Source organism: Myotis yumanensis, unplaced genomic scaffold (genome assembly GCF_028538775.1).
Source record: "Myotis yumanensis isolate MYYU_CA2020_CCGP unplaced genomic scaffold, mMyoYum1.0.hap1 SCAF_2, whole genome shotgun sequence".
Taxonomy (NCBI): domain Eukaryota; kingdom Metazoa; phylum Chordata; class Mammalia; order Chiroptera; family Vespertilionidae; genus Myotis; species Myotis yumanensis.
Genome location: NW_027223753.1, coordinates 9,659,664 through 9,718,606, shown reverse-complemented (window position 1 = coordinate 9,718,606; position 58,943 = coordinate 9,659,664). Strand labels below are relative to the sequence as shown.

The window sequence follows — 58,943 nt, the reverse complement described above, 5'->3', positions numbered from 1 at the left end:
TAAGGAAGTGTCTCTAGGAGAAGCCAGGAAGGGAGAGAAGAGAGCAGGACGGAGAAAGAGAAGAAGCCAAACAAGAGTGTGGTTGCAGCTGCAGCCTCAGCCTGCTCAAGGGGGAGTCTGTGTGGCATCTGAGTTCCTGTATCTGCAGATGGAGTGTTGTGCACCCGCACCAGTCAATCATTGGCTATGAGACTAGTGGCCCTCAGAATGGGCACGAGGGCGCTAGTAACCCATGGACAGTCATCTAAAGAGGATCGTAGCTGTAGTTTTTAGCAGCAAAGTCACAGGAACTGTGGATGAGCTCCCAGAACCAGAAAAGGATCTGGGCAGGGCACCAATAGTGTCCACTGCTCTGGGGAGTACCATGTTCTCACAATAAGGAATTGTTACACATAGGCATCTGTGATTTAACCCATGGTATAAAAATCCATATAATATAGCCATGGTCTAACAGGGTCTTTGAGGCCTGAAGTCGCTTGCTGAGCCTAGAAGCCACTTCCAAACTCTTTGGGGTACGCCTGGGGGCTTCTTAACCCTTAGTCCCATCTTGGGCTTCTGGATTGATGTTTTGGTGCAGCCATTTTAAGGGGCCACTGCAAAACAAGAATCACTAGTTCTCTTACTTTCAGACTTCACTCATAGGCCCAGCCCACTGAGGTCACTCTTCTCTTTTATACCCAACTCATGTGGCCCAAGCCACAGCAAGGCCAATCTTCAAGGGGTTTTCCTGACCCACCTACTTCTGAGACTCCCCAAGGGATGCTGGTGTGCTAAAGCCATCCTGGTGGTGTTTTCACATTTGGCCACTCACTCGCCTCAGGATAGGTGAAAAGTCACCCAGAGACTCCTAGAATAGTACTTCCCAATAGAAATATAATGCAAGCCACATAGGTCATTTTACATTTCCTAGTAGCCACGGTGTCCAAAGTAAAAAACTGGTGATATTAATTTTAATAATATGGTTTATTTAACCCATCATATCCAGATTATTGCCATTTCAACATATTATAAAACTTCACAAATACTAATGAAATAGTTTACATTCTATTTTGGTAGAAAGTCTTTGAAAGCTGATATACACTTTACACTTACATCTCTATTCAGACTAGTCAGATTTTGAGTGCTCAATAGCCACAAGTGGCTACATACTGGAAGCCTCTCTGCCAGGCTGAGCCCCAGGTGTAGAAATAGGCACATTTCTTTTCTTCTTTTTTTTTTAATATATTTTTATTGACTTCAGAGAGGAAGGAGGAGGGAGAGAGAGATAGAAACATCAATGATGAGAGAGAATCATTGATCAGCTGCTTCCTGCACATCCCCCACTGAGGATCGAACCCACAACCCGGGCATGTGCCCTTGACCAGAATCGAACCTGGGACCCTTCAGTCCACAGGCCGACACTCTATTCACCAAGCCAAACTGGCTAGGGCGGCACATTTCTTAAATCCCCAGAGTCCAGCTAGTCTGGCTGACATTCCTAACAAAAGTTTAGCATTGTAACACCAAAAGGAGAAGTCTAAAGCAAACACGGGTTCTCTCAGGGAGACAGACTGATGGAGCAGGCATTTGGTAACTATTTGCCAAATGGAAAAATAAATAAGCTGCAAAAGGCTGTGGATTCACACACTGTTATGGGTTCACTCAGCAAGATAGACCACCGACTCAGAATTTAAATTTAAGAGCCTTTATTAAGCTGGCCAGCTGACTACAGTTACAGCACCCTGCCAAAGCAAAGGCTGAACTGCAGCGCAGACTACAGGAATTACAGTATTTTTATTTGCAAAAACCACAAAGTTACAAAACCTTAATTCCCGACACAGTATAGTATCAGTACCTTCCTATCTATGTGTTTTAGGAACAGAGAGTACAGCATATTGAGAAGGGGCCATGAGATCATATCTCAAGGCCTGGCCTGATGTCAGTACCTTCCTATCTATGTGTTTTAGGAACAGACAGCACAGTGTGCCCCGTCTGGCCGAAGTGCCAGATATGCAGCCCAGCACAACACACACACACACACACACACACACACACACCACAATTATTTCCAGCTGGCAGAGGGTGTTCATTTGGGCTAGGATGAGTGATTGTGGAATGAATGAATATAGGGACGAGTGACTGGGGAGAGAAGGGAGAAAGAGCTGTCAAGCTGAGTGGAGATACAAAGGGGCGTGTGTGACAGGTTTGGGACATGGTGATCATAGAGTGGCTAAGATATAGACTGAAGTCATGCTGGAAACACTAGGGTTTGAGCAATGGGACCCCCTAAATGTTTAGAGTAGCTAGAGCCACATGACCAACCTTGTATTTTAGAAAGAGGACAGTAACATATATTTCTGTATTGCTATTAAGCAATAGGAAAAACATTTTTTAAAAACTACCCAAGGAATGATCAAACCGTGGTACATCCCCACACTTAACTATTTTGTACCACATAACATGAAATAGATCTGTGGGACAAGGGAAGAATTCCAAGACCAAGCACTTGATGTTGGCTTTTTTTTTTTTAATCAAGCAAAGCCATGGATTTCTGTAGCAAGATACATATGCTTATGCATGCAATCCCTTGAAACTAACAATAGTAATCACTTCTGGGAAAGGAAGTGTGGCAGTGGATTTAAACTTTATGTTGCTTGAAATTTTTATATAGTGAGAATTTGATTACTTATGTATTTTTAAATAATAGTTTAAAGCTGCCTGAAACCCTTGGCATCTTATTTATGCTGAAGTCTCCCCAACCTGATTAGCATAATCTCTTTCCCCTAATAATTCACAGTTCTCTTAACCTCTTGGTTTCCCCTAACTGGGCTTCCTACCACCAGTTTAAGAGTGATAGCTCCTCACAGATATTAATTCAGTTACTCCTCCTCCATGTGAGGTGATTATGATTCTTTTCCCCACTTTACACAACAGGAAACTAATGCACAGAGAGGTTAAGTAACTGGTTTAAGGTCACACAGTACATGGCTGGTATAATAGGATTTGAATTCCCAAAGGCCTGCATACTTAACCACGCCACCTCCCTGCCTCTCTAGAAGGTCGACTTGCTTTTTTGTAATAAAGATCGCTCTTTTTAAAAAATATGATTTTACTGATTTCAGAGAGAGGGCGGGAGAGGGAGAGAGAGAGATGGAAACATCAATGATGAGAGAGAATCATTCATTGGCTGCCTCCTGTACGCCCGCTCCTGGGGATTGAGCCCACAACCGGGACATGTGCCCAGACCAGGAATCAAACCATCACCTCCTGGTTCATAGTCGATGCTACCCCTGAGCCACACCGGCCAGGCTTGACTTGCTTTTAACGTTCTGCATCCCTCTGACTGGTTCTGTTGCCCATGAGCGGACATGTCACCACCACAGATGAATCGTTACCACTATTCCTTTTCTGCATTCATTACCTGGTTCTGTCTCTGAAAGAAAGGGGTGCTCAAAATTCAGATCAGCTGGAAAGGGAGTTGTATCGTGGACTGTGTCCACAAAGCGCACACCCACACACACCCAGAGGGCCAAATTAACCGCTAACTTGAGAGTATGCTGGTGATGTGGCAAGCAGATGGGAGTGACACAGAGGTTCACAGGGTGAGTGAGGTCGTGTGTGTGTGTGTGTGTGTGTGTGTGTGTTGCTATAAGGTCCAGCAACGTGACAGTCCCCAGAAGGCGCTGGGCCACTTGCTAAGTCCCAGCAGCTGAGCTGACTTCAGCGGTATGAAACGCAGCCCCATCTGGAGCAGGGGTGGCTCGTGACTTTTGCTCCGGGAGCTCCATAGAGTCTGCTCATGAAATTGGAGAAGACTGTAGCATATGAGTGACCCCATCCCACTCTGAGAGAATATTTTGAGAAGTCTAATTATATGGTGGGGTTTAAAGGGAAGAGGGTTCTAAGGGCAGGTTGGGAAGCCCTGGCAGTTCCGTGGGGTGAAGGCGCCCTCTGCAGGTGGAGCAGCGTGGTTGCAACCACTGCATTCCCATTGACCTTGGGCCTGTGCCCACAGCACAGAGGTCTCCCTAACTGAGATGCTGACCTCCTGGCTATGTGACTTAGTTAGGGGAGTTGTTGACTCTTCTGAGTCTCAATTGCCTCAACTGTAAAGAAGGACAAAAGTCCCTATTCATGAAGGTTGTGATAATTAGAGAGAAAATGTACCCAAAGTGTTCTGCGGAAGGCCTGGTGGGCACGGAGTCCTCCAAAGATGGCAGCTACGAGCAGCAGCAACAACGGCAGCCTTGTCATCATCGTCACTGGCATCTTGAACAATAACAGCAAAGATGACCACCAAGTGCCTTTACCAGGACAAAAAAGAACCCGAGTGATTGCTCCCGATTCCCTTGACTGACTCAGTCCTCTGGGTGTTGTTTGAGAACAGTCTTAAAATTTTGACATTTTATTCATCATGGATTTTTGCATTTTTACTTTTTTAAAGATTGAATTAAAATATCATTTATCTTAATGACTAGAGTTTTTAAATATATTTTTATTGATTTCAGAGAGGAAGGGAGAGAGAGAATGAATCATTGATTGGCTGTCTCCTGCACGCCCCACAGTGGGAATCAAGTCTGCAATCTGGTCACATGCCCTGATTGGGAATCAAACCAGGACCTTCTGGTTCATAGGGCAGTGCTCAACCACTGAGCCACGCTAGCTGGGCATGACCGAGTTTTTTGACCCTCTCAACTTTTGTGCACTCACCTTGCCTTAGTCCTAACCCAGATATTAAAGTTGCCTGAATTTTCACTGGGCTCCCTGCTCCCCTCACCACCCACCCCACCCCCAGTCTCTCCTTTCACCTTCTACAAGGGACAGGACAGGGAGAGTGCATCCTCTGTTTCTATTTATTCCTTCCTTCAACCAACCAACATCTAGGCAGAGCTACTGTGTGCAAAGTCCCAAGCCATCTGTGGAAACAAACACGAATCTGTTCATTCATTGAGCATTTATTGGTCACCTGCTATGTACCAGGCTCTGGGGACACAATAATGAACAAGACAGACATAGGCCAAAACCGGTTTGGCTCAGTGGATAGAGCGTCGGCCTGTGGACTGAAAGGTCCCAGGTTCGATTCCGGTCGGGGGCATGTACCTTGGTTGCAGGCATATCCCCAGTGGGAGATATGCAGGAGGCAGCTGATTGATGTTTCTCTTTCATCGATGTTTCTAACTCTCTATCTCTCTCCCTTCCTCTCTGTAAAAAATCAAAAAAATAAAAAATAAAAGAGACTTTGTTCTTGACCTCTGGAGTGGGAGATTCAGACAAAAAATCTATAATAATAAAAAACATAATATGCTAATTACACTGGACATCCTTCTGGACAAAGCTGGGACTGTGAGGGAAGCCCAGGTCCCTGGTGCCAGAGGGAAGCCGGTGCCGGCAGCCGGGGGAAAAAGGGCCTACTCTTGCACGAATTTCGTGCACTGGGCCTCTAGTATATTCATAAGGAACTAAAATTAAACTTGCAGATAGCAATAAGTTCTATGAAGAAAATAAAGTGAATGGGCCATGCCCTCAAAATGCCACAGTCTGGGAAGACAGACATGTAAATGGGTAATTGTCAATCCAGGTGTTTGTGCATTGATGGCAGATACAGAAGATGTACTGATCAGAGTGGCAAAGGGGTGCTTTCTTAGGGGAAGAGAAAGTTGGAGCTGAATCCTGAGTGATGGAGAATTGGCCACGTGGAAAAGGAGGAAAGGGCACTCCAGATCCAAGGCCTGGAAATGAGCCAAGGTGTGGAGGTGAGAAATGAGGAGGAAAACAGAACGGGTTTCATCACAAGGAAAGATGAGACGGGAAGGGCAAGGGTGGGCCAGCCCTGGAAATCTTGGAGGCTAAGCTGGGAGTTGGTGGTTGATCGGATGTGGCAGGGGGAGAGTCAAGGACCACACTGGGTTTCTGGCTTAGAGACCGGATAGCTGGTGGAGCCAATAAGAGGAGAGCTAAACACTCCCAGGCGATATGTACAGTTGGGGGCAGGTGGATGTACAGTTGGGGGCAGGTGGAGTTTCAGAGGCCATTGGGACACCCCGATGGAAGGCAAATGAAATCCTGAATTTTGCATGTAAAGGCCCCCAATCCCATCAGAGGGATTCATTGGAGTGAGGTGGGTTTTTCTCAGAGGCAAATACCACAGGCAATAAAATCATCTGATATTATCCCCCCTAAATCCAACCCTCCTTAGCCCTCTGGCTGCAAGGAATCCAGCCAGGTTGCCCTAAATTACAAGACACTAGGTATGTAGTTGATTGTATAAATAGCAATGCTTTTTGGTTTTAATTTTTAATTCTGGACTTGATTCCCAGCCCTTTCAGGGAAGAAGGAGCTCCTGAAGCAAGATTCGCACCCAAGATTGCTCAGCTTTCCTGCCCAGCTGGTGTGGCGCAGTGGTTGAGCATCGACTCATGTGCCTAAAGGTTTGCTTCCTGGTCAGGGCACATGCTTGCGTTTCAGGCTCCCAGAGGCAGCCCATGGATCATCACTGATGTTTCTATCTCTCCACTCTCCCTTTCCCTTCCTCTCTCTCTAAAAATCAATAAAAACATTTTTTTTAAAAAAGACTGCTCAGCTTTCAGTCTCATTTGTCATAAGGAAGTCTGTAAAATGGGGAGGTATTCCAACCTAAAGGGGTTGTTAAGAGGACTGAAGGAGACTTTCTATGCTCACATTTGCAAATGATGAGGTTCAGCATAAACTTAAAGCGTCTAGCAGACTGGTGAAAAGCAATACTTCACTTGCCAGGTAAGTAGTAACAAACAAACACAACCTTGGGCCGTGTCCCGAGGACACCTTGAGAAGATACGTCAGGAGCAGGCCACGAAAACCTCTAAGTCCTTCCGCAGCTGTGCCTTTCTGAAATCCCAAAGTTCAGGGCGGAGGTGCAGCCGCCCAGGAATGTATTCCTCCATAACTCTGAGCTCCCCAAATCCCCATGAAGCCCAGGAATGATGTGACTGGAGGGTGTGTGGGCCCATTGGCACCAAGTGCCTCTTCATAAATCAAGATCTCCATTCTGCTGGCCTCGGGCTGTTTTTTCCAAGGTGACCTTAGCAAAGTGAAAGTGTGGCCACTTATCTAGGAGTGGCACCTGGCTTTGAGATGAAAGAACCCTAAAAATGCCAAGAGGACCAATTCTCTAGAAATATGTCCCTTGGAGAAAGAAAACACTCTTCCTTCATCTCAGAAGGTAATTCAGCCAGAAATTAGGAGAGTAACAGTGTTCCTGTGATTTCTGCCAACTTGGGTGCCCCAACAGGCCCCGTGGGGCAGACTCGGGGGAGCCCTGTTCCAGAGCTGGGTCAGCCCCAGTGAAAAGTCAAGGTGACCTCAGCCCTGTCACCAGCCACACCCCCACGGCAGCCCCGCACGGCAGCCATGTGAATCACAGAACCTTACATCAGCCGGCCGCACAGCCTTATGATACAGGCAAGGAAACTATAGGCCTGAGATGGGGAGGAATTTGTCCAAGGTCACCAGCCTTGGGGGGAAGGTTCAAGGTTAGACCCAGGGCTCCAGGCTATTTCTCATGGCCTCCTACACATCTCCTTCATGAAGCCACATGGCAATGTAGTAGCCAAGTTCCAGCCCAAGACCTCAGAAACTCAGCCCCATCCAACCAATTTGTCTGACCATCTTAATTTCTCCAGTAGCATCTAAATGAGTGTGAAAACCAAAGAATATAACATATGACATATAACATATGTCAAAAACAAGTGAGCAGAGAAGGAAAAACATCATTCTTGAAAAACACAGGTACCTGCAAAGTCAATTACCTACATCAATGCCTGAGGACACTGAAGAGACCAGCTGACTTGGAGGACTGAGGCCACCACGGTAATCAAGCCCAAGGAGTGAGCCAACCTCCACGTTGACCCATAGAAGAGTCTGAAAAAAAAACAGCTGAGATGACTAAAATGGAGACAAACACACAACTCTCTCACAAGGTTGTTGTGGGATTAAGTAAGATGATGGATCGTAATGTTTACATACAGAAATTGTTCAAGAAATGGTGTCTGATGCTAAGTGGCTAACTAAGCCACCAAGGGCTGGGTTCCCTTCTCACCCTATTCTACAGAAGGAGTGCATTGTAATTGTCCAGTTACTTGCCTATTAGTAAATCCAGTGAGGGCAGTAACTATAGCATCCCAGCTCCTGGCACATAGATTATTCCATACATTTTTAATGTGTGTTTTTTTTTCATTGATTTGAGAGAGAGAGGAAGGCAAAAGGACAGAGATAGAAATATCAATGAGAGAAACATCTACATCAATCAGCACGCCCCCTACTGGGGAATGAGCCCACATCCCAGGCATGTGCCCTGACCAGGAATTGAACCAGTGACTTTTTGGTGCATGGGTAGACACTCAACCACTGAACACACCGGCTGGGCCTCCATGCATATTTTTTAATGAATGGGTAACACCTTTATCTGTCTTCTTTGAAATCCCCTGGATTCATTCAGCAACCCTTCCGATTTGTCTGGGAATGAGGGGTTTCTCTGGGCATGGGACTCGGGACTCGGTGCTGAAACCTGGATAGTCTCGGGCAAACCGCTCTGTGTCTGACAATGTCTGACTAAACCCAGTAAGCGACAGAGATGAATGATAGAACTGAGAAATTTTCAGAAAGAAAGGGCTTAACATCCGGACAGAACTCGGATCGGATGGCCCCGCCCCCTCATGGTCTTAGCCCCGCCCCTTCTACCGCCAGCCCTCTCTGACTCCGCCCCCTTCTGGGAAGGTCACCTTAAAAACGCGGGGGGCCAACTGGGCATGCGCCGGGCATTCCGCTACTGCGCATGCTCGCCTCCGCCTTCTCGGCCTTCCCTCCCCCACCCGGGGAACCGGAAGCCGCCTCCCTCTCTGCGGCTCGGAGGAGGGTAGCGGATCCCGGGTGGACTTTGGCCCGGCGCCGCGGTGCTCGGCGGGACGCGGGCGGAGAGCGACCTCGGGGTTAAGGGGTGGGGCCCGCCGTTAGAAGCCAAGATGGCAGCGGTGGCCAGAGTGTCCTTGAGGCGCCGGTTCCCGGCCGCGGCCCTCGGCGGAGCCTGCCTGCAGGTGAGCTCCCGGAGCGCAGGGAAAGGGCGGGCGCAAAGGGCTGGAGCCGGCCTGGGGCTGCGGGGGAGGCCGAGGGGGCACCGCGGGCTTCGGGGAGGGGAGGGCCGCTCCCACCTGCGCGGTGCTCTGATTTATCCCCGTCAAGCTGCTGCACCTGTCGCAGCCTGCGAGTGGTTGAGGACGAATCCGATTTTTGGAAATAAGTTCAGAGAAGGGACTTGAACCGCCCAAGGTCACATGGCAAGTGCGTGACTGATGGAAGCAAAACGCGATCCCAAACATCTGGGCTCCCAGCCCGTTTTCCGTCGCCCAACTGTGTCCTCTGCGGGGTGGGAGGGGTGGGGAGCGGGGCGCCAGGTCCCTCCTGCGGGACGCGAGGCGGGGGGCTCAGGAAAGAGGTCTTGACGGGAGTCGGAAAGGACAGGGCAAGTGAATCCTTGGGGACAGAGAGGGGAGAGGAGACTGGAGGGAAGTCCAGCCCCTGGAGGACCCGGACCCTTTCCTATGGGGCTGCGGGCCGGACTCGGTTCCGTACAGCAGGTCCTGCTCGGCGCCCCGCCTGTGAAGGGCGCGCAGCAGTACCGGCCTCGCAAAGGCTGGGCGGGGAGCACATCGCCGCAGCTCGCGCTGCTCCCACGGATTCTGTTCCGTGTGCCGGTCTCCCCGGCCTCTTGTGTTGTCAGGAAGCTGCATCCTTCTGGTCTGCATCCTAGACGGGAATATGCAGGAGGGGAAGGGAAGCTGCCATTGCACGCCTAAGGGACTAAGGATTTGCAAATCCATTCCAAGCCTGCCACCTCCTCTGGGCTCCTCAGCCAGCCCCGTTAAGTGGCGAGCAGGAATTCTCACCTCCTTTCCAGAGGTTTGAAAACAGAGGCATCAGGAAGAAAATGTGTTGCTTGCTCAACTGTTGGGGTCCAGCCCCAACAGGTCCAGGGGTTCCCAAAGGTGTGGACGGAGTCGGCAAAGAAGGAATGACACGGAGGCAACGTTCAGTTGATCAGCATAGTTGGGTTCTCTTGCCAGGTTCTAGAGTCAGGTTCTGTCTTTATTGTCCTGTTACATCTGTATTTATACCAGTTGATTTTAATCCTATCCATTCTATTCCAAAGGTTAGGGTGTTTGTTATCTCCATTCCAAAGTCACTACTCTATTGTTCTGTTAAGCTACAAGGAAGTAACTGAAGGAGATTATTATCCTAAGTGATTGTTCGTAGTTAAAGTGATTAATTACCCATCTGGCACTTAGCTAAGGGGTTTTATTCCCTTCCTTAGTCCTGTTAATCCCTAACTCCAGGAAAAAATCCCACCTGGGGAAACAACCTTTCTCAGAGAGGTGACTTGGTTAAAACACATAGCGCTAAGAGGGGGAGCAAACATATTAAGAACAGTATGCCATATACGCCAGGTCCCTTGAAACATATGCTGTGCAGATGTTTCTTCCCTGCAGCGACTGTGTCAAGCAGCAAGGATGGACCGGCTTCCGGCACTCAAAATGTCATGGCCAAGAATTGGCAGGTCCAGATCTAAATCCAGTTTTGTTGTTGTTGTTGTTGTTTACATCATAATGTGAGGACCTCCTAGCACAGATCTGGGCACGTGGTTGGTGCCCGGGGAGTACGGGCTCCTTTCCTCTGTCTTTCTTGCACTCAGATGAGAATATCCCTCGTCTCAAGCACCTGCTCCGGCTGCATAACACCATGCCCACGGCCTGTTTCTAATGCTGGCTCTTCCCAGTATGCTGTCGGGGGACTTGCACACGTTCCTTTTATAACTGAGAAGGGGAAATAGGAAAGAGGACTGCGGACCAGAGCCTCGAGCTGGTGTCTTCTGGGCATTAAATTGATGGCTGGTAATGGCCTTGTTTACCAGTCCCTTTCATCACCGTTGAGCAAGCAGTTAGGCGGTGAGAGCCCCACCAATGAGAGTGAGTTGTACGGCTCGTCCCTCTCCCAAGAACGCAGTGTAGAGAGGGCTAGTTGCACAGGTCAGTGTTGTCATTCCCGGTGAGGCCGTTGTAGGGCCTCCTGAGGGCAGGAAAACAGAAGGGTCGCCCCCCCTCCCCCTTGTAGGAATGTGCGTTCATATCCGCAAAAGCCACTGCAAAAGAATTCAGTAATGAATGCGGTGTTGCCGGTGGGTGATATTCAGGCTCCTAGGACTCTAGAACACAGTGTGGTTTCTCGTCTGAATTCCTTTCATGCACTAGTCTGCCCCGCCGAACCACCGTTAGGCCTGCAAGTGATCAGTTGTTCTCTGTGTTGCCTTATTTCTTCATCCAGATGATGAACTCCTTCAGGGCAAGTACCACCTACTTTCAGGTGTGTATCTCATTGCTCCTGGCACTGGCAGAGCTTCGGATACCTATCTGCCAATCAGATTAGTACAAAAACTGATAATGTTGCCAGTATTGGAAAGTAGAGATCATTTTCTGGACTATACTAGAGCTTGTCCCCTCCAGTTAATCTTATGAGGTAGATTTTAGGAATCCCTACACTTTTACAAAAGAGGAAATGAAATCAGAGAGGTTAACTAATATGCCAGTGAACACACAGCTTCTGGCCCTGGCTGGGTAGCTCCGTTGGTTGGAGTGTCATCCCAGTGCGCCAGGGTTACAGGTTCGATCTCCAAGCGGGACACATAGGGGAATCAACTGGTGAATGCATGGGTAGGTGGAACAGCAAGTTAATCTCTCTCTCTCTCTCTCTCTCTCTCAAATCAGTAAAATTAAAATAAAAAAAAATACAGCTACTAGAGCTTGGTTTTGAACCTGGCCACACATTTCTGAAACTTTGCACACATCTCCCTTCATCTCAGAAGCAAGGCTCAGGTTTTACTCAGGTTTACACAGATCTGCCCTCCCCCTCTCCATTTGCACACCTTTCTCCTATCTCCAAATCTGAATCTGCTCTAACTAGTTCCAAGCCTGCTCCTTGAGGAATCTCCTAAAGTAGTGGTTCTCAACCTTCTGGCCCTTTAAATACAGTTCCTCATGTTGCGACCCAACCATAACATTATTTCCGTTGCTACTTCAGAACTGTAATGTTGCTACTGTTATGAATCGTAATGTAAATATCTGATATGCAGGATGGCCTTAGGCGACCCCTATGAAAGGGTCATTCGACCACCAAAGGGGTCTCGACCCACAGGTTGAGAACCGCTGTCCTAAAGGCATAGCAAGCAGCCTTCAGCATGAATCAGAATTCACTCTTCTCAGTTTGGTTCAGTCCAGTTGTTATCTTCCTTCCTTAAACTATAAACTATGAAGTTAATTTTTTCCAAGGTACATTCAGCCTCGAGTACTCAGTATTGTAGATTGAAGGAGAGGTGCTTTTTAAAAAAATATTTTTTTATTGATTTCAGATAGGAAGAGAGAGAGATCAATGGTGAGAGACAGTTATTGATCGGCTACCTACTGGGAATTGAGTCTGCAACCCGGGCATGTGCCCTGACCAGGAATTGAACCATGACCTCCTGGTTCATAAATTGACGCTTAACCACTGAGTCATGAAGTAGAAATGCTTTTGAAAACCCTCTTCTGTCATGGGTTTGTAGTAAATTGCTTGATAGGCAACAAAGGGGGAAAAACCCCCTGCTTTTGCCCGTATAGTCTCCTTTCCTTCCTGTTACTGTGGGAGAATTGGCAGTTCTCCCTTCACTCGTCCTCTGCATCCCACCACTCATTCAAAGATAGCTCTCCACGTGGGCTCGCACACTGAAGGGTCCCCAGTTCAGTTCCCGGTCAGAGGCGTGTACTCAGTTACAGGCTCAATCCCCGGCCCCTGTCGGGGCACATGCAGGAGGCAGCCGATCAATGATTCTCTTTCATCATTGATGTCTGTCTGTCTGTCTCTCTCTCTCTCTCTCTCTCCATCTCTGAAAATTTTTTTTTTAATTGTAGAATTGCCCTCGCCTGTGTGGTTCAGTTGATTGGAACATTGTCCCAAACACCAAAAGATGGCGGGTTGTTCCTCAGTCAGGGCGTGAACAGGAAGCAAACGATGTAAAAAAAGAAATCAATAAAAGCGAAAGATAGAAATTGCAGCCAGGATCTCCTTCCCCCTCCTTTTTTCTCTCCATAACACTTACCACCGTTGGACATGCTAGAGATTGTATGTGTGTGTCTCCTCCATTCATTGTGGAAGCTCATGAGGGTGGAGATGTATGTCTGTTTGTCCTTGACCCCAGCCCTAGAACAGTCCCTGGAACATAGTAGCCACTCCGTGATTATTTATTGAACAGATAACTGAATGAGTATGTCTAGAACATCTACCACCAAGATCTTGCTGATTGTATGACTTCTATTGTTTTTGGATCTGTTTGGGAAAATAAATTCTCTCTTTGTGTTGTTCTGTTTGGGATTTGCATTTTTACTACTCTCTCTAAGCATGTCCTCGATGAGGATTTTTTTTTTTTTAATTTACCTTTTTTTTTTTTTTTTATCAGGCCAGCAAAAGATAAAATGTAATTTTGTCTTGGCATTCCATGAGATGAAAAGGTTGAAAATCACGACTTAGTACAATGCCTGACACATGATAAGGGTTCAGTGAGTAAAAGCTATTGTTATTATTTCTAAATTTACTATGAACACCTAGAGAACAAATGTTTAGATTTCTCTATTCAGATAATTTTTTTAAATATATTTTATTGATTTTTTTACAGAGAGGAAGGGAGAGGGATAGAGAGTTAGAAACATCGATGAGAGAGAAACATCGATAAGCCGCCTCCTGCACATCTCCCACTGGGGATGTGCCCGCAACCCAGGTACATGCCCTTGACCGGAATTGAACCCGGGACCCCTCAGTCCGCAGGCCGACGCTCCATCCACTGAGCCAAACCGGTTTCGGCTCAGATAATTTTTTTTAACTCACAGCTGCCATAATGCTGTGGATTAACTTTAGTTCAGCCCTCAAGATGAGCAAAACTCCATCACTTTTAGACCCACAGCCTCCTCTGGTCGTTTTGATTCTCAAATCTCCTCTCCTCGTTCCTGTTAACTTCCCCTCACCCCTCCAAGTGTTGTATAAAATAGGTTTTTAACTCAAAATGAGTTTAAATTAATTGTTTTGAAAAAATAGTGATACTTTGGGGTACCCCAAAACTTACCTTGGGGTTTACTGCTTATGATACTCTGTTGCGATGCATCCTTGCATGGCTTTTGTCTCACATTCATTTGAGAAGAACTTTTTTAATGGTTTCTAAATAACCTAACCTCTTTGGGGAAAATCTTCGTGGTCCAGTCGAGACCTTTGTAGAGCGAATATAAAGCGGACATTTGAGTATTAGAGAGAGGTGTTAAGTTGGGATGCATTGCAGGTAACCGTGATCTTTGACAGGCCTTGTGAGGGTGAACCCAAACTGGATCAAACCAGATGCCTATTGCTCACTGGTAATAATACTATTACATCAGGCTTTAGAACCATAGCTGACAACCCCAAATTCCCAGGTTAAAAACTTTTTAATTTATATTTTTTAAAAGGCATTTGTCCCTTTCCTCCTACCACCTACCTTAGCACAGTGACCATCCACTGGAAACAGTTTGACAGTTTCTTAAAAAAAAAAAAAAAAAAAAAAAAAAACATGCAGCCCTAACTGGTTTGGCTCAGTGGATAGAGCGTCGGCCTGCGGACTCAAGGGTCCCAGGTTCGATTCCAGTCAAGGGCATGTACCTTGGTTGTGGGCACATCCCCAGCAGGGGGTGTGCAGGGGGCAGCTGATCAATGTTTCTAACTCTATCCCTCTCCCTTCCTCTCTGTAAAAAAATCAATAAAATATATTTAAAAAATAAAAATAAACATGCAACTACCATATAGCCCAGCAATTACACTCCTGGACATTTGTTCCAGAGAAATTGAGAATTAACGCTCACACAGAAACCTATTCACAAATGTTCATTACAGCTTTATTCATGATAGACAAAAACTGGACACAGTGGAGATGTCCTTCAGTGGGTGGATGGCTAAACACACCGTGGTTCGTCGTACCATGGACCATACTCAGTAGTAAAATGAAACTACTATTGAGGCACACACAGTTAGACTGAATCTTCAGAGGATTAATGTTGGACGGAAAAAAAGCCAGTCCCAAAAGGTTGCATACTAGATGATTGCATTTCTATGACATTCTTGAAATGACAAGATTATAGAAATGGAAACAGATTCTGATTGCTGGGGTTAAGGAATAAGGGAGAGAGGCATGGGGGCCGTGGGTGTGGCTGTATAAGAGCAACACTAGGGATCTTTGTGGTGACGGAAATGTTTTGCATCTTGACTGTATGGTTGTGATATTGTGCTGTAGTTTTGTACAATGTTACTATTGGGGGAAATTGAGTAAAGGGTATGTGGGATCTCAGTATTTCTTATAAATTCATATGATTCTACAATTATTTCAAAATGAAAAGCATTAACTTTGAAAAAGCAACAGACTGGATATACTCAACAACATGGATGAATCAGAAGCATTACATTAAGTGAAAGAAGCTAGACACAGATGTACTCTCTGATTGCATTTATATGAAATTTTATAAATTCACATAAATCTGAGGTGATAAATAGCAGGGCAGGTGCAAGGGGAAAGGAGAGGCGCTGATTGTGAAAGAACCTGGAGGACTTTCTGGGTGGAAATGTTCTGTCACATTGTGGTAGTTATTCCACTTTACCAAAACTCATCCAATTAATAATGTGCCCACATAATGTTTAGATCAGTGACACCCTGCATGTACGACAGTGGTCCCATGGGATTATAATGGAACTGAATTTCTGGTAAGAAATGAAGGCTATGTTCAGGGGGATTTTTTTCTCTGACGGGAGCAGTGTCTGGAGCAGCCATGGGCAAACTATGGCCCGAGGGCCGGATCTGGCCCTTTGAAATGAATAAAACTAAAAAAAAAAAGACCGTACCCTTTTATGTAATGATGTTTACTTTGAATTTATATTAGTTCACACAAACACTCCATCCATGCTTTTGTTCCGGCCCTCCGGTCCAGTTTAAGAACCCATTGTGGCCCTCGAGTCAAAAAGTTTGCCCACCCCTGGTCTGGAGCTTGGCAGTAGACTCCCTCTCGCTCACAGCACCTCAATTCTGAGCGCACAGATTGCACCCCAGTCCCTCGGCCACTGACCTGTTTCCTCCCAGAGGAGCCCATCCCCCAGCGCTGCGTGTTCAGAGGGCGCTGCAGCCCCAGGCCCGGCTGATGGGCTTCAGAGGACCCGGCTGTAGGTGCTCTGTTGAGGACCTAAGGTCCTTCCTGTACACGGACTCAGGCCCACGGGAGCACCTTAACCCGTATGAAGTGCCACGGCCACTCCAGTGAGAGTTTTCCCTTTCCCTGTGGGGCCAGCCTGTCCCTGGACGTTGGAAACATTGTGAGGTTGTAATAGTGTAAAGCAGAGATAGTTTTATTTCTTCTATCAGTTCAATACCAGAGAGAGCCTTTTATGCCAGAGAGGGCCAGTGGAACCCAAAACAAATTTCCAAAGTCAAGACAGTGAGTTCTGAGTCCTACACTCTCTTCATGATAACACCCTTTTTCCTGAACCACCACAAAGTTCCTTGATCTGACCACGGCTCCAGCAGGCAATAGCCACCCACGTGGCCATGACAGTCCCTGTGTTCCTTACCCTTCCGTCCTGGTTTCTCATTCCTGCTGACCCTCAGGCCACCGTCACTCCCTCCTGACAGTCACTGTTACGGTGATCGGCATCTCCCCCAGCCATTTTCTCCTCGATATTCCCACCCAGCACACATCCCTGTTCATGGGGCAGCGTTGACAGCTCTGTGTTCTCTCTCTGACCCTGTCGAAAGGAAGCGGGGGGAGGACTTGTGGGACAGTGTGATAAAGTCTGCAGTGTGTCCAGTAATGCCCAGGCCTTCCCACTCACTCACTGACTCCCTGAGCATCTTCCAGTCCTGCAGGCTCCAGTCATGGTCAGTGCCCTGTACAAGTATATAGTTTTTTAAAAAAAAAATTTAATATATTTTTATTGATTTCAGAGAGGAATGGAGAGGGAGAGAGAAATAGAAACATCAAGGATGAGAGAGAATCATTGACTGGCTGCCTCCTGCACATCCCCTACTGGGGATCAAGCCTGCAACCCAGGCATGTGCCCTTGGCTGGACTTGAACCTGGGACCCTTTAGTCTGCAGGCCAGCACTCTATCCACTGAGCCAAACCAGCTAGGGCTTTAACATTTTTTACACTGTATTTTTACTGTACCTTTTCATGTTTAGTTATGCTTGGATACACAGATACCACTGCTACATGGCCTGCAGTATTCAGCCCAGGAACCTGCTGTACAGGCTGTAGCCTAGGATCAGTAGGCTGCACCTTACAGCCTAGGTGTGGAGTGGGCTGCACCATCCAGGTTTGTGTAAGTGCCTCTGTGATGTTTGCACAAAGATGCATTTTTGCCTTACGATGCATTTCTCAGAATGTACCCATCATTAAGTGGCGCCTGACTGTATGGAATGAATTATACCTCCTTAAATCTCACCAACACAAAAATACTGGTGGGCACTAACTAAGCAGCAAAAGCTGCTGGAGCAATCTTCAGGAATCCTTTCTTTTCACTTCCTCTTCACTACCACAAGGTGGCGGTAGCCACATGTTCCTGTCCATTTACAAAATGGAGTCCCTCATGGAAAATGTTCATTTGTAAAAACGACTTTCCTTTTCTTAATGATCTAGCCAGCTTGGTAACAAGGTAAAATACAGCTTTCATCTTCACTTTCACTTTCTTCATACACTTTCTTTCCTACTGAAAGCCGGTATTTTCTTTTCAGCTTCACTTAATTTGGGACACTTTTCGCCAGCAAGTAATAAACAGCATTACCTTCTTGTAATTACTCAGTTAACCTTCAGAGTTTTTACTTTCTTTAACAATTTATAAGCTATTTAGCTAGCTGGGAATACAGTCTGAATTTTCTATATACTTGCTATTTGGACTGACAGGATCCCCCTCCCCGTCACCATAGTAGAAGCTTAGAGGACTCGGTGTGGTCTCTGCCTAAATGGAAAAGGGCTGCAAGGATTGTGGGATGGGGAGGGCTTAGCCGTTGACTTAGGGGTGTTTCTTTATTTTTACTGGCTTGATATAGGTTGCACTGATCAGCCCTTTAAGGTGCATTTAAAATAAAACACACTTTTACATTAGTATGACACTCAGTTTTGCTCTTTTCTTCAATCTTTCCTAACCATGATTGAGCTGCTATATGCAAAGGCCTGGACCAGGGATGCTGGGCGGTGTAAAACAGCCTGTCCTGTGCTGTGACCGTTCATCTACTGGGCCCTGGGGTGCCCAGATGGTTGGTCAGTTATCCTGGTGTTTCTGTGCAGGTGTTTTGGGGTGAGTTTAACATTCACATCGAAAAGCAGTGATGCAGATTGCCTGCCCTAGTGTGGGTGACCCTATCCAATCAGTTGAAAGGCTGATTAGAACAAATTCCCTCTTATTCCTTCAGATGAGAGGGAATTCCTCCTGTCTGACTGCTGTCAAACTGACATCAGGGGTTTTCCTGTCTTTGGACTCGGACTGAAACATCAAGTCTCCCTGGGCCTAAGCCTGCCGGCCTTGGCCTAGAACTGTCATCCACTCTCCTGGCTCTCCCAGCACACTGACTACAGATCTTGGGACTTGTCACCTCCATAATTACATGAGCCAATTCCTTATTATAAACCTATTTTTATATCTGTATAAGTCACATATATGTATGTGTATGTGCGCATATACGTATATCACACATATATGCACACTGCTGGTTCTGTTTCTCTGGAGAACACTAATACACATGCCCTGAGGGAGTTTAGGACATAAAGAGAAGACAGCACCAAGAAGAGACCAGGGAATATTCACAAATAAATAGAATAGTACAGTGTTTAGGAACATGGGTTGTGGTGTCAGACAGACAGACCTGGATTCCAATTCTGGCCCCACTCAGCTCTGTAAATGTGGGCCCATAACTTGGTCTCTTTTTCCTCATCTTTAAAATGCAGATTCAGTGGAATACTTCCTATAAAACATTTAATACAGTACCTGCCAATAATAAATAGTGACTTTAAAAATGAATACGAATTGGCATGTCTAGCACATGAGACATGCTTAGTATTTGTTGAATATTGGATGACCACCTTCCCCAAGAGGCTGTCAGTAATGTGCGGGTTTGTATCCGGTATTGCAGTTTATAGTGCAGCTAAGTAGAAGGATTTACCTTGCATTTTAAAGAATTTATTTTTCATTCTTGTGAACTTTTTAAATTTCAGGCCTGCCGAGGGGCCCAGACAGCTGCTGCCACCGCTCCCCGAATCAAGAAATTTGCCATCTACCGATGGGATCCAGACAAAACTGGAGATAAACCTCGTATGCAAACTTATGAAGTTGATTTGAATAAGTGAGTATCTCGATGAAAGCTGGGTATTGGATAAGTGACGGTGAGCTCTTCATCTGATTCAGGGACATGCTTTTCACACCCTTGGAAGGTTTAAAACTAAGGCCATCCAGTGGCTCTGGAATTTATCATCTCTTTAAAACAAGAATGAGAGGAAATATAAATAATAATTTTTTTAAAAGGAGAAGAAGAAAAGGAACAAAAAACAAATACAACAAGAATGATGTGGCTGCCTGAATAACTTTATAAAATTCTTTTCTTCCCCCAAATCAAAGCAGACCCATTTCTAGGAATCATGGTAGAGTTGGCTGTATGCGTAGTGTTTCAAGTCATTTAACGCACTATCAGTTTTAGAATGCTGAATGTTTTCGTGTTGATTTTATGTATCTGGACTATGTATTATATAATAAAGATAAACACCATAAACCTGGCTGGAATGGTGTGGTTGGGTTACACTGTGGGATACCCAACTGATGTTGCAGAATTGCTTAGTATGGGGAAAACACCCACATGTTTGGTGATGAGAAATGAAGTATTGAAAGCGAGTAATCCTAGAAAAAAACATAAGAGTTTTCCCTTTATAAGAAGAAAGCTCAGATCTTCAAAAACAATTTCCCAGGACCTCAGTAGACAGAGTCAAAGAACACGCACAGACTGAGTCCACTAGAATCAGTCCAGCAGAGTGACCCTCCATGGGCAAGAAGTTTCATCTGTTTTGTTCTCTGGTGTATCTCCAGCACCTAGAACGGAACCTGGCACACAGAGGACTTGCAATGAATAATTGGTGAGTGAAGAAAAATTAATGTATTTATGACAAATACTCAACCACTGTAGTTAGCATTCAAAGCTCTCAAACACTGAGAATAGCAGAGGTTTTTAAAGGTTACATTTCCTGGTGTTGACAAAAGTACAGTGAAAAGGGTGTTTGCATGTTGCTGATAGAAATACGGATAATGCAAAATGTTAACTAACCTTATTGTGCTAATCATTTCACAGTATATACATATATTAAATTGTCACATCATACACCCTAAATTTACAGTGTTACGTTTGATTTTATCTCCATAAAGCTGGGGAAAAAGAAATACAGGTGATGCTAAAGGGTATTTGGGGAGGGGGCATATTTTTTAAATCCCATGCATAGAGAAATACTGAGAGGAATCAGGTGGCAACCAGGCAATAAGATCTGTTGAGCACTTCACAGTCTTGTGACACAATATTAATTCCATTTTACAGATAAACTGAGGCTCAGACAGGCAGCCATTTTCATAGAATCACAGACTCTGCATGAGGATAATTGTTAAACTAAATGTTTGTGGCAGGCTGTGGTCTCCTTGTTTCTTTCCTCGTGTATTCATTCACCCGCAGTCCTGTGGGATGTAGGTGTTGCTCTCTGGGCTTCATAGACAGGAAGCTGATTGATTTGCCTGTAACCTAGTAAGTGTCCAAGGCAGGATTCAGACCAGGCTCTCGAATGCCAGGCCTGCACTCTGGATCCCAAAGCCAGGGCTGCTGCCCTTTTTTTTTTTTTAACATCTTTTTATTGATTTCAGAGAGTAAAGGAGAAAGAGAGAGAGAAAGAAATATCAACGATGAGAGAGTATCATTGATTGGCTGCCTCCTGCATGCCCCACACTGGGGATCGAGCCCGCAACCTCAGCATGTGCCCTGACTGTGAATCGAATCGTGACTTCCTGGTTCATAGGTTGATGCTCAACCACTGAGCCACACCAGCCGGGCAGGGGTTGCTGCCCTTATACCTTTCACTGCACCCGTGCGCATGGAACACACAATGCTTGAGATTAGGGGACTGTGGGTGATTTATCTTTTATTCTCTTCCATGTTTTTGTGGTGGTTGTGCATTATTATTATTGAACTATTTAAAGCTACTTATTGTTTGGATTTGAAATTTTTAAATTTGAAATAAACTATTTGGGAAAGCTTTGCAAGGAGCTTTAGAAGAAAAAAGAAAAACTGCCAGTATATGGAAGTTGTTTTCTAACCTAAATATTTTCAGCTTTCCGTTTTCTAGAAATGTATATTCAGTGTGATCACCAAAATAGAACTCTGCGGTACTCTAAATGTGTGAGAATGTGCAAAAATAAAATGGGGAAATTCTGTAAGTGCCCCGCGAAGGCCAAGTGGATAATAAAAGCAGCTGGTATAGGCAGATGTCTCATCTTATTATGATAAAAGTGTAGGAAGAGTGAACTTCACTTAAATACAACTGGGTTCTTCTGTTCTTGTTTTGGTTTTGGTCAGATGTGGTCCTATGGTGTTGGATGCTTTAATCAAGATTAAGAATGAAATGGATTCTACCTTGACCTTCCGAAGATCTTGCAGGGAAGGTAAGCACTTCCTTCCCTGGTAGGCCCGCATACTTACTGCATACTTACGTCCTGGATCCCGAAGGGCTGGCCAGAGCTGACAGAAATACCTAGAGAACAGCTGCAGGGCTCTGCCAGCTGACCTGGCTGTGCTTTGCACTTCCTTTTCTTGGGTAAAGGGGTCGGAAATTTTAACTGGTACAAGTTCTGGTTTCTGAGTTTGCTTCCCTTCAAGAGCTTTCTGTCGCGTGGTTGCTGCATCTGGCGACCCCTGACAGCTGCTGCTGCCTTCGAGGGCTAGCTCGGTATGCTAGCGGGCTGCCTCTGCTCTGCTGGGCTCATGTATTAGGGGGTCGTAGAGAAAGTCTAACTCAGTGATGGCGAACCTATGACACGCGTGTCAGAGGTGACACGCGAACTCATTTTTTTGGTTGATTTTTCTTTGGCATTTAAATATATAAAAGAAATATCAAAAATATAAGTCTTTGTTTTACTATGGTTGCAAATATCAAAAAATTTCTATATGTGACACGGCACCAGAGTTAAGTTAGGGTTTTTCAAAATGCTGACACGCCGAGCTCAAAAGGTTCTCCATCACTGGTCTAACTGGTGCTTATGTGCACGTAACACTGTCCAACAGGGAGGCGTGTGCGTCCCTCCAGCTCCCAGCATTACATGTGCACAGAGCAGGTGCTCAGTAGGAATGTTCTGGATGGGTACAGCGTGTCCCATAGTGTGCTGCTGGTGCCGCATGAGCTGATTTCCGGCAGTGTGCACGCCAGCCTTTTTTACCTTAATAGCTATGTATTTCTTTACATATTAGAAGAACATAATTACTGCTGACAGTGTAGCAGTGATACAGACATGGTTTTTTAATATGAATTTAAGTAAAAATGATTTGATTTAAAGAAAACTCCTAAATAATCGTTCAGGTGGTGCTCAGATGGCGGAAATCACACAGGGGTGTCGTGAAGCCCGGCTGGCCTGATGGCCATGGAGCACAGCATGTGCCAGGCTCTGTCCTATGCGTTCTGTGTGAGATAGATCAGTGCTGCTGCTGCTTACACTCAAGGTACAGTGAAGAAACTGAGCCCAGCGGGTAGGGACTTCCGAAAGGATGCACAGCTAGTGAGCTGGGAGCCAGGAGTCAGCCCGAGTTGTCCGATTCCAGAGTGCATTTCAGGCAGCGCAGTACAGGCAGTACAGTACAGGCAGCACAGTACAGTACAGGCAGCACAGTACAGTACAGGCAGTACAGTACAGTACAGGCAGCACAGCACAGTACAGGCAGCACAGTACAGTACAGGCAGCACAGTACAGGCAGTACAGTACAGTACAGGCAGTACAGTACAGGCAGTACAGTACAGTACAGGCAGCACAGTACAGGCAGTACAGTACAGTACAGGCAGTACAGTACAGGCAGCACAGTACAGGCAGCACAGTACAGTACAGGCAGTACAGTACAGTACAGGCAGCACAGTACAGGCAGTACAGTACAGTACAGGCAGTACAGTACAGGCAGCACAGTACAGTACAGGCAGCACAGTACAGGCAGCACAGTACAGTACAGGCAGTACAGTACAGGCAGCACAGTACAGTACAGGCAGCACAGCACAGTACAGGCAGTACAGTACAGGCAGTACAGTACAGTACAGTACAGGCAGCACAGTACAGGCAGCACAGTACAGTACAGGCAGCACAGTACAGGCAGCACAGTACAGGCAGTACAGTACAGTACAGGCAGCACAGTACAGGCAGTACAGTACAGTACAGGCAGCACAGTACAGGCAGCACAGTACAGCACAGTACAGTACAGGCAGTACAGTACAGGCAGCACAGCACAGTACAGGCAGTACAGTACAGTACAGGCAGCACAGCACAGTACAGGCAGCACAGTACAGTGCAGGCAGTACAGGCTTGGAAACCCGGGAGAAAACCAAAAAGCGTAGCTTGGGCCAAGACCGAGGGCTGGGACTGAACTCTCTTCCTGAAATAACCTTCCAGAAAGGAAAAGTCACTGTAAACGTTGGCCCATCACTTTTTATGTTTGTTCTGCTGTACATTTCAAGACCTATTTCTAAGACATCTGTTTTGATTTAGCTAATCTTACAGGATTGGGTTTACTGTAGCAAATGCTGACAGATATTTTGATAGTCGGGCTGAGTCCTGCTGTTCAGGGAACATTCTGCTGTAATTAAACACCAACTTTCCCCACATAAATCCTGGCAACACAGGAAATAGAGATGCTTTTCAGTAACCTTCTCGCCCCCCCACTTCGTCCCCCCAGACTCAGAGCCAAGAACATCAGGTGTGGCCCATCTGGACTAAAATATCCGAGGCAGGATGAAGTTAATTGCCGCTCCTTTTTACTCCCTTATTACTTGTTAAGAGAATTTCCAGGGGAGCCTTTTTAAGAGAAGAATCATTGGATTTACTTTTAAAATTATTTACCATTTCTTTTAAAACACAGTGCTATGTGTTTAAATAGAAGCACAGTTGCCGAAACCGGTTTGGCTCAGTGGATAGAGCGTCGGCCTGTGGACTGAAAGGTCCCAGGTTCGATTCCGGTCAAGGGCCTGTACCTGGGTTGCGGGCACATCTCCAGTAGGAGATATGCAGGAGGCAGCTGGTCGACGTTTCTCTCTCATCGATGTTTCTAACTCTCTATCTCTCTCCCTTCCTCTCTGTAAAAAATCAATAAAATATATTTTAAAAAAAACAAAAAAAAATAGAAACACAGTTGAGTGCCAGGTATGCATCAATATATCAATACTATTCATTCTCTTGAGGAGTATTTGCCTAAAACTTTAGAAGAAGAAGAGATGTGTGTGTGTTCTCTATGTTCCTACTAAGTTTGGAGAAGGAGAGGGGAGAGTCTTATAAAAGTGGTAAAACCCCCCCAAAAAAAGTGGTTTTTTTTTTAAGTGGTTACCCAGTGCAAGTTCCATGAGTAATCCCATTTCTCTGGCCTGATGATCAAAATACAGCTCCTGGTACTGAATTTGCATAGCCAATTTTAAACTCTGAAATACCTCGGAAATTTCCATGCACAAGAAGTGAGTCCAGGCTAAGAAAATTCTCATTTCAGGGTCCCTTGATCAGCACCTCGTTTCTGCTTGCTTTGCTTTGCTTTGGTTTCACATTAGTTTATTCTTCTCCTTGGAAAGTCAGTGCTCAGGCAGCTTTTGTGGGTTTCATATCCTCCGTGCTGCTTGTCTTGTAGAGACAATAGAATACGAGCTGCCTCTGGATAATCTGTAGCCAGGCCTCAGCCTTATCATGACCAAGACAATGTTGATTTGTTTGGGGATAGTGTAGCTGTTAGAGTTTGTGTTCAAATAACAGTGGCTTCCGAGATCAGAGATGGAGCATATGGCCAGAGAGAGTGGCTTTTAAAAATACAGACTGATTTTTCTCTCAAAATACATGAAGCATGAAGCTAGGACTGGTGCTGGGAACTCCGTGGTGCCAGCTGGATGCCAGGCTCCTCTGTCCTAGTGCCACCCACCCTCAAGGTTGCCTCATGGTCACAAAATGTTTTGGGAACTACAGCCCGTAGATCTGCATTCTAGATAAGGAGGGGAAAAGGCCGCAGGCACCTCTGCCAGAGCTGTGCTGCCTGCCAGTACTGCTCCCGGTGGTGGAGTAACTGGCGACAGTCCAGAGGAAAGAACTTGAAGCTGGGTGACTGGACCGGAACCTGGGTAAGGACGTGTTGGCTGGATTTGTCTCTCAGGCATCTGTGGCTCCTGTGCAATGAACATCAATGGAGGCAACACTCTCGCTTGCACCCGGAGGATTGACACCAACCTCAACAAAGTCTCAAAAATCTACCCTCTTCCACATATGTATGTGATAAAGGATCTGGTTCCTGTGAGTTTCTGCGTCCCTCCCTGCCCCCCCCCCCCCCATATTTTTTGCAAGGGTGGGGGGAGAGGCGTGTTCGGGTTATGCTATTAGTTCTTTCAGGCAGTTTTTTCCTATCTGAGTTTAACTAAGCAATTTGACTGTTGAAAGATAAACAGGCCTGGAAGATCTTCCAGCAGCTCATTTGGTGAAGACTTTTTGGAAATAACAGGGCACAAAATTGTAACAGTCCCAGAAACGAAGAATTTGGCCATAACTACAAAGAATTCATGTGGGAAATACCAATTGGGAAGCAACAGTTGATACACAATTTACTTTCATTTCTACCTCCCTATACTTGACCACCTTCGCTGAGGGTATTTTCAAGGGTGGGTGGGATGAAGAGGAGATTTGCTAACAGCACTCAACATTGTGACTATTTCTCCCTTCTGAGTCTCTGCCCGTATCCTGCCACAGGAGGATCTGCCTTCAGTCTATCATAGGCCAGGAAAGTAGGCCGAGAAATGGGTGAAGAGAAAGCTGCGGGGATGGTAGAACCTGACCCTTCTCCCTCTTGCCCTCAGGATTTGAGCAACTTCTATGCTCAGTACAAATCCATCGAGCCTTATTTGAAGAAGAAGGATGAATCCCAGGAAGGCAAGCAGCAGTACCTGCAGTCCATAGAAGATCGAGATAAACTGGTGATTTCCCCCATTTATTATCTTGACTTGAGGAATTTCGTTGCAAAGATGTTTTCCAGGAAGTGTGTCTTGAAGGGGTGGGAGTGGTCGGGGCGGGTAAGTGCATGAGGTGTGCAGACCTTTTAGTGTGTTCTGGAAGGAACTTCAGAAGCATCCGCCCACGGGTTGGACACCTGTCCTCTCTGGCCGGTGGGTAGTGTGAACCCAGAGGGCAGAGCAGACCAAGGAGCAGATTGTTACCCTATTGCAGATGCTTGTCTTCTACAGAAACCAGTGTGGGAACTGCCCTTTCTGTAGAAGTTGACGGCTAAGTCAGAGTTGCACTTTAACACTGTTTATAGGTGGGAATGAAATCGTTAATGGTAAACTGGGCCTAGAACCTCTGTGTTCCCTCCTACCATCGCACATCTGGTGATTGCCATCACACTCTCTTGGAGTTGCTGTTCTCTGTGAGGCTAGGGAGTCTTTGAAAGTGAAGGCGTTATTACCGAGTTTTCAGTCTCCTTCTCCTGTACTACTTGCCCCTCCGCTCAGAAGTGTCTATTTGCACTTTTACCGCCTGCACACTTTGTGTCCTGTGGAGAGGAAGAGGGGGGAGGGGACCAAATGGAGGTGGATCCCAACCACGTGCCTGCATGGGGCCAAGGACATGTGCTTCTGATGGTCACACTTCGTGTGCTCCTCCAGTGAGCGCTGATCCTAAGAGAGTCCTTTACATTCCTGTCCGTTAGACTGAGCCATCGTAGGGACAGTGTCTTACTCCTGGATCCAAGACCCTGGCGCATGTCATTTTACCAATTCATAGTAGTTATGTGAATGAATAGATGAATTCAGCTCTGACATGGAGACAATGGGGGCAGCGCGGTGATGTGAGTCAGCACAGCCCCCACTTCTAACTCCTATGGAGTCGAACACATCCCAGGGTCCAGGTTGGAACTGGCCATTCTGGCCCAACTAGTCATCCCTCATGCTTGGGTAGCTTGTAGCTAGTAAACATCTCCTTGATGTGGGGTTATTAGGGATTGAAGCATGTTTTCTGGATAATCAAAATTTGCTCATTTAAATACCAAACATTTACTTAGCATTTTCACTTCCTTAAATTAACATGCTAAACATAACTTTTTTCGTGATTTTATGGAGCTGGGGTCAAAATGTAAATATGCTTCTGTGTCTGCGTTGTTCCTTTATTTGAGCATCTTCCCACATTCTTAGAAGTTCTTCACAAGCATGAGCTTGACTTTCTCCTGCTTCGGGTGTGCACATTGTGTATTCTTTTTTCTTCTTCTTTTTAATATTTTTATTGATTTCAGAGAGAAAGGGAGAGAGAGATAGAAACATCAATGATGAGAGAGAATCATTGATTGGTTGCCTCCTGCACATCCCACACTGGAGATTGAGCCCACAACCCGGGCATGTGCCCCTGACTGGAATCGAACCCGGGAGCCTTCAGTCCGCAGGCCAACACTCTATCCACTGAGCCAAACCAGCTAGGGCACATTGTGTATTCTTTAACCATTCCTACTGTTGTTGAACAATGAGAGTACTTCTTAAAATTTTTTCCTAAAGTAGACTAAAGAATATGACTGTAATTAAGGTTCTTACTCCTGTTACCTTATGCTTTCTAGACCAGTGAGGCCAGTTTATACTCTTACCTGCTGCCTGAACAGAACATAGATTTTGTTGAAGACTCATAAGGTTACAATCAGGACCAACAGCTCTTTGTCATCTGTCATGTGAATCAGGAACAGATCTGACCAAGGAGCTGGGTGACTGAACCGGAATCTGCTTTGTTTTAGCTAATCTTATACTATACTATTCAATCTCTTGAGGAGTATTTGCCTAAAACTTTAGGAGAAGAAGAGATCTGTATGTTCTCTTATGTTCCTACTAAGCTTGACTGGAGAAGGAGAGGGGAGAGTCTTATAAAAGTGGTAACCCAGTGCAAGTTACTTCAGATGGCGGCCTGCCCTTCTGTTCCGCTGCCTTTAGTCAGTTTCTGTCCCCAGAACCTGGAAGTCCGGTGTGTAGAACTGGTTGGGCAGTGAGTCAGTGTGGCAGGTGTTAAGGAGCAGGGCTCCCAGAGTCAGGCTGCCTGGGTCCCATCCCAGCTCTGCTACTTGAGCTCTGTGACCCTGGGCAAGTGGCCTGACCTCTCTGAGCCTCAGTTCCTTACCTGTAAAATGGGAACCTAATAGGATTATTGTGATAATCAAAGAAGGTGAAGTCGGTAGAGCATGAGGTACTCAGTGCAAGTTGGCTGTTATTTAGGATGATGTTGGTTCCCATTGAAAACCTGATGTCTCTCTCCTGTGCTGAGCAGGCAGAGGCTGGTATAGACTACTAGAGGCCCTCGCACCAGGCCCTAGCTGCTTCTCCTACACTGTATTGTAGGTAATGCATTTTTCTTGTATTGTTTGTTTGTTGGGGCGTTAGTGTCTATTTTTATTTTTATTTGTTTGTTAATCTTCACCTGAGGATATTTTTCCCATTGAAATTTTTTTTTTTTTTTTTTTTTTTTTTTGAGAGAGAGAGAGAGAGTAGAAAGAAGGTGGGGGGAGAGAGAGGGAGAAACATCAATGTGAGAGAGACACATCAATTGGCAGAGAGATGGTCTGCTCCTTGAAGGGTCACAGGTTCGATTCCTGGTCAAGGGCACCTATCTTAGTGTACTTGGACTTAAACTCTGGGCTGTAACCCAGCAAATGATTACATTTCAGATCCACGCTCTTTCGAATGGCTCTGGTAAATCTCTGCAAACTACTCTTAGGATTTTCCCAAGAAAACTTCCATGCAAGTGGATGCTTTGTTCATGCTCTAACCCCAAATACCACCTTTAGTCAACTAAGGACACGTGGGCTCTTCCGTCCCGGGCTCCTGACCACGCTTCCTCCTTCCCACACAGGATGGGCTGTATGAGTGCATCCTCTGTGCCTGCTGCAGCACCAGCTGCCCCAGCTACTGGTGGAATGGAGACAAATACTTGGGACCTGCGGTGCTCATGCAGGTGAGGTGCTCCGCCATTGCTTTAAGAAACGCTTAAAAAAGCATCCAGAAATCCAAGTGCACAATATGTTGTTGGAAACCAGACATTCTGAGGGGCGATGGCTTCCTTGATTTGCATCCATTCCAAACAAGGCCACAGATTGCTTTGTCTTCACTTGGCTTTCAGTAAACCTAGGGCTTCATCTGCAAAATGCCTTTGTTCTGGTGTGGCGAGGATCCCGCCCTGGGTGGTGACATGCTGGTGGGCAAACCATGCCTTGCCGATATTTAAAATGTGTTTCCTGTGCAGCTGGCTTTTACCTACCCACTTGCCTGCTTTCCCCAGAATGCATCTGTCATGGCTCCCACCTCCCTCTCACAGGGATTTTAACACTCGAGCATGGGAGAGCGAAGTGCCGTTGAGGGGGCCCTGCCAGCTCTCAGGTTGGAAATTGTTTACAGGCTAATGGACGCCTGGAGGACTGGCTGTAGGGGTTTCTCAGAAGAGAAAGTAGTATTACCTTTCACGATATGAATAGTTCACTGCAAAGAAAGTCACTGTTTTGTTCCCAGAAAGCTTATGCGTTAGATTTATGGTCCATGCTTTCCACAGACTCTTAAGCAGCTCACAAGACAACTTAACATTTCTCATTTTCCCACAAAAAGAGAAGTTATGTGGTTGTGCGACCATGTGGCAGTGTTGATTCCCAGCCATGGTAGAGATTGACAACGAGGTGCATTCATAGTTAGCCCTTGAGCTGGTGACCTGAGTTGTTGGGGACACAGAAGTCCTCCAGTAACACTGCAGAGCAGGTCCAGTGATGGGGAGGTTAGTCAGTTTTCAGCTGGCTGGTCTCAGGCTTCTGGGAGGCATACACTAATTAAAGGAATCAGTAAGTGAAGCAAAGATGATCTCTAGACAGGGCTGTGAAGTCATCAGTTTACTCAGATACAGGGAGTAGGTGCTATGAAGATAGATAAAGAGTCATTTTACACAGTCCCTGCCTTCACTAATTCATAATCTGGGTAGGAAGCTAATGAGCAACATAATAATTAGAAGACGATTCCTGGTCGCGTACACTTAAGCCCCAGGGTGCCAGGTGCACTGTGATTCACAGGTTTGTGGGGATCAGTAGTTAAGAGGAGTTCAGGAAGAGTTGGGAGCCTTTCCGTGAAAGGTGGCAGGAATTTAATAGTGTGCAGACAGGGCAGCAACGCTGAGAGAGTTCCCTGTCCTGCGCTCCTGCAGCTGTGAGGTGAGCCAGAGGCTGCTCTGGCCCGGTAGGTTGACAGCTCAGCTAATCAGCCCCCGGTTCCCAGGCCTATCGCTGGATGATCGACTCCAGAGACGAGTTCACGGAGGAGCGCCTGGCCAAGCTGCAGGACCCCTTCTCTCTCTACCGCTGCCACACCATCATGAACTGCACCAGGACCTGTCCCAAGGTATGCGGGCCGGCGGCCTCAGAGCTGCAGTGACAGATGGCCTCTGCTCCAGGGCAGACGGCAGAGAGCAGGAGGGACCAGAGCCTCTTCCACAGCTTTGGGAGCTTGTATGTGCTGGTTTCTGAAGATGAGTTAAAGATCATGGGAATGTGTAAAACCTATAGAGACGTCTGGCTAATTGTGACCCCAGCTGTAGTCGTAGAAGTTCTTTCTTAGATGTCTTTGAGCATTCAGTGAACATGGTTCTGCCCTGGGCTCCTTTGCCGGCCACAGTGAGGCACACCAGCAGGAATAAAACAAGACAGGGCCCTTGCCAGAGAGAGAACTGGGTAGCCTTCTAAACATCTGGAAGGAGAGACCAGAGAGAGTTCCTAGCCTGGCCTCTGGGTTTTAGAGGCCTGGTTTGCATTCACTGCCTGGACACTGCACCAGCTGGGGGAGGGTTCCGCCCAAGGGCATCACTTCTTCCATTCAGTTTCACTACCATTTGGTATTGATTCTCTTCTCTTTTTTCAAGGGGCTGAACCCAGGGAAAGCTATTGCTGAAATCAAGAAAATGATGGCAACCTACAAGGAAAAGAAAGCTTCCGCTTAACTCTTCTCATGCTAACCATGACCTGTAACCAGCTCAGCTGGACATAATTTATATCTAATTTGAGTTTCCATGATTACAGCATGTAAAATAAAGTTTTAAGAAAAAAATAAATGTTATTCTACTTTATTAACCAAAAAGCAAGCCTATTCCTTTTACTCGCTGCGGAGGAATGTGAAGGTGCCAGGAGGAGGAGCCTCTGCGGGGGAGGGGGCGGGGGCGGGTACAGTGGGTCCAAGCATGAAGCTGGTGTCATGCAGGACCTGGGGCTCCTCCCAGCTTTGCCTTTCACCAGCTGGACAGCCTTGGGCAAGTTCCTTCTCTTTGCTACTCCGTGTGCCCATCTGTAAAATGGGAGTCACTTGTGTCTACCTCACCCTCCTGGCACTTACTAAGTGCTCAGTAAATGTTAGCTTATACAGCCTCCCAATATCTACTTTCAGCATTAGAATTATTTAAAACCAAATCTTGGTCTTTTTTTTTTTTAATATGTTTTTAAGGGTTTGAGAGAGAGAAAGGGAGAGGGATAGCTGAGAAACATCAATGACTGCCTCCCACATGCACCACCCGGCCCCACCCCCACCTCACCCCCCCACTCCCCAATCCCACACCACCCCCACCCCCCACCACTGGGGATAGAGCCTGCAACCCGGGCATGTGCCCTGACCGGGAATTGAACGGGTCACCTCCTGGTTTATGGATCGATGCTCAACCACTGAGCAACACTGGCTGGGCTTGGTGAGTCTTTTTTATCTCATTGAGGCAAGGTTTGAGATTCCTCCAGCCTGGAGCAGTGACCCAGATCCCTGTGTTAGTCCCACAAATGGCCTCAAGAGACCTCTCATGGCAAGCATACGTTCCCGCAGTTGCTGCTGGGATTCTGACACTGCAAGAGTAGTAACACTCATTGGAAACAGTGCACAAATAGGTCAAGTGAAAAGTGGAAGCCCCCCCACCACCACCAACTGCCCAAGTCCCACATCCCCTATTGACAGTTAATATATTAATTTCCTTCCAGATCTTTATGTCAATACACGTGTGGCATACATAAACTTCTCGTCAAAAACAGTACAACACAATCTGTTAGCAGCTTTCTATTTTTCCTTTTTTTTTTTTTATTGTAAAACAAAATTGACCATCTTAGCCATTTTAAGTGTATGGTTCCGTGGTGTGAAGTACACTTACATTATTGTGCAACCATCACCACCCAAAACTGAAACTGTCCTTATTAAACAGTAACTCCCCATTCCCATCCCCCAGCTCCTGGCAACCGTCTTCTACTTTCTACTTTCTGTTTCTGACTTACCTCACACAACTGCAATCTTGTCTTTTTGTGACACATTTTCGTTAGCATAACGTTCTCAAGGCTCGTTCATGTTGTAGCGTGTGTCAATTCCCTCTGGACGAGAGGGGGCTCTATGGAAAGTAACCTCACAGGGCGATCTGATCATTCATTCCTAACAGGGCTGAAGGCCCCGGGCATGTAACTTTGCCTTAAGCAAGCCCTGACCATTGTTCCTGTGCACCCTGTGAATACACCTTCAAAATGCCCCCTTTCAAGCCCCTTATTCGAAAGGGTGGCCACCCTCTGAAGAGCACAGTCTGAACGCTCCTGGAATCGATGCCCATCTTGCTCTTTCCCACCTTTGAGTGATCTTACATGCTCCTTAATCAGATGCAGAGAAGAAACTGCAAACTGTGACTCGCCGAAGCCTTTATCTGTCCACTGAGGTCTTCTTTGCAGGTGTTTCTTCTGTTTGACTCAATTTTTTTTTTTAAATTCTCTACAGGTTTGGAATTCTTACACGGACACTTTCCCTTTTAAGGCTGAATAATATCCCATGGTATGTGTGTGTCACATTTTGTTCATCAATGATGGATGTGTGTGTGTATAGAATGTATTTTCTACCTTAGCCTTTCTAACCGCCGGCTAAGTGCTCTGTGGTATAGATGCACCAAACTTGCTTCATCATCTTCCCTGCTGTTTCATGTCAGATAGACCCTGTTTTCACTCTTAGGAAAATCCCGAGGCGACTTTTTACGTTGTAGCCGTGAGGAAACCAAGGCTGCTTGTGTCGTGAGGCAGGCGGCGAAGAATGTCTGACTCAGTGAGAATGACCCCAATGAGCACTCTGGCCTTTAGCTTTGCACACCAGGCGCCTTCAGCGTGGTGTGGCCTAACAAGCTTTGTGGTTGCGTTTCTGGCTTTTTAAAGGGAAGATTCGAAAGCACTACTCTCCATCCCCAGAGTGACATGCTGGTGCAAGGATGGACGAGATTTGCTCCCTGCCACTTAGGAGCCAAGGTCACTAGGAAAAAACGAACAAGCATTGAACTGGCATTTTAGAGAACTGGGCCTTTGCCCTTAAGTGTAGCATCTCAGAATTCTTGGCCACCTCAGTAAGAACCCACAGCACACAGTCCTCTGGTGTTTAAGCTCAAAATTCAGAAGAGAACTGAAAACAACTCAGGCAGACCCCCCAGGCCACGTGCGCGGAGGGCAGTAGGACAAAAGCTGCACCTTACTGGTTGCTGTCAGCCTGGGAAGGTCACGCTCCTTGGATTTATGGAAAATGTGACTTTGCTTCTAAGCTCTAGGTCTGAGGGAAAAGATGGGTTTTTCTCATGAATGGCTTAATGGCTTGTACAGAGGACTTCTGCAACCCCAGCGACTGGTAAGAGGCAGGGTGTGGTAGGGAGCTGCCACTTCACACCAGCTTCATCGGGCGTCAAGTTTGCCAGTGTAGTTCACTCTCGCTCTATTTAAACTCCAGCTAAATTGGGCTGTGTTATCCACTGAGAGTTTAATTTGCTGCTTAGTTAACCGTTCACTGGGTAGCAGACAGCAGGCAGATGTTCTATGTCAGCAGTCACAAGACTTTCCTAATAAAACTGCGGACCTGACCAGGGACAGTGTTGTATGCTTGAAGCTACAAAATAATATTGTGGGGTGCTTCGAGTTTCTCTCAGACCAAAGCCAGAAATCTCTTCCTAACCAGCTTTTGGGAGTTCATTGAATTTCTGTGCCTCTTTTCCCATAAAATGGGAATGAATAGCATTCACCTCTCAGAACTGTGGTTGTGGTCTAGGTAAGAATAAATGTGGCCCTGGCCGGGTTGCTCAGTTGGTTAGAGCGTCCTCCTGATTGGCTGAGGTTGTGCGTTCAATCCCCAGTCAGCGCACATACAAGAGTCAACCAAGACTGCATAAATAAGTGGAACAATACATCAATGTTTCTCTCTCTCCCTTCATCTCTCTGAGATTAATTTTTTAAATTGTTTTAAGAATAAATGTAAATTCTCGCAAAACAAAAGTAAATATGTGAGGTGTTGGACGTGTTAACTCGATTGGGGGAATCCTTTCACCATGTGTGGGTCTATCAAATCATGTCATACACTTTAAACAGCTTACAGTTTTGTCAATTATACCTCAATAAAGCTGAAAATTTGTTTAAATAAATAAATACTTAAAATATATAAATAAATACTTAACATATATTCATTTTCCCCAAAAAATGTGAAAAGCATCTCACTTGCAGTAGAGCAAATGCCCCATAAACTCAGTTGAGCGATTTGCCGCTAATACCTACCGTGTGAAAGGCCACCTGCTGGAGGCTGCAGGGACTACAGTGATCCATTCCCAGCCCTCTGGACTCGACAGTCTGGTGCCGTGGTCGGCAAACCACGGCTCGCGAGCCACATGCGGCTCTTTGGCCCCTTGAGTGTGGCTCTTCCACAAAATACCACGTGCGGGCGCGCACATACAGTGTGATTGAAACTCTGTGGCCCATGCGCAGAAGTCAGTATTTTGTGGAAGAGCCGGTATTTTGTGGAAAAGCCACACTCAAGGGGCCGAAGAGCCACATGTGGCTCACGAGCCGCAGTTTGCCGACCACTGGTCTGGTGTATTTCTGGCATGACTGGCCAGAGCTAGAGATGTCCTGTCCAAAGGATGGTTTTGCTGTGAAGGCTAATGCTGCTCGTTTTCCAGCTCACACGTCGCCGGACTGCTCAGTACAAGGAGGAAGTGCCGCCGACTGACCCTGGATTCTCTTTGGCCCCTTCTTCTCCCCGGTGCCCAGGAAACTCCTAGCCAAACTGCTGAAACTCCCCTTTGTCTAGACAGCCAGAATCTTGTCATGGGGTTTGTCACTAGATAAGAAAATCCCTTTTGTTGCAATCATTTAGTGAAATCTCGAAAAATAGAGAAGTGAAGCAATGCTCTAGAATAAACCGGTCCAAATGAGCGACTTCTCAAGCCTTTTGCCAGGCATACTCTGTCCTTCCTGAGAGCCCCCAAGAGAGCAGCAGCCCTGGGAAGAAACCTCCATCTCCAGCATCCTGATCCACAGGTGACAGGAGCCCAGCCCGCAGACAGCCCAGTAACCACACCACAGTGAGAGACACTTCCCCAAAGGTAAACTTGGACAGAGAGCAGGGCCTCCCACATCCGCTGTGGTTTTGAAGGAAGCTTCCTCTGGCCTCTTGCCTCATCAAGGTGATGGGCAAAGGGGCAGGTCCTTCCCAGATGGCTCAGAGGATGGAGCCTCTTCAATGCCAACACGAAGAGTGAGGGGACCAGACTTGCAATGCAGTCCCCAAACCTCCTCTCTTATGAAGCTTCTAGCCCAGTGCCAGGATCCAAAGAAAGTCACTGGCTCTATCAAGCACCTGCCACCTCATTTCATTCTCTCAGCAGCTTTCATTTTACCAATGAGGAGAGAGGCTCAGAGAGGGAAAGTGACTTTTTCAAGCTCACACAGCTAGGAAGCAACTGATGCACATCCAGACCCAGGTCTCTCTGGTGCCAGAGCCCAGCCCCTGGCCACAGTACCACACTGTCTCTTGGCAAGGCCATCTGAACAAGCCTATTTCTAAACCCAGCATCCTGCCTGCCATGGGGGGTCTGGGTCCCCCTGCTTAAGTAAGTGGGCTGCCAGGGATTGGGCTAAGCCCTGGGGGAGAAAGTGGGGACTCTGAGAAAGTAAGTCATCTGCCCTCACTGGAAATGTCATCAGCAAATGAACAGGTCTTCTCACCTGAACTGAGTGAGGCCAGTTTAAACCATTCCCCTGGTGGCCAACCTGCTCCACCAGCAGCCGTGCCAGCTCAGTAAATGGCTCCACTGTTCCCAGGCTATGCAGGCCAACACACTGGGGGGCATCTTTGATTCCACACATTCCTGTGCCTCCACACCCCGTCCATCAGCAAATGCTGCCAGCATTTACTCCTTTACCAAATGTATTTACTGGCCCAGCTGGCATGGTTCAGTGATTGAGTGTCGACCTAAGAACCAGGAGGTCACAGTTCGATTCCCAGTCAGGGCGCATGTCCAGGTTGTGGACTTGAGGGGTGTGCAGGAGGCAGCCAATCAATGATTCTCTCTCCATATTGATGTTTCTATCTCTCCCTCTCCCTTCCTCTCTGAAATCAATAAAAATATTTTTAAATAATAATTATCTATATATATAAAAGGCTAATATGCAGTGTTCTCGCGGGCGTTTGACCGGGAGACCGGGAGTTTGATCACTCGCTATGACATACACTGACCACCAGGAAGTAGCGTGGAATGAAGGAAGGCCCCAGCCGGCAGCCGGGGAAGGGAGGCCCCAGCTGGCAGCCAGAAGGCCCCGATCAGTCCTGATTGCTGGTCAGGCCTAGGGTCCCTACCCATGCACGAATTTCATGCACCTGGCCTCTATGTATGGCTAATATGCTAAGTGTCCATCCAACCGGTCACTATGACGCACACTGACCATCACGGAGCAGACACTCAGTGCAGGAGCTGCCATGATGCGCACTGGCCATTTACAAAGAAATGGCACCACGAACCTGGCGCCGACAAACCAACACTCAGCTTCCCCCAAGTAGCACATAGGCCCTGCCACCACCCCAGAGTGACAGCCCGCCAAATCACAGCCAACACTGCTGAGTGGCCCACAGCCCAGCCCAGCCCAGAAAAGGTCACTGTGGGCACCAAGTAATGATGTCACATAGCAACACCCAGCTTCCTCTCCCTAGCAACTAGTCTCCTTGGAGTTTCTTCAGCCCAGGAACACAACTTGCTTTATAGCCAGGTGGAAACATTTTACACTTTAACCAAACGTCTGTGAAGCGTTTTCCCGAGCATCATCTCATTTGATCCTCACAGAAGTCCTGGAGTAGGTAGATAGGAGACGCAGTAGAATCCTGTTTTCTTCTCATTAGCCAGAAAACGGAGATTTAGAAGTTTAGAAACTTGACCCGACTGAAAAGAAGTAAGAAATGGTGGGCCTTGAATATGACTTCATGTTTTCTCACTGCGCAGAATAGAGTCAAACACTGCTGCAGTTAAATATTTTACCCTTTGTTCTCCCTGTGTGATCTACAATAATAATCTGCTTCGTATCGATATTTACTGCTGTGTTGCTGACAATTACCTGAAAGAGAAGTTGGGATGCTTCACTGGGCTGGAAAAAATTTAGCTAAATCAGAAAGCAGGTTTAATTAAGCAAGTTTATTCTATATCTATAAAAGGCTAAGTTGACTCGCGCATGCGCAATACATATAAAGCTCTCACTAGCGCCAATCGCACACGTGTGTTTTGATCTATCATTGTCAATTGTTAATTTGGTTGACACTTCTATTATAGAGAAAGGGCAAATAGTGATATTAAAATATTTCTTCTAATTTCCTTTCAGTGTGCACGAATCTGTGGACCAGGACACTAGTAGTAAAATAAAATAATAAAATAATAAAAAATAAAAACCAAATGTATTTCCTGAGTGTTCAGAATGTATCAGGTACAGTCAAGGACTTCCCTGCTGCCCTTTCTGCGGTCTGTCCCCCACCATTACTCTCCATCACAGCTCTGTCTCCTTCCAGCTCTTTCTGAAATAGGGTATTATGGGAGTTTTCCTAGGCTTACCTGTGGCTACTCATGTGTTTTATCATCCTCACATTCCCAGCTCTGAGAACAGTGCCCAGCACTCCAGAAATTCATACTGGATGAATGACGATAGCTAGGGCCACTCCTATCCTTAGCCCTAACCTGTTCCTTCCCTGGTTTGCCCCCGAGTCTGGGGTCTCTGACCCACTCTCCTCCTTTGGAGCTCCTTAGTCCAGAGGCCTCTGTGTCTAGAACACTGTGTCTGTGCCTGTCACTGTGGGGCAATGAGATGAATGTTGCATATAAGTATGAGGTCTCTGGTTCCTTTCAGGGGCCTTCATGCATTCCACCTGTGCAGGTGTGTCTGTGGGTCATGTCATGAGGCTTCTGGGGTCTGGATTATGCCTTAGATGTTTCTCTGGCATTTTTAGAGGCCTCCTGTGCATCCTCACAGAGTGTTCCTGTGTCCACACATCTCTGTGAGGCATTTCTGACCATGTTGCCCTGGGCAGGTGTATCTTCCTTCTTTGCCATGTACAAAGCAGTGCCAGGCACTGTTCTGAGTGCTTTACATGCTTTTTCTCATGTGATCCTCATAACTCTATGAAGTAGGCATTGCTAATGTCATCGACGCCCTATATAGGTTAAGAAATGAGCCCCCCCTCCCCCCCAAAAAAAGAAATGAAGCCCAGAGAGGTTAGCTGACTTGTCCAAGGTCACACAGCCTAGAAGAGATTGAGGCCACCTTGAACCAGCATGCATAGTCCTTAACCACTGATGCAGCTGGGGCTGACTCCAAGTGTGCAGTGCGTGGTGAGTGGGTGGGGGTTAATATATTTGTACTAGGGCCCAGTGCAGGAATTCGTGACCTTTGAAAGGAACTGTGGGCCACCAAGCTGCGGTAGGCACAGGGGCGGGTCTCAGCCCATCCTCCATGCCCCCACCCGGCCCCTCCCACCACAGCCCCCCCTCCGGGAGCAGGGGGAGGTGGAGAAGCCCTCAGGGGTGATCAGGGCTGGCAGCTAACGCTCGCACCCGCTGATGGCGCCGAGTGATCAGGACTGGCGCTGGACACCAGCAGTGGGTGCGAGCAGGGCTGGCACTGGCAACAGGTGTGAGCGCCAGGCAGGACTGCGGTGTGCGGGGAGCCAAGAATTTTCAGTAACCACCAGAGGCTCTCCCCGATAACAGCAACCGGCGCCCCGCCTTGGTCTGGCGCCCCCGCTCACCTGCTCCACCATCACGCCATGGCCAACACCCGCCATGTTCTGCACACGCCCCCTGGTGGTCAGCGCACATCATAGCAACCGGTTGTCCGGTCTATTTGCATATTAGCTTTTTATTATATAGGATTTCTTAGTGTCACATCACTGTGGATGTCAGTGTCACCTGTGTGAATCTGTGTTGTGTGCGTGTGTCTTGGGAGTCTATGTGTGTGTCTAAGGGTTATTGTGTCTTTATCTCTTAAATGTCACATCTCTTCTGTTTGTGAATTGGTGTGAGGGTTGTCGTGTACTTGTGTTTGTGTGTCTGTATGTTCATGTGTCTCAGGGTTTTCCTATCTGATTTTCTGCGAGTCCCCTCTCTGTGAGTGTGAGTCTGAGGGCTGAGGCGTCTCTATCTCTGCGCCTGCGTTGGAGGCGGCTCGGACTACAAGTCCCAGCAGCCCCTGCGGCGCGACGGACAACGTTTGACCGCAGTGGGTGGGGCGGGACTTCAGACCACGACTGCGGCACCTTCCCAGGCGCCGACAGCTGCCAGCGCCCAGGCCGCCCGCAGCACTCCGGCCCTCCGCCTCGCACCCACGCCGCGGGGCATCGCGACGCCCAGGCCCAGGCCACGGGCCGCAGCGCCGGGGCCGGCGATGAGCGCGAGGAACCAGCATGAGCGCAGGTGAGTGCGCGGCACAGGCCACCCAGGAACCGGGCGCAGTCCCCGGGCTGCCCGTCGTCACAGGTGTCAGGGGGCGACATCCCACCGTGGCATCGCGAACCAGGGGTGCGAGCTCGGGGGCGTCGCCCCGCCCACCCCCTCCCCCGTTGCAGATAGTCAGCCCTGGGGCCCTTCCCAGGGAGGCCAGGAGCCTGGAGATGGCGCCGCGCAGAGCCGTCCCCTCCCGCCTCCCTGCAGCCCTGGGAGAGGAAGCTCCCAGTGGCGGGGCGCAGGGAAATGCCCCCGCTCCCACTGGCCTCGCTCCCGCGAGTGCGACGGCTGTCCAGGTGCGGGGAGAGGCATGGAGGCCGCAGCATCCGGGGCCTCTGAGCAGTTTTCTCACGGCTGAAAAATGAATGGAGCTGGAGAAGCCAGGCTCGGAGTCCCTCGGTCAAAGGCACAAAAGGCCACTCCCACCCCCTGCCTCGGCCCCCAGAGGAAGGTTATCAACATCCAGGCCCAGGGACCACACCTTCCATGTTACCATCACAGGCTTCCCAGGCCCATCGTTTCTAGAACCTAATTTAAATCCCACCTGTTGAGAATGGGGGCCCATCGACCTTTCCTACCCAGGAGGTTCTTTTCTCCATGTGAACCACTCAGACCCCAGGCCTCAGCAAAGGGTCCACCAGGGCTTGAGCATCCTCTGCAGCTGCAGGCCCCTCCTCCAGGTCTCTCCTCCCCCAGCTGCCCCCGCAGGCCCCACCCCCAAAGTCTAGAATGCACCCTGCGTGAGGGAGGGGAGAGGCTGAGAAAGATGGCCCCTGAGCTCCCGGTCCAGGGATTGGGGTGCTACTGGCAGGTTGTCCCTCACCCCCCCTAGTCTGGCCCCAGAGGAACCACACAGAGGATGCAGCGCTGCCTCCCTGGGCTGCTGCGAGATCCCCAGCAGGAAGCCGGGCTTCCGCAGGAAACTAGAGTTGCCCGATAGCTTTGACTCCAGCCCCTCTGTTCTGCCCCCAGCTTTGCCCCAGGGCTGTGGAGTCAGGCCAGGCTGAGCAGTGTGGCTTTGGCCATGTTAATCAACCTGTTTGTGCCTCATTTTAAATGGGGATCCTAATCCAGGCTTTTCACTACGGGGTGGCTGTGAGGAATGTGCTTGTTTAGACCCATTCTTTCCAGCGACTCCCCTTCCAAGCTGTATGGCCCTGAAAAGGGAACTTCGAAGCTTTGTTCCTCTGCTTCTTCAGCTGTAAAATGGAGATAATACTCCCTCCCTCAGAGGGTTATGCATGAAGGTCAGTTGCTTTTATTCAGAAGAGCAATACAATCCTCGAGAAAGTATTCTTGTCCCACACAGCCTGCACGTGTCTGCTCTGAGCTGGTGGGAGGGAGAGATCAGACACTTCCCTGCCCTTCCTGTGACATCCCGGGGGAGACTGAGATGTGAATAGATAAATAAGCACATCAGAGTGTTTGCGTCCTATTGGAGAGAGTGCCCTGGGCTTGACCTTGGCAGGAGACTAGATTTCCACAGGTGTGACTTCCTCCTTCAAGCTTCTCTGCCTTTCTTCTTCCCTCGGTTGACTGGGAGAGCATCCAAGGAAAAAGACAATGACGGGTGTGTCATAGATGTGGGAGGAGGGGAGGGAGCAAGTGAGGGTGGCACAAGACCGTCACTGGCCAGACCTTCAAGAGGGGGCTCGCTGGCCGCCGATCAGTTATTCTCATCATTGATGTTTCTGTCTCTCCCTTTCCCTTCCTCTCTGAAATCAATAAAGATATATTTTTAAAAAAACACACTCAAGAAGGGGCTTGCGTCTCTGGACCTCACAGCTGACTGACCTGAGGCCGGAGATGGACATAGTGACGCCTCACACGTCACTTCCATGCTCTGACGCAGTGAGATGTGCAGGAATTTGTTCATTCATCCAGTGAGTGGTTCCCGAGCCCCAGCCACGTGTCAGGCGCGCTGAGCAGGATGGCCGATGACACCCGTGCAAGCCTGACGTCATGATGGATGTTTGCGGATCCGGGTGGAATGGGCAGAAAGGACTTTGTGGTAGGACAGGCCCTTTCCAGCTGTGAGACAAGCCCGTGAGCTATCCCGCTGAGGGTTTTAAGGCACTGGGAGCAGTGGCACAGCTGTGAGTGCTCAGGCCGTGTGACAGGAAAGTGGAGGAAAGCCTGGGAAATGGGTCAGCGCAGAGCCACACCTCCCTGGAGGGGAGCCAGCAGCCACCGACCTGGCATGTGCAAGCCCAGGCTTCCGGAACCCCAGACACCCCGGGTGGCTCCCACTTCCTCCTGTGCCAGCTGCTTGGGGTTAGGATCCTAGACTTGGGGAATGGAAGCCCGGAGAGGCTGAGGCACTTGCCTTGCAAAAAAAAGTACGCTTGCTTGTTAGAGAGCCAGGAGCACAATTACTGTGGAGATGACGACGGTGATGGAGAGGCCTTGCTTAAGAGCATCGACCCTAGAACCGAATCCCACCACTCCCTGGCTGTGTAGCCTTTGGGCCACTTACTACACCTCTCTGGGCCTCAGTTTCCTACTTTGTAAAATAGGGATGAAATGAGTACCTGCTTCATGGGAATAAATGAATTAACAGATGTACAGCCCTAGGAGCAGGGCCTGGGCTGTGTCAGCCCCTTATAACATGAGGTGCTCTTCCCCTTATACCACAGAATCCTCCAGAGAACAGCTGTAAGGCATGAGAAACGACTCACCCTGCCCCACTCGGAGAGCTGGTCTCCAGGGCTGGTGGGGGACTAGCACAAAAGACAGAAAGGACTCCAGGAGCAACTGGGACTGCGGCCCTTTGCAGTGGGGCAGGCAAAGGGCTGTGGCTTGTTGGTGGCAAGCACCTGAGAACCCCGCGTTGCCAGACAGGCTGTGTCGTTGTCCTGAAGCTCCGCGTCTCTGTCCCCCACACCAGGAGCAGCCTGAGTTTCCCCTGGTTACACCGGAGAGCAGAGGGGCCACAGCGTTTGTCTGAGGGCTGGGGAAGGAGGGAAATGAAGCCTCAATGAGCCTCACTCACAGGCTGGACATGGCCAGGCCTAGAGATTGCAGGGACCACCCCAGGGTACCCAGGCAGGGTCTCTGTGAGCCCCAGGGAAGAAGAGTCCCTCCCTCTGGCCCCTCGAGCCTTGAGTAGACTCCTGGCCAGAGCCCCTGATGGTTGAGGGCTACAGGCGTGTGTGTGTGTGTGTGTGTGTGTGTGTGTGTGTGTGTGTGTGTATCTTCCTGGAGCTGGTGGCTTCAATTTGTCTTCTGAGTCACCTGAGTGGACAGAGGAGTGATTGGCGGTAGGTGGGGCTTGGGCTAATTTGGTTTCTGAGTCATCGCTGTGAGAGCGGCTTCAGGAGGTGCAGGGCGTATGCCCTGTTCTCTGAAAGTGCCCGCATAGACCCTAAAAGCACAGGATCTGGACCCTTGAGTTCCTGGCTCCACCATTACGGGGGGGGGGGGGGGGGGGGGGGTGTCTCTGAGCCTCAGCTCCCTCATTTGCATAATGGGAAAAAGGAGTCCCCTCATCGTGTTGCTGGGTTAAATGAGTTAATTTGTGTAGAGGCTTAGAGCAGCTCTTGTCACCTGGGAAGTGCTTAATGGATGTTGGCTGCTCTTATTATGGTTATTGCCGTAGTAATTACTATCCCCATCACAAAGCAAGGAGATGTGGGGGCTGGGGTAGGAGACAGACTGCCTGGTCTGATGGGACACATGGCCCAACCCTCAGGGTGTTCCCAGGTGGTAAAGCAGATGGATTAGAGCCCACCCTGGGGTCTGCCTACCTGGGCCTGCGTCCCTGCGCTGCCGAGTGCTTGTGTGATCTCGGGCAGGTTACCCAGCCTCTCTGAGCCTCATTTTCTTCTGTAAAAGGGGATAGTCATGCGCTTACGCGGCAGGGTTATGCGTTAACTATGTAAGGAGCCAGGAGTAGAGCTCGCACACGCACACGGGGTCGCTGTGGCTCGGGGAAGCTGGAAGCCCAGGTTTGGGGGCAGAGCAGCTGAGAGGCGGTGATACTGTGACGGTGGCAGGTGCCTGGGACACCACAGTCCTGGGTGCTGGCTCAGCTCACCCTCCTCTCCCGCCCACCCCGGTGGCTGGGTCCCTCCTCCCCACTCCCATCTCAGCTTTGGGGTGAGGCTGCCCTCAAAGGCGGACTGACGTTTTGTAAGTCCAAACTGGACTTCCCCCCATCTCCTCGCTGCCAGGCCTGCGCTGGCCTTGAACAAGGATAAGCAACCATCCCTGCCTTCAGGGTGGGGACCAGAAGGGAAAGTGGGACACAGCGCTCCCAGGAGGCTGGCAGCAGCATGTGTGAGCGCTGTGGAAGCTCAGGGTGCTCCCCAGGCGCGTCCCCCAAAGCTGGGCCCACCCCCGTCAGAAGTCACCAGACACACAGTAAACAAGACACTGTGCGTGAGAACCAACAGACCGGCCAGATAACAGGCCCGGGAAGACTTGAGCTATTGTCCCTATCACATCAGTTTATTAAAACGGCGCTGCTTGTTATGTTTAAAGAAATAAGAGGAAGAGGAGCCCCCTGCCCCCAAATGGACCTTTTTCTCTCTGTCCACAGACAGCAGCCTTCTGGTGGGCAGCACGGCCGCCAGTTATGGGACCCTGACGATAGAGCCATCTCTCGATCCCCTCAGCTCCTCAGCTTCATCCGTGGTATGTGGGCCAGAGGGTGCAGGTGGGACCAACACCAGGCCGTCCAGACCCCTGGCTTCCTCCTCCAGCCCCCACCCCGCCCCCACCTGGCCTTCTCTCCCCTGCGCCCACAGAGGCTCAGCGGCTACTGCGGGAGTCCATGGAGGGTTATCGGCTATCACGTCGTGGTCTGGATGATGGCAGGGATCCCTTTGCTGCTCTTCCGCTGGAAGCCGGCATGGGGGGTGTGGCTGCGATGCCAGCCGTGCAACCTGGCCCTCGCCGAAACACTCGTCATCGAAATAAGAGACAAAGAGGTGAGAGGCCAAGCAGGGCAGCCTAGAGCTGGAGGAAGGTGGCGTTGGGTCAGGTTGGCGGGTGGAGGATGCTCAGGTTCATCCCAGCCTGGCCACTAATTTTCCGTGGGACCTTGTGCAGACTATTCCCTCTGGACCTCAGCTTTCCCATCTGAGCAGTGGGCGGAAGGGGCAGGTTGGGTGGTTCCTGAGGAGGCCATCTATATTCTTGATCCCTGCCTTCTCCAGCAGGGACTGCCTGGCTGTGGGGAGGAACCTGGGGGGAAGGGGGGGTCTCTTCCAGGACTAAGTCCACTCCTCTGTGTTCCAGGATAGTTCGTGGCAGCTCTACACTGTCCGGGTGCAGACTGAGCCCATCAGCGAGGGCAGGTAAGGCAGCCCATCACCCCTTCCCAGAAGCCCCTGTTCCCCGGCCCCCACGCACAAAGGCTCTGGCACCCTCCCATCCCAGGGACAGAGGGTGGCTCTGGGTTAGCTCCCAGAGCTCTACAGTAACCCCCAAACCCTCCCCAGCCTGGAGCTGCCCCCACAGACCCAGGCGGAGGATGGGCGGAGCCAGGCTGCTGTGGGGGCAGTACCGGAGGAAGCATGGAAGGACACCGCCCAGCTCCACGGGAGTGAAGAGGTCGTGAGTGGACAGGTGGGTTCTGGACAGTCCTTGCCCCGCTCCGGGCTTTACTCTCAGATGCTGTAGAGTGTGTGTGTGTGTGTGTGCTCGCTCGCTCCCTCAGCGGGGTGGACTCCATGTTCTCCAGGCACCTTTGGTTTTGTCCTAAACATCCAGGAAGCTGACTGACCACTTTACCCTCCTCTCTTGTCGCTCTCCTGTGACACTGGTCCCTGCCCCCACCCCACGCGAGCGCTGCTCCGGGGCTGCCTGAAGCCCAGCCTCTCCCCTCTCCCCCCAGCAGCGGCTGCTGCGGTTCTACCTCTTCCGGGGCCAGCGCTACATCTGGATAGAGACCCAGCAGGCCTTCTGCCACGTCAGGTAGGGGCGTGGCTCACACCACCTCCCACAGGGTGCTGCTTTGGGCCGAGGAAGTGGCCTGGCCTGGGCTCCTCCCCGCTCCGTGCCTTGGCCTCCTAAAATCATGGGCATGTCACTGGGCCTGGGGGTCTCTATAAACAGGGCATGAAGAGCTCCCCTGCCTCCCGGGGCTGTTTCGAGGGTGAGGCTCCTAAGTGTCATCTAAAGCTCGGCCCAGCCTCTGGACTCACACCATCTGTTTGGGGTCTGGTCCCAGCTCTGCCACCTCCTAAGCACTTTATAAATGTGAGCTTACAACACATCAGAGTTGAGCCCCAAGAAGCAGACCCTGAGCCAGGGATTCAAGTGCAGAGTTTGCCTGGACGGTGATCCCAGGAAACACTGGGAAGTGAGGTGGGATGGGCAGGCTGCCAGGGGAGTGGTTATCGTGGGCACCTGGAGCCCAGTCCACTCGGGGATCTCTGAGTCCATGTAGAGCACACACCTCGGGGTGTCCTCACCCCCAGAGTGAGGAGACTGGGGTACCTGTCCATCACCTCCCTACCACTGTTGGTTGTGGGCAGAGTGAGCCCCTCTAGCTGGGAGAGCCCTTAGGTGTCTGCACTAAGCTTCTGCATCGCGCAGAGGTAAATGCCAAGGGCATGGGGGGGGGGGGGGGGGGGCACCAGCAGCCTCTGCTACATACGAAGAGCAGCAAAGGTCGCAATGGGTTTGTCACTTAGTGAGTGCCAGGCACTGTCCAAGCACGTGGCAGGCTTACCTCCTGTAACCCGCCCTCAGCCTCTGAGCTTGGTGCCATCACCGTTCCCATGTTGCAGATGAGAAAACTGAGGCACAGAGAGGTTAAGTGACTTACCCAAGGCATCATTGCTCTTGTCACTATTGAATATTGTCATCTATCGTTGTTCTCTTTCCTTGCTGAGAGGGTTTGGTGCCAATCAGAGGAACCAAGGAGAAAGTTAAGCCCAGGGTTAGTGAGGGACCTGCTTTCCCTGGGAGCTTAGTGTGGCAGAAGTGGGCCAAAAGGGCTGGGGGTGCAGAGCGCAGGCCCCGTCACCTACACAATGCCCCTCCCCCGCTTCCCAGCCTCCTGGACCAAGGCCGCACCTGTGACGACATCCACCACTCCCGCTCCGGCCTCGGCCTCCAGGACCAAACCGTGAGGTGTGTGCTGCCCTGAACCAGGGGCCCTGAGAGCTGGGGACGCCTTGCCCCCACCCCGCGTGTTGCCTTCTTCCAGTCACCTGCCTTCTCTGGACCTCAGTTTCCCCAGCTGTAAAATGGGGAGCTCTCACCCCAAGAGGGTCCAGCTGCCACAGCCCCTTTCGTCTGATGGCTTTGCCCCTTCTCCTCTTACAGGAAGGCCATCTATGGCCCCAACGTGATCAGTGTACCGGTCAAGTCCTATCTGCAGCTGCTGGTGGACGAGGTAGGCTGTCGCTGGGCTGCGTCCCACCTCTGGCCTGGACTGGCTGTGTCACCTTGGCCAGGGGCTTGCCTTCTCTGGGCCAGACCAGACTAGCTGTCACCTTCTCCTCTGTAGAGTCATCTCAGACCCAACCCCAGTCAGGTCAGGGTGAGGAACGGGAGGTTCTGGCCCAGGCTGGGGACTAGAAGCCAAGGTGAACCCACACAGCCTGGGTTCCTGCTCTGTGCCGAGCCCAGGTCCAGGGCCTGTCCGTGCGCCACCTCCTCATCTCCCACAGCCCCGTGAGCAGGGACTAGGAGTGGGGACACTGCTCACATATAAGGAACACGAGCTCAGAGCGGGGATGTGGCAGGGCCAAGGTCACACAGGGAAAAGGGAAGCCAGTGACCCTGACGCTTCGGAGTATAGTTACCCTTCCAGCCCTCTGAGCCAGGGACAGACGCCTGTGAAGGGCAGAGGTTCTTAGAGTCTGGTCTGATGTGAGCTCTGGAGAGCCACTTAGGAACTATGTGGGCAAGTGATTTAAGCCTCCTGTGCCTCAGTTTCCTCACCTGTAAAGTGGAGCTGATGGCAGCATCTGCCTGGCGGAATTGTCATCACATGTGTGACCCTTAGACGAAGTGCTTCTCAGGGGCCCGGCGTGCGCATGCCCACGTCCTGTGCAGAGCGAAGAAGCTGGGGCTGAGGGACGCCTGGATGGACTGACAGGGCCTGGCTGTGGTCCTGTGAGCGCTGCAGGGCACTCTGCTCCCTGTGCTGGGCTGCCCTGGGAACCACGGGCCTGACACTGCCTCCTGCCCCTCCCCTAGGCACTGAACCCCTACTACGGGTTCCAGGCCTTCAGCATCGGGCTGTGGCTGGCTGACCACTACTACTGGTACGCCCTGTGCATCTTCCTCATCTCCTCCGTCTCCATCTGCCTCTCGCTGTACAAAACCAGAAAGGTGGGTGATGTGAGGTGGGTGGGACAGGGCGGGACAGGTGGGTCCCCAAGGGGGGCTCCACCCATCCACTCCCTGCTTGTCCCCCTGATTACAGCAAAGCCAGACCCTGAGGGACATGGTCAAACTGTCCGTGCGAGTGTGCGTGTGCCGGCCTGGGGGAGGTGAGAGCTGGGGAAGGGAGGGAGGTGGGGGAGGTGGCTGGGGCCTCCCCCTTCCCGCCTCCGGGTCAGGCTGAGGCTTCCGCTTGCCTGCAGAGGAGGAATGGGTTGACTCCAGCCAGCTGGTGCCCGGAGACTGCCTGGTGCTGCCCGAGGAGGGTGGGCTGATGCCCTGCGACGCCGCGCTGGTGGCCGGCGAGTGCGTGGCCAACGAGAGCTCTCTGACAGGTCAGCCCACCCCTGGCCGGCCGGCTCCTGCATTTCCCTCCCTGCACCAGCCCCGCAGCCTCGCATCAGGACTTGTAGTTGGAGTTTTCTTTTCCCTCCTGCCAACCACCTGGCTTCAGCATTACTCATTCCGCACCCCTCGGGCCCTCAGGAAGAGATCGCTGCTCTGCCAGGCAGCGGGCTCGGGGCCCTGCAGTGGTTAAGCCCCTCGAGTCAATACCTTCATTGGTTTGAATGATAAAAATAGCACAGCTTGTTACAAAAGAATTCCCACGGAAGGAGGCGGTCTCCCCCAGCCCCTGCCCCTGCTTCGCGTATGTGTGCACACGCACACTCCTGACTCCCCGAGAGGTGGTTCCTGGTAACTGACTGGCTGCACACACCCTTCCGGGACTGTCTCGCTGTGTCTTCATGTCGTTGCCCTCTCTGCCCTCGGTGGCCCTCTCTGTAAAATGGGGGCAGTGGTTTTTCACACGTGGTCATGAGAGTTACACGAGGCCTGGGGCTGGGAAACAATTCCCCACATAACTCTTGGTCTTGTTGGCGGGACTGGGGGGGCGGGGGGCGGCACAGAGGCCATCATGGGCCTCACACCACATCCCTGCAGGGGAGAGCGTGCCAGTGCTGAAGACGGCCCTGCCCGAGGGGCCAGTGCCCTACGGCCCGGAGACCCACCGGCGGCACACGCTCTTCTGCGGGACCCTCGTCTTGCAGGCCCGGGCCTTCGTAGGACCCCACGTCCTGGCCGTGGTGACCCGAACAGGTAGGAGTCAGGGAAGCAGGGAGGGTGCCGGGCCCAGCACCTGGAAGAGAGGCCTGTGCGTGCACCACCCTCTTCATTCAGAGGACGTGGGGCAGGGAGGACCCACCTCTGCCGCTGCCCTGCTTGGGGTTGGCTGGAGCGGGAGGGATGTGGCGAGCAGGAAAGAGCCCCCTCCCCACCCGCCATGGTTTCAGTTACCTGCAGTCAGCCACGGCCTGAAAATAGTAAGCGGAAAGTTCCAGAAATGAACAGTTGTTTAGTTTTAAGTTGCACGCTGTTCTGAGTAGCATGATAAATCTCACACACTCCCACTCTGTCCCACCGGAGAACGTAAGCTTCCCTTTGCCCAGCATATTCATGCCTGGTACTCCACCCGCCCAGCAGTCACTTCGCCGACTCGGTTACCAGATTGGGTGTCGAGGTATCACAGTGCTTGTGTTCAGGAAACCCTTATTTTCTTAATAATGACCCCAAAGTACGAGAGTAGTGATGCTTGCAATTCAGGTACGACAGAGAGAAGCCGTAAAGCGCGGCCTTTAAGTGAAAAGGTGAGTACCTATCGGAGGAAACAGTATATATAGGGTGTGTTACCATCACGCTTTCAGGCACCCACTGGGGGTCTTGGAACACGTCCCTTTCAGATAAGGGGGGACTACTGTGCAACTTCAGCAGGTTCTCACCACCTGGGAACGAGACCCAAAGTCACCGGATCGGACTTACTAATTGAGTTTTTACTAAACTCCACAAGGGCTGGACAAGGCCTGTGGGCTGTCATGTGTGACCTCAACTGGGTAACTTTTAACCCTGGAGCATTATGCCTTACAACCCCAGCGCTGCAGGTGGAACGGGTAGGGATTGAGGAAACCCATCTTGACCTTCAGCATCCCCTGCCTCAGTTTCCCCATCTCCTCACAGGGTTCTGCACGGCTAAAGGGGGGCTGGTGAGCTCCATCTTGCATCCCCGGCCCATCAACTTCAAGTTCTACAAACACAGCATGAAGTTTGTGGCTGCCCTGTCTGTCCTGGGTGAGTGTACCCTGTGCCCCACTCTGCCGTGGTCCCAGCCTAAACCCCGCTGAGTCCCTCCCTTGCTGTCTCCCCAGCTCTCCTCGGCACCATCTACAGCATCTTCATCCTCCACCGAAACCGGGTAAGGCTGGAGGCTGGCTGGGTGGGGGCTGCCAGTAGGAGTCCAGGGCCCATCCAGTCCGGCCCTTGGCATTCACAGTGCCCCCTGCCAGGTGCCTGTGAACGAGATCGTGATCCGGGCTCTGGACCTGGTGACGGTGGTGGTGCCGCCCGCCCTGCCAGCCGCCATGACCGTGTGCACGCTCTACGCCCAGAGCCGGCTGCGGAGCCAGGGCATCTTCTGCATCCACCCACTGCGCATCAACCTGGGGGGGAAGCTCCGGCTGGTGTGCTTCGACAAGGTGGGGGCCGTGGGCAGGGCTGGCGCGGGGCGGGGCACAGACCGGCCTCACGGCCAGGCCTCCCCACCTGCATTCTTCACTCAGCAGCGTTGGCCACGGGCTTGCTGGATGCCAGGCCCTGTCCTGGGGTGGAAACACAAGTGTCTGAGATCATTAATTCATTTGTTTGAGAGCCACTAAGGGCCTACTGTGCGCCCAGTACTACCGGGGGACCCTCAGTGACCCGCAGAGATGGACATGGGTATGTGTGTGTGTGTGTGTGTGCGCGCACGCACCTACTCCCCTCGCAGCAAGTGAGCCAGGGAGCACAGAGAGCTACCAGTGTGATGGGTTTTAGGAAGGAAGTGAATGGGGTACATGATGGGGGGCGGTACATGGGGGTCACTCTCTTAGAGAGGGCAGTCAAAGAGCAGGTCCCTGGGTGACCTCAGTGAGGGGTAAACTGCACAGATATGGCAGGACAGGGGTGGGGTGTAGGGGCAGTTGGGAAGGAACCAATGTGGCTCCTTGGAGGAATAGGCCATGTGCTTGGGGCCCCGGGAGCAGTGGGGAGATGCTGTTCTGGGGCAGGGCGGCCATGAGAGTTTTGAGTGGAAAGGGTGGTACATGATCAGATTCTCAGAGTCCCCAGGCTAGACGAGGAGCCAGACAGGTAACCAATGGGAGTGTAGGAAATGCAGGCATTCTTTTATTCATTCATTTGTTCATTCATTCATTCAACAATTACACTGACCAGACCTTCTCCCTGGTACTGCAGTGAGCAATTGATGGGGTAGCAAAGAGGCTGTGGGTGGGAGCCCAAAGCCAGGACACCTGACCCAACCGTAGGATTAAGGAAGGCTTCCTGGAGGAAATGATGCTGATGAAATAGCAGGGGCTGGGGAGGGCCGATCAGCACAGGGATCCAAATGTGCAAAGGCCCAGAGACGAGAGAGGACCTCTTTTGGCTCCAGCTCTGGCTCCTGGGCTCCCATGGGACCCACCTGGCCTGGGGTGTGGGCGCCCAACCCAGCAGGGCACGGCTCATCCCAGGCCTCACCACCGGGCTGCCCCCTTGCCCCCTGCAGACAGGCACCCTCACTGAGGATGGCTTGGATGTGATGGGTGTGGTGCCCCTGCAAGGGCAGGCCTTCCTGCCACTGGTCCCAGAGCCCCGCCGCCTGCCCATGGGGCCCCTGCTCCGAGCACTGGCCACCTGCCACGGCCTCAGCCGGCTCCAGGACACCCCAGTGGGCGACCCTATGGACCTCAAGATGGTGGAATCTACTGGCTGGGTGAGGAGGCCAAACAGGGTGGCTGGGCCCTAGGTAAGCCCACCTGGTCTTCATTCTAGGACTTCTAGGGTGGTCTCAGTTGTGCCATCATCAGTGGTAACAATGGTCAAGGTCACGTGCTCAGCACCTACTATGTGCCAGCACCTACTAAGTGCCAGCACACTGTTGTAGCTGTTGTCCATCTCTTCACGTACTCCTCCCTGTGGCCCCAGGAAGGAAGCCTAAAGCTGCTTCACAGGGAGGAAGCTGAGGCTGAGGGAGATTTGCAATAGCTTGTCCAAGGTCACCAGCAGCTTTTAAGTGGCAACACCAGAGTTTGCACTTGGGTCCACCTGACCCCAAAGCCCACATTCTTCTGTTCTATCCAGTCTCACGTTAAGGGAGTCTTTCATAAGTCTGACTGAATCTCTCCTGCTGCCTCTCTCCACGGGCCAAGGATCGGCTGCCCCAGGCCCTCTGATGCCAACCTCTCTGCCTGCCTCCCAGGTCCTGGAGGAGGGGCCGGCTGCAGACTCCGCATTTGGGTCCCAGGTGTTGGCAGTGATGAGACCTCCCATTCAGGAGCCCCAGTTGCAGGGCATGGTGAGCTGAGGGTGTGCCTGTGGGGTGGGAGGGGAGGGCTCCACAGGCCAGCCCCTCAGCTGCCCCTCCAACCCTGCAGGAGGAGCCCCCGGTGCCCGTCAGCATCCTCGGCCGCTTTCCCTTCTCGTCATCCCTGCAACGTATGAACGTGGTGGTGGTGTGGCCAGGGGCCGCTCAGCCAGAGGCCTATGTCAAAGGCTCCCCTGAGCTGGTGGCAGGCCTCTGCGACCCCAAGACAGGTGAAGGGTCCACTGGTCGGCCTTGGCACAGAATGGGGTGGGCGCCCAGCCTCTGTCCCTGCATCCCCCTTCTTGTCCCAGTGACTTCTGCCTCTGCCTGGCAGTGCCCGACAACTTCGCCCAGATGCTGCAGAGCTACACGGCCACCGGCTACCGCGTCGTGGCCCTCGCCGGCAAGCCGCTGCCCATCCCACCCAGCCTGGAGGCAGCTCAGCAACTGACCAGGTGGACCCTGGACACCAAGCCTCAGGCGTGGGCAAAGGGAGGCCTGGTGCAGGCAGAGCCCAGAGCTGGGGGAGGGGCCTCGTTCACTGCGTGACCTCTGACCCCACCCTGCAGGGACACGGTGGAGCAGGAGCTGAGTCTCCTGGGGCTGTTGGTCATGAGGAATCTGCTGAAGCCACAGACCACATCAGTCATCCAGGCTCTGCGGGGGACCTGCATCCGCACGGTCATGGTGACAGGTACCAGCGGGGCCGCTGAGGCAGGCTGCCCCCTCCTGGGCAGACAGATACCTAGTGCCACTTCCGGGGGCACATGTCATGGATCTTTATACAGTGTCCCTCCCACCTGGTCATTGTCACCCCATCTGACAGACGAGGAAGGTGAGGCCCAGAGGGCCCAGGGGTGGTGTGAGGCAGCCTGGGCTCCACCCCCATGGCTCACCTGCTGGGTGGCCTCTCCAAGGTCTAGTTTCCACCTCTGAGAAATGGGGGAAATGACAAAGGTGGTGACAGTTTCGTGGAGCAAAAAAAGCAAGATTCTAGCCAGGTAGCATGGAGGAGCCCAATGGGTCTGTTTCCTCCTGTCCCCCCCTCACCTCCCACACACGCTCTTCCCAGCAAGTCCCACAGCACTAAGCAGTGTGTGTGGAACTCTCACCCAGGCCCCCAGTTTCTAAGACCTTTGACGCCTAATTCTATAGACGAGAAAACCGAGGTTCACGAATATTGATAACCTGTCCAGCCCCAGTGTTCCCATCCGCGAGTGGCAGGAGAGTGAGGGTGGCCCCTGGCAAGAACTGGACCCTGACCTGCCCCATGCCCTCCAGGGGACAACCTGCAGACAGCCGTCACTGTGGCCCAGAGCTGCGGCATGGTGGGCCCCCAGGAGCGTCTGGTCATCGTCCACGCCGCTGCCCCTGAGCGGGGCCAGCCTGCCTCCCTCGAGCTCCTGCCCGTGGAGTCCTCCATGGCTGTGAACGGGGCTAAGGTGAGGTTGGCCCAGAGTTCCTGCCGCACACCCAGCTGGTGACCTGACCCACCCAGCAATCGGGGTGGGGGGGGCAGGGGAGCTGAGGTGAGCTTCCTGGGCCCCTAGGATCCTGACCAGGTCGCAAGCCACACCGCGGAGCCAGACCCCCGATCCAGCCACCTGGCCCTCAGCGGGTCCACCTTTGCTGTGCTTAAGAAGCACTTCCCCAGGCTACTCCCCAAGGTAGGGCTTGTCTCCCCGCCTGCCTGCCCCCAGCCCCACCCCCCAGCCTCCCTGGCCATCCCCCACTTCCCCCTGCTCTGCTCCTTCCTCTTGGCTCCCCCACCCTCATCCTGTGGCTGCCTCAGCCCCCCGCCCCCTTGTGCTCCCAGGTCCTGGTTCAGGGCACCATCTTTGCTCGTATGGCTCCTGAGCAGAAGACAGAGCTGGTGTGTGAGCTGCAGAAGCTTCAGTGAGTGCACATGGGGGAGGGGAAGGGGGGCACATGCTGGTCCAGGAGCCCCTGCCTCCCACCTCAGGGGTCAGAGAGAACCCATGCAGGCTCCTGGGGCTGTCAAGCCAAAGTCATCATTGCACCCATTTACTGAGCACCTACTATGCACCAGGCACCATGCAGGCAATAGGGACCCCCCATCCCCGTGTTCTCCCAGCAAGCCCGGGAGGCACCTCACAGGCTCAGAACCAGCTCGTGAATTCAGGCCAAGCCTGCCCGCCCCTCCGTGTCAGGTACTGTGTGGGCATGTGCGGGGACGGCGCCAATGACTGTGGGGCCCTGAAGGCAGCAGATGTGGGCATCTCACTCTCCCAGGCTGAAGCCTCGGTGGTCTCGCCCTTCACCTCGAGCATGGCCAGCATTGAGTGTGTGCCCATGGTCATCAGGTGAGGCGAGCAGGGGCCCGTGGTGAGGGCTGGCCCATCAGCCAGCCCAGGCGCCCTAATGTCCATACCCTGCTCCCCAGGGAAGGCCGCTGTTCCCTCGACACGTCCTTCAGCGTCTTCAAGTACATGGCCCTGTACAGCCTGACCCAGTTCATCTCCGTGCTGATCCTCTACACGGTGGGCATCTGAGAGCTCCCTCACAGAGCCGTGCCTGAGAGCAGGCCCCGTGCCAGGCCCAGGGAGAGGGACGCTCAGGGGAATGGTTAGGGGCCCAGCCGGTTCTGGAATAGATGGTGTGGCCCCGCCACTTTCTAGCTGTGTGGCCAGGCTGGTGTGCGAAGGTGAAAGCACAGAGCCTGTGGGCCCTCGGAAACTGGAGAGTGGTTCTGCCCTCCTGGCGCTCCCCCAAGGGACACTGAGGCAGAGCCCAGGTCCGGGAAGGAGGTGGAGGCGGGTGTGGGACAGAGCCCAGGCCCCTGCCCTTTCTCGTGTTTCCCCATCAGGGGCATCTCAGCTCCTCTCTGAGCACAGGCCATGCCCCTGTGGAAGCCATGCTGCAGCGGGTCCTTAGTGTCTGGGGTCTGCCCCGTGTCCACCTGAAGCCCGGAGCTTTCTGTGGGCAGGAACCGTGCCCTCCCCTAACCCAGTGCTCCACGAGGCAGGGCCTCAGTCTCCCCAAGGCCAGGACTTCCCTGTGAGTAGGAGAACCTGCCCATCAGTTCAGGCCTCGCAAAGTCAGCAGAGATGGGAGAGGGGCTCCCTAAGGGTAGGGCTGTGCCTCCCGTGGGACTAGCCGCTACCTTTCCTTCTGTCCTCCCCCCCACAGATCAACACCAACCTGGGCGACGTGCAGTTCTTGGCCATCGACCTGGTCATCACCACCACGGTGGCCGTGCTCATGAGCCGCACGGGGCCGGCACTGGTACTGGGGCGGGCGCGGCCGCCGGGGGCACTGCTCAGCGTGCCCGTGATGAGCAGCCTGCTGCTGCAGGTGGCCCTGGTGGCCGGCGTGCAGCTGGGGGGCTACTTCCTGGCTGTGGCCCAGCCCTGGTAAGTAGGGTGCCCGTCCCCAAGTCCCACCCTGCCGTGTCCTCGGCATGCTCATCCCCCTGACCCCTGGTCCCCATACCCTCAGGTTTGTGCCTCTGAACAAGACAGTGCCCGCGCCAGACAACCTGCCCAACTACGAGAACACAGTGGTCTTCTCTCTGTCCAGCTTCCAGTACCTCATCCTGGCTGCAGCCGTGTCCAAGGGGGCGCCCTTTCGCCGGCCGCTGTACACCAACGGTGCTGCTGCGGGTGGGGGGAGGGGGGGGGGGCGGGCCGGGCGGGCACAGGAAGGGGAGGGGCTGGGGGCTGGTGCCTATGGGGGGCTCCCCTGAGCATGTGTGTGGGGGTTCCCTGGCCTAACAGACTCCCCCACCCCCAGTGCCCTTCCTGGCGGCCCTGGCGCTCTTGGGCTCCATCCTGGTGGGCCTCCTCCTGGTCCCCGGCCTCCTGCAGGGGCCACTGGCACTGAGGGACATCACCGACACCTGCTTCAAGCTGCTGCTGCTGGGTCTGGTCGCCTTCAACTTCGTGGGGGCCTTCATGCTGGAGGTGGGCCCCCCCTGTTGGGTCAGAGGGACTCTGGGTAGGAGGGACCCAAATGGCCGCCCCCTGCACTGTCCCTGCTCTCTCAGCAGAGTGCGCTGGACCAGTGCCTCCCAGGCTGCCTGCGGTGGCTGCGGCCCAAACGGGCCTCCAAGAAGCGGTTCAAGCAGCTGGAGCGGGAGCTGGCGGAGCAGCCCTGGCCGCCGCCCACCCGGCCTGGGAGGTAGTGCGCCCTGTCTGGCCCCCTGGACTCTGACCCCCTGCCTCTGAGCCACCGACGGCCCCATCTGCAGACCCCACGACCACTACTGCAGCCCCAAGGTTGGCGGTTGTCACACTCCTGCCCCAAGTCTGCCCAGCCAGCCTCCCTGCCCCCACCTGGAGAAATGCTACCTGTGTCCTCTTCAAACATCCCGTAGAGACAGCAGCCTCCAGCCCCACCCAGCCGCTGTCAGTGTAGCAAATAAAGTCATTATTTTATTGGCTTGGCAGTGCCTGTTTCCTACCTGGTACCTGAGCCAGGTGCCCAGCTGGCAGCCCCTGCCCCATGTCTGCTCCTGGTGCCCCTGATTTTTCAGACCACAGTAGACACCTCTCTGGGCCTCCGTTTCTTTAGTAATATTTCTGGGTGCAGCTGTTCCTGGTGCTGTTAGGCCTGTAGCATTGTCATGTCCCCATGTTACAGACACAGAAACAGGCTTAGAGGTCACACAAGTCAGAGGTGGGGCCAGATGGCTTTGACTCCAGGATCCACTCTTAACCTGCCTACCTTCCTGCGGGGGCAGAAAGACAAAGGACTTGCCTCAGGCAAGTGCCAGTGCCTAGGTGACATTTAACAGGGCAGCTCCTCTGTCTCCCCCACCCCACTTTCTGGGACGGGTTTGTGGTCCAGTTCCTCCCTCCGGTGAAAATCCAGGCTCTGAGCCCACATCCCACCAAACCATGTGTACTGTCCTCCCGGGAAGGCTAGGTGCTTCTGACCTCTCCCCACCGGCAGGGCCGTGGCCAAGCTCTACTCTGGGATGGAACTCGGTGGTCGGGCCCATCTGGGCTGGGCAGGGGAGAACAGGAAGCAAAGGCTGATCCCTGCCCTCCAGAAGCCCTGCCCACCCCATTACTGGAAGCCCTGGCATCATCCCCAGCCCTCCCCCAGCAGGAGCTCAGTAAATGTTGAGTCAAACTGAGGAGAAGGGATGGTGGGTGTGAAAAGGTAATGGGATATCAGGCACATCCACAGAGCGGCCGTGGGCACGGAGTCATCAGCCGGCAACTGTTGGGTGGCGTTTGCTGTTCAAGGGGAGGCCAGAGGACACACTGAGAGGCCTGGGTTTGAGTGCCTCCTCCACCCTTAGCCAGTTCATGCATTTAGTGGGCAGTCATGTGCCAGGCACAGTGGTGGACGAAACCCAGCCTTTGCTGGTGTGCAGCGTGTAACCTGGTGTGAGACGATTAGGAAAGGAGCAAATCTGCCCAGCCAGTGTGGCTCAGTGGTTGAGCGTCGAGCCATGAACAGGAGGTCATGGTTTGATTCCCAATCAGGGCACATGCCCGGGTTGTGCAGGCTCGATCCCCAGTGGGGGGCATGCAGGAGGCAGCCAATCAATGATTCTCATCATTGATGTTTCTCTCTCTCCCTCTCCCTTCCTCTCTAAAAGCAATAAAAATATTTAAAATAAACTTGTCCCTGTCTTCATGTGGTGGACAGGCTCATCGAAGGGTCCCCCATTCACGGGGCAACAGGACAGCTGAGAGTAGTAAAACAGAAGGTTCTGAAGCATGACAGGGAGAAAGGGCAGGCTCCTCTGAGGAAGGGAGGGTTCCATCTACAACCAGGAGGAGGTGGGCCTCACAGTGTTCAGGAGGAAGAAGAGCTTGAGCAAAGGCCCTGTGGCAGCAGAGAAAGGAGTTTAGTGAGAGCTGGCCAAAAGGTCATGTGGCTGGAGGGGGACCAAGCAGGAAAGGAGGAGGCAGAGCCAGACCAGGATAAAGGGTAGGACCCTTGCAGGCCACAGGGGAGCTCAGCCTTGACCCTAGGTACCATGGAAACAGAGGGACGGCTTTCGGCTTTCCGTAGAAGGGGCCAGGGTCTGAGGCGGGCAGGGGAAGGCAGGGCCCACTTGGAGATTGTTAGAGTCCAGGCAAGAGATGGTCATGGTGGCTTACACCGCTTTGGGGGCAGA

General features: G+C 51.2%; 2 protein-coding genes across 4 annotated transcripts; both read left to right on the top strand.

Moving 5' to 3' along the window:
* Positions 1 to 8,843: 8,843 nt before the first annotated feature.
* SDHB (succinate dehydrogenase complex iron sulfur subunit B) lies at positions 8,844 to 31,460 on the top strand. The gene is made up of 8 exons (XM_070404194.1): positions 8,844 to 9,047; positions 19,305 to 19,432; positions 21,692 to 21,777; positions 25,493 to 25,629; positions 26,187 to 26,303; positions 29,206 to 29,307; positions 30,606 to 30,728; positions 31,246 to 31,460. The coding sequence occupies exons 1-8, from the start codon at positions 8,976 to 8,978 to the stop codon at positions 31,321 to 31,323; spliced, it is 843 nt and encodes a 280-aa protein (XP_070260295.1). The 5' UTR covers positions 8,844 to 8,975; the 3' UTR covers positions 31,324 to 31,460.
* An 8,445-nt stretch (positions 31,461 to 39,905) lies between these two features.
* Positions 39,906 to 57,248, top strand: ATP13A2 (ATPase cation transporting 13A2). 3 transcript variants are annotated; one of them, XM_070404192.1, is made up of 29 exons: positions 39,906 to 40,080; positions 44,651 to 44,745; positions 44,859 to 45,041; positions 45,352 to 45,410; positions 45,555 to 45,681; positions 45,950 to 46,029; positions 47,116 to 47,193; positions 47,389 to 47,458; positions 48,268 to 48,402; positions 48,497 to 48,563; positions 48,657 to 48,788; positions 49,396 to 49,551; positions 50,467 to 50,577; positions 50,655 to 50,701; positions 50,793 to 50,981; positions 52,049 to 52,255; positions 52,742 to 52,837; positions 52,917 to 53,076; positions 53,181 to 53,301; positions 53,416 to 53,540; positions 54,128 to 54,288; positions 54,397 to 54,513; positions 54,663 to 54,742; positions 55,018 to 55,170; positions 55,251 to 55,347; positions 55,997 to 56,220; positions 56,306 to 56,457; positions 56,600 to 56,769; positions 56,856 to 57,248. In XM_070404192.1, the coding sequence occupies exons 1-29, from the start codon at positions 40,071 to 40,073 to the stop codon at positions 56,988 to 56,990; spliced, it is 3,537 nt and encodes a 1,178-aa protein (XP_070260293.1). In that variant the 5' UTR covers positions 39,906 to 40,070; the 3' UTR covers positions 56,991 to 57,248. The 3 variants fall into 3 exon arrangements, with proteins under 3 accessions (XP_070260293.1, XP_070260292.1, XP_070260294.1); XM_070404191.1 differs by having other exon boundaries at positions 56,853 to 57,248; XM_070404193.1 differs by lacking the exon at positions 52,049 to 52,255 and having other exon boundaries at positions 56,853 to 57,248.
* Positions 57,249 to 58,943: the final 1,695 nt, after the last annotated feature.

What these genes read in the sequence shown, in the direction of transcription:
- SDHB (XM_070404194.1), top strand. Translation starts at nt 8,976, where the DNA reads ATGGCAGCGGTGGCCAGAGTGTCCTTGAGGCGCCGGTTCCCGGCCGCG. An exon ending in TATGAAGTTGATTTGAATAA is followed by an intron (nt 19,433 to 21,691) that starts GTGAGTATCTCG and finishes GGTTTTGGTCAG; the next exon opens with ATGTGGTCCTATGGTGTTGG. An exon ending in CCGAAGATCTTGCAGGGAAG is followed by an intron (nt 21,778 to 25,492) that starts GTAAGCACTTCC and finishes TTTGTCTCTCAG; the next exon opens with GCATCTGTGGCTCCTGTGCA.
- ATP13A2 (XM_070404191.1), top strand. An exon ending in AAGAGGTCGTGAGTGGACAG is followed by an intron (nt 45,682 to 45,949) that starts GTGGGTTCTGGA and finishes CTCTCCCCCCAG; the next exon opens with CAGCGGCTGCTGCGGTTCTA. An exon ending in CGTGTGCCGGCCTGGGGGAG is followed by an intron (nt 48,564 to 48,656) that starts GTGAGAGCTGGG and finishes GCTTGCCTGCAG; the next exon opens with AGGAGGAATGGGTTGACTCC.